A 72,089-nucleotide genomic window follows, 5' to 3' on the forward strand; every position below is an offset into this window, starting at 1 on the left:
TGTTCCTACCTGACTTTCTCTTTGTTGGGATGCACCGCTCCTGAGCTTGGAGGAGGCGATCCTTGAATATTAACCAGCTTTCTTGTGCCCCTCTTCCCTCCAGGACCTCATCCCATTGTACTCTAGCGAGGAGATCCTTGAAGAGGCCGAAGTCTGCTTTCCTGAAACCCAGGGTTGTGAGCCTGCTGTGCACCCTCCTTGCTTCTCTAAGTATTGGACTTTCCAAGACTCGTTTTGGAGTTTTAGAAAGCAGGTATTCTTTATTGCAGCGCTGGGTGCACGGGGGATTTCTCCTCCTAGCGTGCACACCCGCCGTAGCAGTTTTCTTGTATTTATACAGACACACTCATAACCCCCTCCCCAAAAGGGCAGTCTCTCTCTCGGGAGATCATTTCCATAGTCCTCGCCTCAGGATCCGCCTCAGGCTCCTCCTTGACACGCCTCCTGGTGGTCGTGGGCAGGGGTCTTTGGGATGAAGGCCGCAGGTCTTCCTCGCTGTGTGTTTTTCACTTCTTCCCTAAATCTCTAAAATTCTTGTTTTGGCTGGGCCCGTAGAGCCAAACCGTTTCCCTGGCCTTGAGTGGACACCTGGCTGTCTCCTACTTGTTATTGCTTGAAGGCAAATGTTAGTTCTTGTTAGTCCTTATCTCTCCTCTTTGTCTGTTTTTCTCCCTATGGGTCACGAGTTACAACCTTGCCATCATTTATTTTGTCTCTCTTACCGACCTTCTTTCTGGATAGCATTCCACAGCAGGGATTAGTATTTGATAACTTCTAACATTTCACAGAGCTACTTCACAGAGCTATGTATTCCAGAGTTTTATGCAGTTTTGTGTCTACTCTTATACCTATCTATAGAAATAATAGTTAATATAGTTTTATACCTATACCTATCCCTTATCAGTCCCCCCTTTTCTATTGAATCAAGTAAATTCTTTTACTTGCGTAGGTTTCCCGACTGATATAACGCCTCGTGTATTGCAGATACCCTTTTAAACATGCACCAGACCCATACGTACAGCAGTGTTAGTAACAATATCAAAGTAACTGTCACTATTAACAGTACTGTAACAGGATGTATTAGATGATTAAAAAATCCTGTAGCCGAAGGTGACCATCCAAAAAGTGCTTCCCACCATCTATATTCTCCATCCTTTTCTACTCTTTTTACAATTTTCTTTATTTCATTTGCATCATAATGAACTGTCACCAGAGTCTTCTGTCCGCTATTTCTAATCCTTTCCAGTATTTGCATTAAACTCAGATGCTGTAACAGTTTCTTTGTCAGAGTTAGATTCGTTCCTATAGGTGTGGGTATTAACTCATAAATCAATGTATAGTCTGACTTGAGAATTTTATGGGATGTGACGGGAGCAGAATAATGGAAGTCACATCCCGTAATCCGAGTGAAATTGCAGATGCAGAAGTTTGAATGATTCTTAGTACCTACTTCCGTCTCTTCTACGAATATGGAGCTACATTTTGTCTGTAGGCATGCACAACCTTTCCCGGCATATATTATGGTTGTCTTTGAGTCAGCATCAGGGCGAATTTCAAAATGACACACCTTTTGGTCTGTATCTAGACAAATATCTTGCGCCCGTATGGTATTGCTTTCACATAGAAATCCTTGTTGTTCTCGCACAATGCAGGATTCTAGATCTACGGTTTGCCATCTGCCTCTTTCCTTTGGGCCCATGTTCTATGTTCAAAAGGATAAAGCAGGGTTCTGTCATGGTATATTCCTAAAGCTATGATGGGATGGATCACAGTTATTAGAGCATTACGAATGGTTAGTACGAAGGCTGTAACTGTATGTGTGGTGGGGTTATAAGTAAAATTTACCATATTCCACCAGGATTGAAGCTCTCTCTCTTCATTTGTGGCACCATCCCAGACTACCTTTCGGATTTCAGTGGGAAATATCCCTTCCTCTCCTTCCCTTATAATAGAGGCAGTTACTGATTGCATCCATAGTTGGGCCTGAACACAACTCAGGGCTAGCGAGACATTGGCTTGTAACCCATCGATCACGTCCACAATTATATTGTGATCTCTTATGTTTGTTTGTTGCCAGTCTGGTAAGATTTGTGATGCTAACCACTGATGAGCTCCTAAAGTCAATAACGAGGATTGTAAGGGCTGTTGCAGTTTGGACAGATCTGTAGTGACAGCGGCCAGCTTGTTCATTATCAATTCTGAGTCCATGGTATTCAGAACTCCCAATCCTGTTCCTAACAGCCCTGTCAGGTCTCTTGGCCTTTGTCTTTGAGAAATACCCTTTCTTTTTCTTAGCCAAGTAGTCCACCCTTCATAAGAGGTTCGTAAGAAAGGAGAACACAACGGTTGGATCTCTGATACATTAATTTGCATTGACAACTCTACTCTTTTGAGGGACCATTCTGGGTTGAATAACACTTGCTGCTGTCCCGTGTTTTTTATTACATACGGGCCAATCTCATAAATTTTGGGTTCGAGCTTAGGTACTGGCGTAGGTCGTGTGACAGACGTATCTCTTTTAGGATGTGTAACTACTTCAGTGGGCATTGTTGTAACCGGCTCAGCTATGGCATTTATTTTAAATTTGAATGAGAGTCCGACAGTACTATCAGCCCAGAGACAAACCACTTCAGTGGTCTGTGCTAGTGTGAAATTATGCCAACAATCTAACTCTTCTGAAGCACAGATTCTTGTGCTTTTATTTGTGGGAGTAACTGAGATAGTAATTTGGGATGCCTTTTCATGAGTGGTTCCATTTATCATTCGGCATCCTACTTTGATTTCTTCTCCTACATTTCCCTGAAGTTGGTAGATTCCTTCTACATCCTTACTCCATTCTTGTTTTAAATATTCTTGGTTCCCATACATAACCACAGTAGATAGATTTAAGTTCAAAGATGGTCCCATACTTCCTGTGGACTTAAGGTAGGCATGAGACCATGGCCAACTTGGAGTGGAAGTGTTTACCATTTCAATCATACTTATCAGAACGGTGACAATTAACATCGGGTCAGTCTTATTGTTGTTGGTCCTGTGGCTTCTGCTGTCCATTGTTCCTCAGGCGCTTTCTTCACCCGGGAGTAATGAATCCAAGCAGGTCGTTCTCTGATCTTGATCGCCGTGTAGGTTGTCAGCAATATCTGGAACGGTCCATTCCACTTCTCCTCAAGGGGGTGACCTGAAATGGTTTTAACATAAACCCAATCTCCAGGTTTGAATGTATGCACTGGAGAATCTAATCCCTGTGCCCTGGTGGACATTACTACTTTGTTTACTTCTTCCAATTGTTTTCCTAATGCTATCAGATATTGTTGTAAGCCCATTTCTCCAACTTGACTGAGATCTTGCCCTTGATACCTAGTTTGAAATGGTTTCCCATATAAGATTTCAAAGGGACTCAATTTTTCCTTAGTTCTTGGTTTAGTTCGAAGCCTTAATAAGGCAATTGGAAGGACCTGATCCCATCTCAAGTTGGTTTCTTGACAAATCTTGCTTAATTGTGTTTTTATTAAGTGATTCATTTTCTCTACCTGCCCACTTGCTTGGGGTCGATAAGGTGTATGCAATTTCCAGTCAATTTCTAAAAATTTACTAACAGATTGCACAACTTGCGATACAAAATGCGGCCCTCTGTCTGAAGAAATTACTTCAGGGACTCCAAACCGAGGGATGATTTCCCTTAGCAAAACTTTAGTCACTTCTCGGGCTTTGTTAGTTCGACAGGGAAATGCTTCAGGCCATCCGGAATAGGTATCTGTTAATACTAACAGATATCTATACCCGCCTTTTCTAGGCAATTCCGAGAAGTCTATTTGCCAATTCTGACCTGGAACACATCCTTTGTCAATGTTTCCAAACTTTACCCGGTTGTCTGCCTTTGAGTTATTCTTTAAACAGGTTTCACATCTACTAACCACATTTTTTACAGTTTGAAATAAACTTCAGGCTATTATTTGCTTAGAGAGAGAATTATATAAAGCTTCTGTTCCCCAATGAGTTTTGCCATGCTCAGTTTTTATCAACATCCATAGTATTCTAAAGGGAACTATTATTCGATTGTCCTCTACTGTTGCCCATCCTGATGGATTAACCTTAGCTTTTAAATCTTTGATAAGCTTTTTATCTTTTTCATCATATTCTACCTTTTCAGGTAGTGATAAGGATTTTTCCGGGATCAAACTTAATACCTCACCTTGTTCCGCTGCTTGCCTCGCTTTATGATCAGCCAATTCGTTACCCACCTCCTTGTCAGTGTTACCTTTTTGATGACCTTTACAATGCATGATGGCCACAGCTGTTGGAAGCTGAACTGCTTCTAAAAGTCGCAGTATCATATCGGCATGTTTAATACCTTTTCCTTGTGTAGTTAAAAGTCCTCGTTCTTTCCAGATCGCTCCATGAGCATGTACTACACCAAAGGCATACCTTGAATCTGTCCATATATTTACTCGCAGTCCTTCAGCAAGCTCCAGTGCTCTCACCAAGGCAATTATTTCTGCCCTCTGTGCAGACGTACCTTTTGGGAGAGATCTTGCTTCTATTACCTGATCAGTTGTTGTCACCGCATACCCGGCCATTCGGACTCCATTCTTCACCATGCTGCTCCCGTCTGTGTACCAGGTATGATCGGCCTCTTCCAGTGGTTCTTCTTTCAGGTCCGGTCTACTTGCATAGACAGTTTCAATTGTCTCTATGCAGTCATGTACGATGGGGTCGGTTTCCTGTTTATCACTCAGGAAAGACGCAGGGTTAACTATTGTAGATGTAACGATTTCCACATCATCCTGCTCCATCAGGATTGCCTGATATTTTAAGAATCTTGACGGTGATAACCAATGTCCGCCTTTCTGTTCTAAGACAGAAATTACTGCGTGGGAAGTATAAACGATCATTTTCTGCCCCAGGGTAAACTTGCGAGCCTCTTGAATGATTACAACGACAGCCGCCACTGCCCGGAGGCATCCTGGCCATCCTTTGCTGACTTCGTCCAATTGTTTGGAAAAATATGCTACTGCTCGCTTGTAGGGTCCCAGCTTTTGGGCTAAAATTCCCAGGGCCACTCCTCGTTTTTCATATGCAAACAGCCAAAAAAGTTTCGTCACATCTGGTAAGCCCAAAGCAGGGGCTCTCATCAGTTCTAATTTTAATTCTTTGAAGGCCCTTTTGGCCTCATCAGTCCAAATTAATTGTTTCTGATTGTCTTTCAGTAGTTCATATAAAGGTTTAACTAACAGTCCATAATTATGAATCCATAAACGACACCAACCTGTCATTCCCAGAAAAGTTCGAAGTTCCTTTACCGTAGTCGGTTCTGGAGTCTTGCAGATGGCCTCCTTCCTTTCATTTCCGAGCTGTCGTTGTCCTTTGGAAATCAGGTATCCCAAATAGATCACTTCCCTCTGCAGGATTTGGGCTTTCTGTAATGACACTCGATAACCACTTAATCCAAGGAAGTTCAATAAATTCACAGTCCATTCTTTACACTCTTCTCTCTTTTCTGTAGCTATCAAAATGTCATCCACATATTGTAAAAGAATGCCATTGCCTGGAGGCCTTTCCCAAAGTTCCAATTCCCTTGCTAATTGGTTCCCAAAAATTGTAGGGCTGTTTTTAAATCCTTGAGGTAACACTGTCCAAGCGAGTTGAGTTTTACGTCCCGAATCGGGATTTTCCCATTCAAAAGCAAATAAATTACGGCTTTCAGGGGCCAAGGTGAGGCACAAGAATGCATCCTTTAAATCCAGAACTGTGAACCATTCATATGTTTCTTTCAGACTGGTTAACAAAGTGTACGGGTTTGCTACTACTGGATACAGATCCTCCACAATTCTGTTTATTGCTCTTAAATCTTGTACTATTCTGTATTTCCCATCTGGTTTCTTTACTGGTAAAATTGGGGTATTATATTCTGACTCACATTCAACCAGTAACCCAAACTTTTGGAATTTTTCAATTGTTTCTTTTATGCCCTTTCGGTCTTCCAACCTTAAAGGATATTGTTTTATTCTAACTGCACCAGAACCAGGTTTTACTTCCACCTTTATCGGTACAGCGTTCTTTGCTTTACCTGGAATCTCAGAAGCCCATACCCCTGGATACACTTGATCTAAAATTTCTTCAATCTCTGAGGTACCCTTAGTTTGTTTTTCAATTTGGATCATAGCCAAACTTAAGACTTCAATTAATCGATCATCTTTTACTTTGAATTCTACCTTACCCTTTTCAAAAATTATTTGTGCTTCCAATTGCTCTAATAGGTCCCGTCCAAGTAAAGGTTTCGGAGATTCTGGTAAATAAAGGAATTGGTGAATCCCTACTTGTTTTCCAATCTGAAATTTAATTGGCTGTAGAAAAAAAGCCTTTTTCTGCTGGCCAGTGGCTCCTATTACAGTTACAAAATCATGATCTACAGGTATTAGTTCTTGATTCAATACAGAATATGAGGCACCCGTATCTATTAAAAATTCTACCTCCTCATTCTGGTTCCCTAGCTTTAATTTAACCAGTGGATCCGCCAGGGTAGATTCCCCAGGTCCCCGTCATTTGGCTTCAGCAACCACCTCAGGCTTTAATTTAGGGCATTCCTTTTTCCAATGCCCTTGTTTTCCACAGTAAGCACACTGATCTGATCGTAATGTTGTTTGGAAACTCCCTCGAGATCCCCGGTGAGGCCCTCCTCTGCCTCTGCCCCTGCCTCTACTTCCAGGGGGTCCTTGGGGTCCTGCACTTTGTTGTTGTAATGCCGAGATTGTCGCTGTGGCTAATGCTCTACTTAATTTTCTCCTTTCATTGCTTTCTCTGTTCCTGTACACCCTCCATGCTTCTTCAATTAATTTTTCTAAATTCCGCACTTCAGGCTCTTTTAGTTTTTGGAGTTTTCTTCTAATATCGTCTGATGACTGGCCCAAAAACAACGATACCAATTGTTGCTGCCCTATTTCAGATGAGGGGTCTAAAGTAGTATATTTACGCATTGCCAATCGTAATCTGTCTAAGAATTCCGTGGGGGTTTCGGTTTGCCCTTGCTTTACAGCATAAAGTGCTGACCAATTTACAGCCTTTGGGATCGCGTTTTCTAGTCCAAATTTTATCCAATTTTGATATTGCCTTAATGTGCGCTGGTCTGTATTATCATTCGGATCCCAGTGTGGGTCAATCAGGGGAACATACTGATCGACTCCCCCTGCCAGCGTTCCGGCTGTAATTTGAGCCTGCACTTGAGTTCGGGCTGTTTTTAGAATTAACTGTTTCTCAGTTTCAGTCATTGCATCTAACAGTATATCTATATCTTTCCAGTCTGGGTTTTGATTTTTAACTATGAATTCAAATCTTTTGGTAATTCTTAATGGATCATCTCTATAATTTTTAACCTCCTCCCTCCAATTGTCCAAATCTCCCATATAAAAAGGGACCTTAATTGTCATCGGTCCTGCCGGCCCCATAGCTTCTCTAAGTGGTGCCTGGAGAATTGGTCCTGTTTTACTACGCGTTCGGGCAGTAATCGGGGTTGATTCCCCCACTGCTGCAGGAGGTGGTGGTGGTGCTGCTGCTGCTGCAGGGGGTGATGTTGGTGATGTTGATGCAGGGGCTGATGTTGGTGTTGATCCCCCCACTGCTCCCCCTCCTGAGTTACTGTTCCCATTGTTCCCATCAGGAAACCCCATGGGTAATGCAGGAGGTGGTGATATATAATCTTCAATCCTTTCCTCACTTTCCTGATCTTTTGTTTTCAAACACCTTTCTCCAATACTACATGCTGAACAACATCGTTTCAGCTTTCCTTGTTCCTTCTTTTTATCTTTCTCTAGTGCCAAAACAAAGGGGTCTTTAGGGGCTAAATTTATACCACATTCCTTTTGCCACTCAGGATGATCTCTTAAAGTGAAAAACATATCAGCATATAACACCTCATCCCATTTTTCATTTCTTCTGAGAAACAGCATCAATTGCAATAGAGTATTATAATTCAAAGTTCCATTATTTGGCCATTTTTCCCCCTCTTCCAATTTATATAACGGCCACCACTGGTTACAGTATTTAACTAAAGTTTTCTTATTTACATTTCCTCCTGGGGGACCCCCAATATCTTTCCAATGTGCTAAGACGCATCCTAACGGACTCTTTTTAAAATTTCCCCGCTCTGTTGGTTACCCATTATTTGCTGGATTATTATTATCCCAATCCTGTTGTTACCAAACAAACAACTAGAATTAAAATTACGCCTAGATATAACCAATTATCATTAAAATAACACGTTCACTCTTATTTTCTATCGCTTCGTCTATCTCCGGCTGTTTCCCTCGCGGGAGGACAGAACCACGGATCAAGACTCCGCACTCGCTTTGTACTAAAAGTATGTCTCAGTCACACACACAGAACAAAAACAAGTCTTACAACTACAACCACAAAAAAAATCCAACCATACAATTAATACAACTCTTAGAATCACACAAACAAACACATAGAATTCAATCATTAATATTTCAGCTTCCAGAGGGTTTCCGGTGGGACTGGAATCCACAATTGTAGTCACTTAAGTGGTTTTTTTTTTTCTTTGTGTGTGTTCTTAAGGCGCGCCTTTGGTGGGACTGGAACCCACAATTGTAACCAAAGTATACCTTTAAGGCACTGGCTGCCCGGTATACGCTGTCCTGCGCAAGTCTCAGCTTACGGCTTATGGAGAGCTACCCCGAGTGGGACTGGAACCCACAATTGTAATTGCTCCCACAACTATAACCAAAGTATACCTTTGAGGCGCTAGCTGCCCGGTATACGCTATCTTGCGTACGGCTTACAGAGAGCTACCCTAATGGACCGGTCCCCAAACCAAAAGAATCAAAAAGAATACCTTCTCTAAGATGGAAGATGGTCCTTGTCTGTTCCTGCAGTGATCCGATTGAGGCGAGGAGTCCCTCCGGGGAAATCCCCGGGGGCGCCCAAGGGAGTCCTGTTCTCAGCGGGTCCTGCAGCCGAACAGAGAGGGTCCCATCTGGGTCGCCAAATCTGATACCTGAAAAGGAAATTGGACTTTCCAAGACTCGTTTTGGAGTTTTAGAAAGCAGGTATTCTTTATTGCAGCGCTGGGTGCACGGGGGATTTCTCCTCCTAGCGTGCACACCCGCCGTAGCAGTTTTCTTGTATTTATACAGACACACTCATAACCCCCTCCCCAAACGGGCAGTCTCTCTCTTGGGAGATCATTTCCATAGTCCTCGCCTCAGGATCCGCCTCAGGCTCCTCCTTGACACGCCTCCTGGTGGTCGTGGGCAGGGGTCTTTGGGATGAAGGCCGTAGGTCTTCCTCGCTGTGTGTTTTTCACTTCTTCCCTAAATCTCTAAAATTCTTGTTTTGGCTGGGCCCGTAGAGCCAAACCGTTTCCCTGGCCTTGAGTGGACACCTGGCTGTCTCCTACTTGTTATTGCTTGAAGGCAAATGTTAGTTCTTGTTAGTCCTTATCTCTCCTCTTTGTCTGTTTTTCTCCCTATGGGTCACGAGTTACAACCTTGCCATCATTTATTTTGTCTCTCTTACCGACCTTCTTTCTGGATAGCATTCCACAGCAGGGATTAGTATTTGATAACTTCTAACATTTCACAGAGCTACTTCACAGAGCTATGTATTCCAGAGTTTTATGCAGTTTTGTGTCTACTCTTATACCTATCTATAGAAATAATAGTTAATATGGTTTTATACCTATACCTATCTATAGAAATAGTAGCTAATATAGTTTTATACCTATACCTATCCCCCTATCATCATGATCGCTGCAGCCAAGGCTGTCCTTGAGCATCACGTTCCCCACCAGCCCATCACTGTTAGTGAGAACAAGGTCCAGCGTAGCACCTCTCCTCGTTGGTTCCTCTACCACTTGGAGAAGGAAGTTATCATCCATGCATTCCAGGAACCTCCTGGATTGCCTGTGCCTTGCTGTGTTGTCCTTCCAACAGATATCATGGTGGTTGAAGTCCCCCATGAGGACCAGGGCTCGTGAACGTGAGGCAGCTCCTATCTGTCTGTAGAGGGCCTCATCCACCCAGTCCTCCTGGTCAGGTGGTCTGTAGCAGACCCCTACTACTACGTCCCCTGTCCCTGCTCTGCCTTTAATCCTAACCCATAAGCTCTCAGTCGGGACCTCATTCGTCCCCAGGTGCAGCTCCATGCACTCTAGCTGGTCCTTGACATAGAGGGCAACTCCTCCTCCTCTTCTTCCCTGCCTATCCGTCCCAAAGAGCCTATACCCTTCTATTCTGACACTCCAGTCATAGGAGTCATCCCACCATGTCTCCATGATGCCAATAAGATCATATCCCAACAGGTGCGCATACGCTTCTAACTCCTCTTGCTTATTCCCCATGCTGCGCGCATTGCCATAAAGGCATTTAAGTTGGGCCCCAGATGAATCTGACTTCCTGGCTGGAGCGGCTGGAATTCCCTTCTTCTGTTCCACAGGTGCTTCCGGCATATCTTTATCATTCTTGATATTCCCCCCCCTCCCCCTTCAAATCTAGTTTAAAGCCCTGTCAAGAGCCCTGTTAGCTTTTGCGCTAAGACCCTCGTTCCTTTCGCCACTTTTGCGCTTGCTGCGCTTTTCCTCTATTGCTTTTTTTTTTTTTTTTCTCTCCCAGTACTCCCACTTTTGGAGTACTATCTCTCTCTCCCCCCCTCTATTTCGGGGCCTCGTGTTCGTCTGGGATTGCAGCTTCGGGATGAGACGTGCTTCGCATACGAGGGGGTGGTGAGCATCTACACTGTGTATTAAATCATCTGTATTAAATTGTTCTTATCTCATCCCACGGGTATCCCATTTATCCTTTAATTCTCTCCCTCATTCCTGGGGTTGGGGGAGGGTGAGTCAACGACTGGGGGGGGGGCGGTTTGGTTGCCGGAGCGGCCTAACCCACAACAAGGGGAGATTTCGATTAGATATAAGGAAGAAATTTTTCACTCTGAGGGTGGTGAGGCACTGGACCAGGTTGCCCAGAGAAGCTGTGGATGCCCTATCCCTGGAAGTGTTCCAGGCCAGGTTGGATGAGACTTTAAGCAACCTGGTGTAGTGGCAGGTGTCCCTGCCCATGGCAGTGGGGCTGGAACTAGATGGTCTTTGAGTTCCCTTCCAACCCAAACTGTTCTGTGATTCTATGATCTGGGCAAATCTAACAACCTCTTTGGGTACCACCAGCCTGCGGTTGCGTTTCGTCCCTGATTGCCGTGGTGCTTGGCAAATAAATGAAATCACACCTTATAAAGGCTCGTTTGTGCTTGCAAGTCTGCCAGCAGACCGACAATGGCCTAATTATTCCCGAAAAGTTATTCCAATGGAGCTCCCCCCCTGTGGAAATTTATTCCAGAGTGTAATGATTATTTTTTTCATATTTAGCTCAATCTGCCTCCAGATGGGGAAAAATTAATGATTTCAGATTGGGAGAGTTCATGCAGGGGTATACCAAAATAACTCTTAGGGAACATTTATTCCAACAATTATTCCGGCACATCTATTTTAGGAAATTTCCCAGTGCATGAGTGCTGCCTCCACAGGGATCATTAAAGAAACTGATTCTGAGTTTCCAAGAGTTGGGTCAGAACGGAGAAAACAAATGCAACTTCAAATTTTATTCGCTCTTAATAGAAGAATGAAATTTAATTGAAAAGATTAAAGTCAGAAGGTGAAAAAGATAAAGGGATAAAAGAGAAGGAAGCAGAACAGGTTTCTGAGGACAGAAGAATTTTTATCACCACACTTAAAATTAATCAATAATGTCAATGTTTTACATTTCCAGGGAAAATAGCTTTTTCCAATATCTCTCATTCAATGGGTTTCAAGCAAGATGTAATTAATGCAATAAATTATCTTTGGTATGAGCCTGATGTTTGTTCAGTCAGTGCTCACAGTTATGCTCATGTCAGTAGAAACTCTTTGTTCCCAGCCCAGAATAATGTGAAACATTTATTTGTATGGGAAAATCCTATGGAGTTTTTATAAACTGTAGTCAGTTAATCGATAAGTGTGAGTGCAATTTTTGCAATACTGTGATGTAAAATACAATTTTTAAAATGACACTTTTATGGGTGTGCAAAAGCATTTTTTCAGTTAACCCCCGGAAACCTTTCAGAGATGTTTTTTGTGGGCCGTTTTTTAAAACTCAAATTCAAAATTTAGTGGAGGAATTAAACCTTTCTGCTTTATTCTAGACCGTTGCTTATGGAATTTCAAAAGTAAGTCTTGTATGTTACAGATCATCTATTCTGGAGCCTCATTTTATTAAGGAGTGGAGAGTGGAGTAGAGTAGAGTAGAGTAGAGTAGAGTAGAGTAGAGTAGAGTAGAGTAGAGTAGAGTAGAGTAGGATGGGGTAGGATAGGATAGGAAAGAATGGAATGGAATGGAATGGAATGGAATGGAATGGAATGGAAAAGGGTGGAATAGGATGGAACAGAATAGAACAGAAGTGCAGATGCAGGTATGTTGTGCTGTGGATGCCCCACCATGGATCATACCCAGACGTGGGCAAGCAGAAAGGGGCTGGTCCATGCCCTCTCACCCAGGCAGTGCCCAAGTCCCACTCAGGACACGATGCCAGTGGCTTTGCATCCCCCCGGGATGTCACTGTTCTGGGATATAAACTAATCAGGCCTTGAAAAACCCCACGGTAGTTCTTGCTACTGTTTGCACTCCACGGTTTGGTGAAAACTGCCCTTCTGCACGACCGTTTGAATTCCCACGCTGGGCCGTACAGACTTCCCTCTGCATTTAAAGCTACAAAAAGTGCTCTTTTTTTTTTTTGCCTGACAATGACAATATCTTATTTCTCCAGCATTCACAGCCTGATTTTACCCTTTGATACCTTTTCAAGAGTTGGCCTGTGTGCGCGTGTGATGCATCCGCAATCTTGCGTCCTCTTAAAAGTAACAGTAGAGAGGACACTTTCCTGCAAGGACATCTCACCTTGAGTTTTCTGAGGTCAAATCCAGCCACGATGCCCTCAGTGCCAGTCGCTGACAGGGTCTGTTTGCATCCATCCAAGGGGGGTGTGAATCTGTCCCTAAATTAGGGAGGGTGAAGAAATTGCATGAGAGCATTTTATTAACGAGTCTTCAGATTTCTCGTTCTTTTCAATTTTATGCCTGGAGTTCATGACCAGGAAAGTTATGGGGCAATAACTATAGAATTATTAAAAATGAAATGAGCTTGTGCAGTGGACTTATTTTACAGTACAGCTGAGGGACAGGAGAACCTTATAACTTTATAAGGTTATAGGCTTTAAAGTGCTTTAGAACTTTTCCAGAAAGTTTTACTGTTTCATAAAAGGAAAGAAGGGAATGGAAAAAGTTTCTTTAGAGAAACATGAGTATCTAAGTGAAGAGCTTTTTAAAGAGAAAAGAAAGGAAAGAAGAGAAACAGAGAAGGAAAGTGGTGTCTGGAAGAGGAACAAGATGACTCCCTTTCTCGTCTCATTTGACTATGGATGTTCCGCTGCTGCTACAGTGGGATTTTGGACATTATTCAGCTGGATGTTAAACTCATTCGTAATGAAAAGCTCTTAGACATCACAGGCTGTCAGGTCACCCAGCTGATATTATAGGACCGAGTCCTCTGTTACATTTTAGAGCTACATCCAGCTTTGTTAGAAGACCCCACCACTCTGTTATATCTACTGTTCTTCAAGCAACTCTTCAAAATTGTGTAGATCTCTGAGAAACTTTACCCTCTAAGTTTAGCTCAAATTTCTGTTTTCTTACCTTCAATTTGTAACAGCTAAAAGCTTTAAACTTTTCTTTATCATCACTATCTTCACTCCCAATTCCTGTACTCCCCTAGACTTCTCTGTGTGGTTCCACGTTACTGAATTTGTCACGTTTGATTTCCACACCGGTATTTGCCAACTTTCATTGCAGCCTTTCCTTTTGATTCACCTCTGGAATAGATCCCCATTTACAATGGGGAATGCACTCCTTCGGTTTTTCTCTCTTGACTTTGAGCAATGTGTTTTGGTGGTCGATACTGCTCCGATAATGTGCTGGCTTCAAAGAGGATAGTGCTAGTCTTAGTGGGAATGGAGATGCTTATTGGTGGCACTTGAATTCTGTAGCTACAGTGAAAATATAAAGGATCAAAATATTGAATCCTGGAGAAAGAGAAAAGGGATACAGAGGTTTAACAACTACTTTTTTTCCAGGTATAGGCTTTAACTTTAGCTCCTAAAATTCTGAATCCATTTTTTCTAATGTGCTGAGTAAGTTGTTGAGCGTGTGGCATGCATGAGGCTCAACGAGTCCGAATGCGGTGTCTGAAATACCATTCCTTAGATGCTCAAAATTGTCAGTTGTTCTGGAAAATTGTGACCCGGAGCAGCTGCCTGAGCTCACCTCGGAAAGCTGCAGATCTGAAAACATTGACTTCTTACACATCTGTGTTTTATTTCCAGTAGCTAAAATATATTCCTTTCTCTATCTGTTAACACTCACTACTATCAGCAATGGAAGAAAACCTTGAATGATTTATTTATATACATTTGTTCTTGTTACTTGTGTGACTGGGTTTGAAATATTCCTCCTACCAGCAAGAGCATTTTCTGCCGCGGCTTCCAGACTGAGATGATATTTTGATGGACAACCAAGCAGTTATTTTCCAAAGACAGTTCGAATCAGGAGTTATAAAATGATGAGCATCACAATTTGCAGTTAGAGGAAGAGAGATGCATTTTCTTCCTCCTTGTTATGGTTTGAAGTGGGGGGGGAGGTCTGGGTGGCAGAAGCTGCCCATCACACCGGACTCCCATCCCCCTCGGGGCTTGAGCCAATCGGCGCCTCTGCGAATTGCCCTATTTACGTCGGACAAAGGAACCGGAAAGGTGTGCCTTTGCCCAGGAGCAAGGAGACGGGAGGGGGGGCACGGCCCCTGCTCCCGGCTCCCAGCCCGGGCCGGGCCCGATGCCCGCCCCGTCGAGGATGGCGGCGGCGGAGGCGCTTGGGGAACTCGGGGAGAGCCCCGCTCCTGGGGCGCCCACCGGGCCGAGTTCACCCAGAAAGGACTGAAATCTAAGAGAAACGGCCACACAGATAAGAGGTCAGTGAAGATGGAACGGAACAACGTGTGCCGCGGCTGAGTCCTCCTTGCGAGCGGCCCCTTGTAACAAGTCCTCGGTGGAGCAAGCAGATTCCCACTCGCAGCCCGTGGATGACCCACGTCGAGAAGAGAGATGCCAGAGCCTGAGTACGGTACGCATCTAGAATCCGTGAGATGACCCCCCGCCGATGGGGAGGTGTTTCGTTAAAGGAGATGCCTGAGCCTGAGACTATTGTGAATCATGGGCACAGGTCGAGGCGCATTTTACGCATTTTACGCATTTAAAATCTCTATGGAGACGCATTTAAGGTCGGTATGACGACCCACGCTGGAGCACATTTAAAGTTTGTTGATGACCCACGCCAGAGCGAGTGGCTACAGCTACTTAAAAGCCCAGGACTGGTAAAGCCCGCATTTGGGGCAAATCCGATGGGGTAAGGATTTGCCCCCCCAGCGGGTAGGATTCACGCTTTCGCCGTGAGTAGGGGATCCACTGGAGCAAGGGACAATGGTGTAAGGACTCCTTTTCCTTTAAGAGAAGCGGCAGTAACAACTTGGAATGAACTGACCTGCACTCCCCCATTCCCTGCCCCCCTGCGCCGCTGGGGGGAGGAGGAGGTAGAGCCGGAAAGAAGAAGCAAAGGGGGATGAGTGGTGTTTTTAAGACCTGGCCTTGTTTTCTTGTTATTCTCTCAAGTAACCGTTTTTGTGTGCTTTTCTCTTTCTAGGTAGCTGTTAATAAATAGTTTTGCTTTAAGAAAACAGCCTCTTTTGCCCGGGACCGTGGTTGGTGGGTGCTCCTCTGTTCCTGTCTCGATCCTCAGCTCTTTTATTACATTTTTCTCTCCTCTCCATTTTACTGGACTGGGAGAGCTGCGTGGGTTTAGTTGCCGGATCGGCCTAACCCACAACACTCCTAAAACAAGATTTGGAAGAAGGAAGATCTGAGCTAAATTAGGATAAGGGATTTTTTTTTTTTCCCAAAAGAGAAACCTTACCCAAAGAAAAAAAAAAAAGGAAATAGGCCCAGAAAAAAACAGAAGTGCAGGAAACAAAAGCAGAAGTGTGTAGGTAAGGATTAGAAGAAATACCTGGAAGCACAAAGCGATTTTCCTGTAGAAAAGAGGAGCTGTAGGCAGTGAAAGGCAGAGATTTGCGAAGGTCCCTGATGGTGACTGGCTGGCTTTAACTTGACAACCATCAGTTTGGGCAAAGGCTCTTGGAAAGAAAATGTAAATTCGCAAAAAAAAAAGAGAGGCAGAGTGTTACTCAAGGCAAGTCTGGGAACTCCTGGTCTTCTGCAAACGTCTTCTCATCAGGAGCACACTTTCTGTAGAAGTAGGTGGTATTGGCTGATAAGAGAGCAAAAGATTGTTTATCTCCCCTGACAGTTTAAAAAGTTTTAACAAGGTGTTTGGCATAGCCGTTGGAATTTGGATTGTCGAGGGGGCAGATAAAGGATGTCAAACACTACAAATTCGAAATAACCACTCGCGTTTGTGAGTACCCGCTGCGTTTTGGTTACTACCTGTTGTCGGGTCTTTATTCTCAATAAATGAATTTCTTCTGAAACAGCAGTGAGAACGAGGGAGGAAGGTAACGGTGGGGAGGAGAATCATACCTAAACGACATCAACGTGTCCTTCTCTGGGTCGCTGTGTGCTTCATGCTTATTTGGATATGGAAATGGGGATCTGGTTCTTTGTGTTGATTCAAAAGTGGCAACGGTCAAGGTAGGGAGTGGACAAGAAGTTAAAAAAAAACAGATTATCAGTGGTGGAGCACTGTGGGCTCAGTGGGGGAATGGATTAGTACCCCACAGGTCTGCTCTGGAAGATGAAAGTAACTTGGGAAATTAGCAACTATCACTTTTATAGAAAATAAAAGTGGTTTAAAAGAGAATTGGGATAAATTCTGCAGACAATAATACTCTGCACCAGGACTCTCCAGGGGAAGAGTCTCGCTCTGCTGTGTGTGTGTGTTTACAACAGCAGCGATTTGCCTAGCCCCTATTTTTTGTGCCATTCAGATCCCTTAAACCCTTTACGTTATTTTCTATATTGGAAATATATCCAATTGTCCAGTATATCCAATTATCTCCTTTGGCAGAAATACTTCTTTCTCTGTCACATGCTTTATTATGCTGGAAGACATGTCTCGGGGGTGATTTTTATGGGAGCGGAGGGTGATCAGGGGAACGCTGTGTATCGCCGCCATGGAGCAGAAGCGCGTGGTGGGAACTCTGCCCAGTCCCTCTGTGGGGACCTCGGGCTGCTCCATTAACTTCTTAACTTCTTAACACTGGAAGTTTTGTGCCAAAAGCTATTCCTAGCACTTACCTATTTATGTAATACGTTCACATTTTCTTAATTAGGATGCTATCTATCCAAACTAATCAATCTATTAATGGTGTTTATAGGACAACCAGTATCACAGGGTGAGTAGTGTCTTGCGTCTTGTACCTTTGCGATGCTATGGAACGTTTCACAGCTACATCACTGGTACACAATCATCTTTGCCAGAGCATCTGCTCTTTATTTTTTATATCTTTGAGGTTATTTTTCAGGCTTTTTCATCCTTCCTAATTGTTTGTTCTTCTTTGTTGGGTTTTTCTAATCAGAGTGTCGTGGGTTAGGTTGAAAGCTTCCTCCCACACACAGCCGGTCACTCCCCCCTCCCCCACCCCCAGGAATGAGGGAGAGAATTAAAGGATAAACGGGGAAACCCACGGGTTGAGATAAGAATGATTTTAATACAGATGATCTAATACACAGTATAGATGCTCACCACCCCCTCGTATGCGAAGCCCGTCTCGTCTCGAAGCTGCAATCCCGGACGAACGCGAGGCCCCGAAATAGAGAGGGGCAGAGAGGGAGAGAGAGAGAAAAGAAAGAAAAAAACCAGCAGAGCAACAGCGCAGCAAACGCAAAAGAGCAAAAGTGCAAAAGAGCAAAAGCGCAAAAAGCCCCTCTTCCCGGCTGACCCTCGCTTTTATACTGGGCATGACGCTGCATGATATGGAATACTAATTGGCCAGTTTGGCCCTCAATCTTAAGTTCCACACAAATCACAAGGGGAATCGTGTCCCCCTTGTCCCATCTATGCTCCCCCCTTATCCCGCCGTGCTTCTGCACTCCGGCACACTGAAAAGTCCTTGGCAGCTTGTTATCAGCGTTCTTCTCAGAGTGAGCCTCTGAGTAAAACCAAAACACGGAGCTCTTCTAACTGTTAAAAAAAAACCTCTGTCCCAGCTAAAACTAGGACAGTATCCACCCCTTATTCCATACCATGCACGTCATGCTCAAACCTTACATATATACTATTCCCTTAGCCATGGGTCATCCCTCCAAAATGTGTCTTCATCTGTTGTAGTAGTCTCTCAGGGCAGGAAAGATGACGTGGAATTCGCTCAGTCGGTAGAACGGATGACATGTAGTCTTTGTTGCGTGTGGCGCCTGGAGCTCGTAGTTGGTGTATCCAGCCAATGTCTGCAGGTTGAAGATGTTGATCTCAAAGAAGTTGCTGGGTGTTCAGAATCGGTTCTGATTCTGATGAAGTTCATTCTTCATTAACCTGGATGATTCTTAATATAATGGCATTAGTACAATGTGACAACCATAGCAATGATGGTATGCAGGGACAGGGTTATTCAGCAATTAATATCACACAATTCAATTCATTTTATCATCTATTTTCACCCAACATCAAATCCCCTTGAGGTACACATCGGACTTCCCCGTCCTTTTGCATCACCCACCAAGTGCACCCAGGTCCCTGAGCAAAAGCAATCCCACGAATGGGTTTACCTTTACGCGAGGCAGGAATAACCCAAACTGCCTTCCCGAGTATATTCCTCATGTGCACTACAGGGACTTTATCTCCTTCTACAGTACGTAGAAGTTCTGATTGCGCAGGACCAGCTCGATTGGCAGATCCTCTAGTGTTGACTAACCAGGTGGCTTTTGCTAAATGCGTATCCCAATGTTTGAAGGTTCCACCACCCATTGCTTTCAGCGTGGTTTTTAGCAATCCATTATATCGTTCAATCTTCCCAGAAGCTGGTGCATGATAGGGGATGTGATATAACCACTCGATGCCATGCTCTTTGGCCCAGATGTCTATAAGATTGTTACGGAAATGAGTCCCGTTGTCCAACTCAATTCTTTCTGGGGTGCCATGCCGCCACAAGACTTGCTTTTCAAGGCCCAAGATAGTGTTCCGGGCGGTGGCATGGGGCACAGCATAGGTTTCCAGCCATCCAGTGGTCGCTTCCACCATTGTAAGCACGTAACGCTTGCCACTGCGAGTTTGTGGAAGTGTGACATAGTCAATTTGCCAAGCCTCTCCATACTGATATTTCAACCAACGCCCTCCATACCAAAGAGGTTTTAACCGCTTGGCTTGCTTGATTGCAGCACACGTTTCACATTCATGGATCGCCTCTGCAATAGTGTCCATAGTTAGGTCCACCCCTCGATCACGAGCCCATTTGTATGTGGCGTCCCTTCCTTGATGGCCTGAGGCATCATGGGCCCAACGAGCTAGAAATTTTTCACCTTTATGTTGCCAGTCCAGATCCACCTGAGCCACTTTAATCTTGGTGGCCTGATCCACCTGTTGATTGTTTTGATGTTCTTCCGTGGCCCGACTCTTGGGTACATGGGCATCTACATGTCGTACTTTCACAATCAGCTTCTCTACTCGAGCAGCGATGTCTTTCCACAACGGGGCAGCCCAGATGGGTTTACCTCTGCATTGCCAGCTGCTCTGCTTCCATTGCCATAGCCATCCCCACAGGGCATTTGCTACCATCCAAGAGTCGGTATAGAGATAGAGCATTGGCCACTTTTCTCGTTCAGCGATGTCTAAAGCCAGTTGGATGGCTTTCACCTCTGCAAACTGACTTGATTCGCCTTCTCCTTCGGTAGCTTCTGCGACCCGTCGAGTAGGACTCCATACAGCAGCTTTCCATTTTCGATGTTTTCCTACAAGGCGACAGGATCCGTCAGTAAACAGACCGTATTTCTTCTCATTGTCTGATAGTTCATTATAAGGTGGAGCCTCCTCAGCACGTGTCACCTCCACCTCCTCTGGTGACATTCCAAAGTCTTTACCTTCAGCCCAGTTAGTCATCACTTCCAAAATTCCTGGGTGATTGAGGTTTCCTATCCGAGCTCTTTATGTGATCAGCGCGATCCACTTGCTCCATGTGGCATCAGTTGCGTGATGTGTAGACGGGACGCTCCCTTTGAACATCCAGCCGAGCACTGGCAATCGGGGTGCCAGGAGCAACTGTGCTTCCGTCCCAATCACTTCAGAAGCAGCTCGGACTCCTTCATATGCTGCTAGTATCTCTTTTTCAGTTGGAGTATAGTTGGCTTCGGATCCTTTGTATCCTCGACTCCAAAACCCAAGAGGTCGACCTCGCGTCTCCCCTGGCGCTTTTTGCCAGAGACTCCAGGTAGGACCATTCTCCCCAGCTGCAGTGTAGAGCATGTTTTTGACATTTTGTCCTGTCCGTACCTGTCCCAGGGCTACCGCATGGACTATTTCTTTTTTAATTTGTTCAAAGGCTTGTTTTTGCTCTGGGCCCCATTCAAAATTATTCTTCTTCCGGGTTATTTGATAAAGGGGTTTTACAATCTGGCTGTAATCTGGAATATGCATTCGCCAGAAACCCACAATGCCTAAGAAAGCTTGTGCTTCCTTTTTGTTGGTTGGTGGGGACATAGCTGTTATTTTATTAATCACGTTCATCGGAATCTGACGACGCCCATCTTGCCATTTTATTCCCAAAAACTGAATCTCCTGTGCAGGTCCCTTGACTTTACTCTGTTTTATGGCAAAGCCTGCTTTCAGAAGGATTTGGATTATCTTTTCACCTTTCTCAAAAACTTCTTCTGCTGTGTTGCCCCATACAATGATGTCATCAATGTATTGCAAATGTTCTGGGGCATCACCCTGTTCCAGTGTGGTCTGGATCAGTCCATGGCAAATAGTGGGGCTGTGTTTCCACCCCTAGGGCAGTCGATTCCAGGTATACTGTATGCCCCTCCAAGTGAAAGCAAACTGTGGCCTGCATTCCGGTGCCAAAGGAATTGAGAAAAACGCATTAGCGATATCAATTGTAGCGTACCACCTGGCTGCCTTTGACTCCAATTCATACTGAAGTTCCAGCATATCTGGCACGGCAGCACTCAATGGTGGTGTAACTTCATTCAAGCCACGATAGTCTACCGTCAGCCTCCACTCACCATTGGACTTATGTACAGGCCATATAGGGCTGTTAAAAGGGGAGCGGGTCTTTGTGATGACTGCTTGACTCTCCAGTTGATGAATCAAATTATGGATAGGAATTAGAGAGTCTCGGTTGGTACGATATTGCTGTCGGTGCACTGTTGTATTAGCAATTGGCACCTGTTGTTCTTCGACCCTCAGTAACCCCACAGCAGAAGGGTCCGTCCAGATAATCTATGCCAAGGATGCACGGTGCTTCTGGGCCAGTTACAATAGGGTGTTTTTGCCACCGCTCTCCAGTTAGACTCACTTCAGCCTCTAACACAGTCAGTTGTTGAGACCCCCTGTCATGGTTTGATGTGGAGGGGTGGGTGGTTCTGGTGGCAGGAGAGGGATTTTGCTCCCTGCGACCTCCCCGGTTTTGGATCCGGGTTAGGCTTAGTTCTGGCCACCGGATCAGACTGCCATCCCCCTCGGGGTTGAGCCAATAGGGCGCCTCTGCGAATTGCCCTATTTAAGTCAGGACAAGGGAACCGGAAAAGGTGCTTCGCCCAGGATCGAGCAGAGAAGGGAGGAGGGCACTGCCCCTGCTCCCTGGCTCCCGGCCGGGCGGCTGCCTGCGTCGGGCCGGCGCCGCCCACGGAGAATGGCGGCGGCGGAGCCAGCTGGGGAATTCGGGGGCACCCCACTCCCAGGGTGCCCACTGGGCTGAGTTCACCTGGAGAGGACTGAGATCTGAGAGAAACAGCTGCATCGACAGCAGGTCAGTGAGGATGGAGCGGGAGGAGGTGTGCCGGAGCCGAGTTTCCCCTGCGGCTGATGGTGAGATAGCAGGCTGCCCCCCTGCAACCAGGACGGCCTCGGTGGAGCAGCGACCCACTCGCAGCCCGTGGGGAGAAGATGCCTGAGCCCGAGGATGGTCGTGTTGGGGGCACGGCAAGGCAGAAAGGCATCTGGAGTCTTCGTGACGACCCACGCCGGAGCGAGTGGCTACAGCTCCCTAAGTACCCGAGACTGTGGTATAGCCCACACCGGAGCAATCTGTGGGGAAGGATTGTTTCCAGTGGGCTGGACTCACGTTGGAGAAATTTGTGGATTTTTCCTCGTGGGTAGGGGATCCATTGGAGCAGGGGAAAAGGGTGTAAGGACTCCTTCTCCTTTAAGAAAGAAGCAGCAGTAACAGCACGGAATGAACTGACCTGCACTCCCCCAGTCCCTGCCCCCTGTGCTGCTGGGGGGAGGAGGTAGAGCCGGGAGGAAAAGGAAGGTGGGGGGGGGGGAAGGTGTCGGTTTTAATATCTGGTTTTGTTTCTTTCTGTCCTCTCAAGTAATCGGTTTTTATTTCCCTTTGTCCTTCTAAGTAATCATTAATAAACTGTTTTGCTTTGAGAAAAGCGCTGCCTGTTTTGCCCAGGACCATGGTTGGTGGGTGCTCCCTCTGTTCTTGCCTCAACCCTCAGTCCTTTTGTTTTTTTTCCTCTCCTCTCTACTTTATTGGAGAAGGAGAGACTGTGTGAGTTTTAGTTGCTGGATCAGCCTAAAACCACGACACCCCCCCTGTCACTCCAGAAATACAGATGGATTCTGCCCCTCTAAAGTTCGACGGTATCAAGGTGCATTGGGCACCAGTATCCACTAAAGCCCTATACTTTCTGGGGCATGATGTGCCAGGCCACCGAATCCACACAGTCCAGTAAACTCGATTATCCCTTTCCTCCACCTGGCTGGAGGCAGGGCCCCTCTAATGCCTGTTATCATATTCATCAGAGGAATCAGCAGGATTAGAGTCAGGGTGGCTAGGAGGATCAGCCCTCCCATTTTGACTAGTGGACTGCTCACTGTACACTGGGGCAACAGCTGTCCTAGAGGAATTGGAGAAAGTTCTATTCCTGTTGGTTCTTCCTCCCAACTGGCGTACCCTGGCCTCTAAAGCGGAGGTGGGTTTTCCATCCCACCTTCTCATGTCTTCTCCATGATCACGGAGGTAGAACCACAGCTCACCCCGTGATCTGTACCGTCTCTCTTGTTTCTGTCGAGGAGGGTAACGCCTGGTTCTGACAGCTGAAATTCTAGAATGTTCAGGTGGTGGGAAATCTACTTTTTCTCTTAATTCTCGGACCTCTTCAGACAGCTTTTCCACAGCTGCAACACAGGTTCATATAGAAGTATTATCATCATATTGTCGGAGGTAGGTGACCAGATTACCTACGGATAGTGGTGCTTCATCGTCCCCGAAGTCCATTATTGCCAATGCGGTGGAATATGCTGCTGGTGCCGTCCGTAGAATCTTTTGCCACATTGGTTGTGTGCACCAGACGTCATCTGGATCTTCGCATCTTGGTCCGCTTCTCGAGTCAAGATAAAACAACTCTCGCACAGCCAGTTCTCTCAGACACTGAATAGCTTTCTCTATGTTGGTCCACTTGCTTACGTTACATGGCACCTCGTCCTTGTAGGGATACCTTTCCTTTATAGCTGCCAGGAGTCGTCTCCAGAGGCTGCGGACTTGTGTCTGCCTTCCAATTGCTTTATCAATGTCTCCATCCATAGCAAGGGCTCCTAGCTGCCTGGCTTCGTTACCATCTAACTCCAGACTATTAGCTCCCATGTCCCAGCATCTGAGCAATCAAGTGACAATGGGCTCACCTCTAAGACGGCCATAATCTTTTCGAATATCTCACAGCTCGCTCATTTTTAGAGATCAGGTGGTTATCGTCTCATCTATGATGTCACTCCTCCTCCATTGAGATTTTCTCTGGGGCAAAACAGAACGCTCCCGCTTCATTTCTCGTGATAGCCCTTGGTCGCTCTTCATCATCATCCTCTCCTCTGCGTTCTGACTTTCGCACACATTTTCTCAGTTGCTCTTCCTCCAATCATTGTGATGGCCCTGGTTGCTTTTCTTTGTTTGCTTGTTGTGATGGCCCTGATTGCTCTTCCTCATTTGGTTGTTGTGATGGCCCTGATTGCTCTTCTTCATGTAACTTCTGTATACATTTTCTTTTCCTTACAGGGGAAACTGATGTTGCTCACCAGCCTGGGCTGCGGCAGCAAGGACACTGTTGCATCCTCTACAGCCAGGAGGAAATGGCCTGCCTTTTGTAGGCAGGATAGGTACCTTGAGTTGAGTAGTAATTAGTAGTTCATTATCTCAACTCAGTCCAGCTGGGTAAGAATGATTGGTGCCATAATTCCCCCTTTTTGTTTTACCATTTTTTGTTTTCACAAAGGCTTTATGGGTGAGCAGAGACCCGGCCCATTCATCCAACTCCAGCACACTTCCCTCCCACGAATACCACAACGGGGCTTGCGGCTTTACCTTCTTCTCCGAAGGACTCTCGCTCAAGCTCCCAGCTCCGGCTCTTTTGGCTCGGGCTCTTTTGGCTTGGGCTCTCGGCTCGGTGAGGGAGCCGGGGCTTCCCAGGGTCTCACAGATGTATCACATCGGGGTCACCAGTTTTTGCTCACCGGCCTGGGCTACAGCACCAAGGACACTGTTGCATCCTCCACAGCCAGGAGGAAATGGCCTGCCTCTTGTAGGAAGGATAGGTACCTTGAGTTGATTAGTAATTAGTATTAGTTCATTATCTCAACTCAGTCCAGCTGGGTAAGAATGATTGGTGCCATAAACTGATACTGTTGTAGTCTGAGTAGCTATAGTGCTTGTCATGGGAGTCGAGATGGCAAGCACAATAACGCGAGAAATAAACTGATATACACCCCTAAATGGCCGATTAACTTTGAATATATATATAATTAAACATATATTCAGGAGACCTTGCAGGACAATCAAACCTGTTAAATTATTGCAACGATCTTCGGCATTATCAAAATCAATGTAAGCTTTTGTGAATGAAAAGTCACCGGTATAATTGGTGATGACATCTGCCAGGTGACGCTCAAAATTAATAAACGAGCTCCACATCACCATCCCCCTCTGCACCGCCGAATACAAAGACTGGGCCGGTCCCAGCACCGATGATCTTATCAGTGTTACACCGTACAGTATAGCAAAACCCTTAATTACCGATAACATACTTTTCATGCCGGTCCAACACCCAGAGCCAGAAAACCGCATAAACATTCCGCCTAACATCATATAAGGTAAATGAGGCAATAAATTCTACATGTCCGGTAACATGTATGCAAGCATAACAAACAGCATTCCAGCCAGCAACATTGTTATCTCAACCCCTTCGTACCCCACGTTGGGCGCCAATTAAGATTGTTGTGGGTTAGGCCGCTCCGGCAACCAAACCGCCCCCCCACAGTCGTTGACTCACCCTCCCCCAGCCCCAGGGATGAGGGAGAAAATTAAAGGATAAATGGGATACCCATGGGTTGAGATAAGAACAATTTAATACAGATGATTTAATACACAGTGTAGATACTCACCACCCCTTCGTATGCAAAGCCCGTCTCGTCCCGAAGCTGCAATCCCAGACGAACACGAGGCCCCGAAATAGAGAGGGGCAGAGAGAGATAGTACTTCGAAAGTGGGAGTACTGGGAGAGAAAAAAAAAAAAAAGCAATAGAGGAAAAGCGCAGCAAGCGCAAAAGAGCCAAAGTGGAGAAAGAGCCAAAGCGCAAAAGCCCTTCTTTCCAGCTGACCCTCACTTTTATGCTGGGCATGACGCTGCATGATATGGAATACTAATTGGCCAGTTTGGCCCTCAATCTTAAGTTCCACCACAAATCACAAGGGGAATCGTGTCCCCCTTGTCCCGGCTATGCTCCCCCCTTATCCCGCCGTGCTTCTGCACTCCAGCACACTGAAAAGTCCTTGGAGTCTCACGTCCAACCACAAACATCAGCTTGCTATCAACATTCTTCTCAGAGTGAGCCTCTGAGTAAAACCAAAACACGGAGCTCTTCTAGCTGCTAAAAAGAAGAGCTAACACTGTCCCAGCTAAAACCAGAACACATGCCCTTGTAAAAAGTCCCTCTCCAGCTTTCTTGTAGATCCCCTTGAAGTACTGGAAGGCTGCTAGAAGGTCTCCGTGGAGCCTTCTCTTCTTCAGGCTGAACAACCCTGTCTTCATAGCAGAGGTGCTCCAGCCCTCTCATCATCTTTGTGGCCTCCTCTGGACATGCTCCAACAGCTCCATGTCCTTCTGATGTTGGAGGACCCAGAGCTGAAGGCAGCACTGCAGGTGGGGTCTCAGGAGAGCAGAGTAGAGGGGCAGAACTCCCTCCCTCAACCTGCTGCCCACGCTGCTTTGGATGCAGCCAAGGACACAGTTGTCTTTCTGGGCTGCCAGCGCACATTGCCGGCTCATGGTGAGCTTCTCCTCACCCAACACCCCCAAGTCCTTTTCCTCAGGGCTGGTCTCAATCCATTCTCCGCCCAGCCTGTCCTTGTGCTTGGGATTGCCCCGACCCATGTGCAGGACCTTGCACTTGGCCTTGTTGAACTTCATGAGGTTCACATGGACCCACCTCTCCAGCCTGTCCAGGTCCCTCTGGATGGCATTCCTTCCCTCCAGCGTGTCACTGTTTTCTCCAGAACATTGATATCAGACTGAGACGTTCGAAGAACCGCAGAAAACTCACCCTGTTGATGTTTTATACTGTCCTTATTCCCCCTGATCTGTCAGAAGTCACCATTTTTCACCATTTACATATAAAACCTTATTTCGAATTTGAAATAATGTAACTTTCAAGTCCATTTATTTTGTATGATTTATTAAGAAAGTACATCAGTATCACCAAACTAATTATCATAGGCAAATGACTTGTCATAAAAGAAATGTACCTAGTGAAAAAGTTAATAGTTCTTATTTAAATTCTTGATTCCTCTTCTTTGCCTGTAGTTACTTCCAGATGCGTGAATGAATATGATTAATAGGGAAAAGTGAAAATTAAATGAATTTGTTTCAGACTTTTTCCTCCACAACAACCCTTTATTCTGCAACCTTTATTCTAAGATAAAGGACTGCAGAAGATCCAATTTTTATACTTAAATATTTATTTTTCTTGCATAGATGGACATTTAGAAACTCAATCTAAAGCCCCATAGAATATTGCAGCTTTTAATAACTAATAAAGTTCCTTGGAAAGAAGTCTTTTGAACAAAGAATTTTAAGGGAGGAGGGAGAATGTTTAAAATATTGTGGTGAGTATGTTGCAAATGTTGGGGTCTATTAGTTTTCTGACAAGTTATTTTTGTATCACAGTTAAAGAAAATTATTGTTCTTGCCATGGTCATAAAATAAACTGCATAAATAGCTAACAATATATTTTTCCATCTAAGTTGTTTTATTTTTTGCTTTACTCTGCATTTCCTCTTATCCCAACTTTCTCTCTCCTTTATAACCCAAATTCCTTATTCCTCTTTTGTCAACTCTAAGTCTCCATCTTTTTTTTTTTTCCTGATCATTTACCAGCTCCAGTTTTGGAGCCACTTGATTCCAGCTTATCCTTGGGAAGCGAGATAACAGAACAACGCTCTGTGTCCTGCAGCATCCAATCAAACCAGATTTGCCTATTTTTTAACGGACTACATGCAAACTGATATTATGGCACCTTGACCTCAAGAATGATCAGTGAAAAGGGTGAGTATCAACTCTATCCATACTATTTGCAGAAGGGCTGTATGTAGCTTATTTCCAACGTGCACAATACTTCACTTAGTTTTCCATCAAATCGTGCATGTGGATGATCCCCCACAGCACCTACTTTAGAGAAAATTGCCACATCTCCGCATACAATGTGCAAACGGGGAAAAAAAAAGAAAAAAAAAGAAAAAAGCTGTTCTCCTTAAAAGAACTTCTTTGTTACAAATGATTTACTCAGCTGCATGGTGCGGAAGCCAGGCTGTCAGTGGGATGATAAAATAGTTCCTACCAGGTAAAGACGTGAACCATAATGTTATATTTGGACCATCAGTGGACGTGAAATATTAATACTCCGGCAGTTCTGAACTCGTATATGGTACTTCTGAAAAATTGGCCAAACACAGGTCAAATAGCAGATACTTTCCTAAATAAATCTCACTGTGGGAATCCGGCTCCATCCATTAACTCACATACAACAAACCTGTAAATATGCTTCAGCATCTGGGCACAAAATTCTCCGCAAAGGCAGTAATAAAATATGTCTTGTTTATATAGATGACTGGATCTTCCTGACTTGCTGTTCTCTACACATTGCAATATTTATGGCATTATCGTTATCTGCATCCTGTAACTAAGACGTAAATCACTTTAAAAGATTGTTCCATTTAAAAAACCCACCCAGTAGCCCAGCACATCATCACTGCAAGGTTGCACTCAAGAATTTAAGTGCATAAAAGCCAGTGTGTTTATTCAGATGGACAGGGTGATATATATGATCTACAGTGTTGTACCTACTCATAAAATAAACACATTATTGCTAAAATGGATTGATGGCCAGTTATTGTCATCTGGTGAACTTGAGTTTGATGTGGATAATCATGGGCATAAGCTGAATTCTAACATTCCCAAGCACTGAGAATAAGGCTTTTGAGCTGTCAGGTTATTGTACTCTGTAGATGCTGCAAGTGATTTTCTTCAAGAAGAGCCAAAGTTTTCAGATTCTCGGCATTGGAGGCCAAAGACATAGGAGGAGGAATCACAGAATCACAGAATCACAGAATGTTAGGGATTGGAAGGGATCTCAAAGGGTCATCTAGTCCAATCCCTCTGCCGGAGCAGGGCCACCTAGATCAGATCACCCGCGTCCAGGCGGGTTTTGAACATCTCCAGAGAAGGAGACTCCACAACCTCTCTGGGAAGCCTGTTCCAGTGTTCTGTTACCCTTACTGGGAAGAAGTTCTTCCTCATGTTTAAGCGGAACCTCCTATGTTCCAGCTTATATCCATTTCCCCTTGTCCTATCATTGGATGCCACTGAGAAGAGCCTGGCTCCATCCTCATGACAGTCACCCTTTACATATTTGTAAGTGTTGCTGTATGTCGCTGTTGAGACGGACACGACATACACAGGTTCAAGCAGTGTTGATTTATTATATAATTAATTAATCCCCCCTTGCAAGTTCCAGCACACCTTGATACTAATTCTAGCAGTGCACGCGACATAAGCAATTAGGTGGTTGGTTAGCTACAGCTGTTCACGCGCCTTAGCCTAATACATGATTGGTGATCACGCACTCTACATAACTTAAGCCAAATTCATTACATCACACAATTAGTGCAAAAACACAGTCCAGTCTCTTATCATGCAGTTCCTCTTTATCTTACGATTCCCTGGCTCTCCCAGGCACCTGCAAGTTGTTTTCCACTTCTGTTCAGGGAGTTTTCATATCTGCAGGGGTACACAGCAATTTCTTCAAGGCCAGTTTCTTCATCTTCTGTCCTGGGATCCGCGGACCAGCCGTAGTTCCCACAATTCCCCTTTTTTGTATTTGTGCTAAAAGAAATTGCTCTGACAGCTTGCTGCAGGGCCCTTTGCAGCAAACTGTCCAGAGAGGGCAATATTAATAACACAACTACAACAACGATCAAAATCAGCAACCTTGTTTTTAGCAATGATAACAACCAGCTGGGCAATACCCATCCTCTGAGCAATTTATTCAGCCAGTCCCATACAAAACCACTTCCCTCAAAATCTTCACATCTATCTCCTTGCACTAACAATAAAAGACAAACAATTGCAGCTCTATTTTGCAGTGTAGCATGCCTAACACTATCAGCATCAGTTAATAAATCACTCAATACTATTGACGTAGCGTTGGCTTGCTTACTCAGCCAACGTCCATCCTTCAACAAGATCAGCTTTCCACCACAGGCCGGACACAACGAGCAGGAACCCACCGGGGGCCACCATCTGTCGAGACACAAGCATACCCTCGACCCCAAGTTATCAGATCATAGGGATCAGACCACTGACCTGTCTGTAGATCCCGAACCCTAACTTTGGCTCCTGGGGACATCCCACAGGTGGTGGTTAGTGAGCCAAAGTGACGTATTATCGGGGGTTCCTGAGAATCATCAGAGACCTGTAAAAAATTCAGGACATACATAGCTTTGTTCAGTCGAGCCTCTGGAGGCTCCCCTGCCATTCCCCCTTTTTGTTTTTGCAGAAGCTGTTTTAATGTACCGTGAGCACGTTCAACAATACCTTGTCCAGTGGGAGAATGAGGAATACCAGTAACATGAGTCACACCCCACAGCTGTAAAAATGAATTAACCTTTTGAGATACATAAGCTGGACCATTATCCGTTTTTATCTGATGCGGGACTCCAGCAATAGAAAAAGCCCGCTGCCAATGGCGAATGGCATCTTTGGCAGTTTCTCCCGCATGAGCAGTAGCAATGATGACCGAAGAAAACGTATCAATAGATACATGGACAAATTTTAATCTGCCAAATTCAACAATATGAGTAACATCTGTTTGCCAGATCTGGAGGGCCCGTAACCCTCTAGGGTTGGTCCCATAGTAGTGAGGGACATGTTGGTCTTGACAGTCAGGGCATGCAGCAACAATAGCACGAGCCTCAGCATTGGACAAGCGAAATTGTCGTCTCAGGGCTCGATAACCCTGATGAAAAAATTGATGAGAAGCAATAGCTTGTTGTTTAATGTTTGGAGTAGGTCCCATTGCTACGCCTGATACTAGTGCATCTGCTCTTGCATTTCCTTCCACCAAAAAACCAGGGAGGTTCGTATGACTCTTAATATGTAATACATAATAAGGAGAATGTCACTTTTGAATTTCAGTCCATAATAGTTTTAAAATTCCAAAAAGTTTTTCTTGAGTAACATGGCTAAGGACAGCCTTGTCTAACCGTTGCACTAACCCAGCCACATAGGCCGAATCAGTAACAACATTAACAGGACCAGAAAATTGCTGAAATACCATAGTCATGGCTCTCAATTCAACAATCTGAGGAGAGCCTTCCTGATGTTCCACTCTGTTCTGCCATTGATGTCCATCATATCAGGCAATGGCAGCCTTCCCTGTTTTTCCTGAACCATCAGTGAACACTGTGGGACCAGGCACAGGGTCAGACTGACTTAATTGTTTTTGTGCAAATCGAATCTGGCCACCCATTTTTATTAATGGATGTGAAGGCAGGTGATAACTAATTTGACCTGTATAATTTGTCATTGCTGCTTGAAGTGCTGAACTGTTGGCAAGGCACCATTCAAAATATTCGCTTTTTACTGGTATTACAATGTTCTCAGGATCTCTTGCCAACAATTCCACACAGCGAGCTCTAGTTTTCATAATAATTTGAGCTAAAAGTTCAAAAAGTCCAGGAGCAGTTTTTTTAGTTTTAAAAGGCAAAAAAGCCCATTCCAAAACATGCAAAGGATCTTGCCAATCAGAATTCCACTGTGCAAGCATTGCAAAAGGTATCAGATCATCTATCAAAACAAACACTTGCACTGATACAGTTAGATCGATTCTCCATACATGTTTCTGCATGATTGCCTGTTCTACCTCTTCAATCACCTGTTTTGCTTCTGGAGTTAGAACTCGTGGTGCAGAAATGTCCGAGTCCCCTTTTAACAGCTCCAGGAGCGGTTGTAATTTGGAAGACGTCAAGTCCAAATAAGGTCGGACCCAATTAATCATCCCTGCTAGTTTTTGTACATCATTCAGGGTTTTTACCTTTATTTGTAACTGAATTGGTTGTGGCATTACCATTTGATCTAACACCTTTATACCCAGGTACAACCATGGCTGCTGGCGTTGCACTTTTTCTGGGGCAATCACCAATCCATGGTATTGTAATGACTTTCGTGCTTCAGCCTCCATTTCAGCCAGCATTACCTGCGAAGGTGCGGCTAGTAAGATATCATCCATATAATGATAACAATACCCTGATGGAAATGCAGCTCGAATAGGACTTAAGGCTTTTGCCACAAACCACTGACAAATAGTGGGTGAATTTTTCATACCTTGTGGTAAAACTTTCCAATGATACCTTTTGGCTGGTTCACTGTTATTCACTGAAGGTACTGTGAATGCAAATTTCTCCATGTCCTGGTTAGCAAGAGGAATAGTAAAAAACCAATCCTTTAAATCCAATATTACAATTTCCCATTGCATTGGAATCATAGTTGGTGAGGGCAACCCTGGTTGCAAGGCCCCCATTGTTGCCATCACCTCATTGATTTTTCTTAAATCATGCAATAAACGCCATTTTCCTGATTTCTTTTTTATCACGAACACAGGTGTGTTCCAGGGACTGTGAGAGGCTTCTATATGTCCTGCTGCCAATTGGTCTTTAACCAGAAGGTGCAGGGCTGTGAGTTTTTCTTGATTGAGGGGCCACTGATCCACCCAAACAGGCTTTTCTGTTAACCATGTTAATGCCAGTGTGGGCTGTGTCACGCCCTGCAGCACAGTGACCCCTGCTAAAAATCCGTTGTAATTCTTACGCCCCATTGTCCAAGGCAGTCCCTGCCCCACAAATTTAAGGGTGCTGCGGTCACATATGGTCTAATAGTGGCCTTCTGTCCCTCAGGGTTACTAATAAGGACAGGCTTGGCGGCCATAAAACTGTTAGCAACTCCCCCAAGACCCACTACTCCCGCATTATTTGACACTAGAGGCCAGGTGGAAGGCCAATTACGCTGTGCAATGATAGTAACATCAGCTCCTGTGTCCAACAAACCCGTTAGTTTTGTCTGCGATGGGGTTGCATGATCCATTGTAAGTGTGCACGTCATTTGTGGTCTCTTGTCAGTGACAGTCTGGGACCAAAAAACAGATGGTTTCCCCGTAGATCCAAATCCGTTGTTGCCACGAACAGTTTGCTCTGTTTTAGGAACACAACTCACAAAGGGCACAAGTTGAGCAATTCGAGTCCCTTTAACAATAGTTACTGGTGGTGTCGCAGTAGATACCATAGCACAGATCTGTCCTGTATAATCAGCATCAATCACTCCTACATGCACTATCAACCCTTGCAAGGTGCCACTTGATCGTCCTATTAACAAAGCACTAAGTCCTTTACCGATTGGTCCCCATGCATCCAAAGGCACTTTGTGAATTTGACAATTATTTATTGTTACTGTGTCGGTGATGGATACATCCATCCCGGCAGCTCCGACTGTCTTTCCTGATAATTTGTCGCATAAGCTTGTGGATTGGTCTGTGGATGCTGCATTGCTCCCACAAAAGGGTTGCCAGGACTGTAGGGCATTTGTGTCTGCGCGCGCCCCCTCGCGCTCTTTTTGACGTTTCCCGGAATTGGCTGACCGGTAGCATAAAACTTTGATCGACATTGTTTAGCAAAATGACCTATTTTTCTACATTTATGGCAAGTAACTGGCACTGAGCCATTAACTTTTTCGGCATTTATTGTCAGCCTTTGGCCTTTCAGTCCTGGGCACTCTGATTTTATATGTCCCAGGTTTCCACATCTATAACACTTCTGCTCCTTAACACGCAAGGCAGCTAGGGCGGTGGCCAGTGCAGTCATTTTATGCTCCACAGACCCGACTTTAGCACACGCAGTAACCATTTCCTCTAAGGAGGGGTCCCCCGGCAATGTCTCAATAACTCTCTGACAGTCAGGGTTGGCGTTATCTCTCGCCAACTGCTTTGTTAACAGGGCTCGCAAACTGTTGTCAAATACTTGTTTTTCTATAGCCCCTTGCAATTTTTCCACAAATTGTAAGAAAGGTTCCCTGACCCCTTGTTTAATTGTTGAATACCTTGCCTTAGGCTCTGCCATTTCTGCCGTGCGCATCAAAGCTTGCATCCCTATTTGCTTAATTTGCACGAGAATTTGGGGATGCCACTGTGCTTGAATTGCCGGATTACTAAATATCTGACCCGTTCCCATCAACACATCAGTACCTACAGCGTGACAAGGGTCACCTTGGGGCAATTGCATATTTTGCAATGCCTGATGATCAGCCTGTTGTCTCCAAACATTCATAAAAACCGAGTGCTGTACTGGCTGAAACATAATTTGAGCCAAATGTTGAAAATCATACGGCACCAATACCTCTAAACTCAATAATCGCAACAATTGTGTCACTGCTGGGGAATTCGGTCCATACTGAGTTACCGCCCTCTGCATATCCTGTATAACTTTCCATGACCACCCCACATGTTGATTGGGCTGATTAGAGCCCGGGAGGGCTAGCTCCACAGGGAATGCACTAGGCCCTCCCCCCACCTCCATCACAGACAGATCTTTATTGACCGGTGTCCCCAGTGTTTCGGTCAAGTCCCAGTCCCCGACCTCCATTGCCTTTTTCCTAACCGCGTCCCAAAATTGTACTGCATTACGCGGCTGAACCGTCACTGTAGCAGGTGGCAACACCCACGACTGTGGTAAGGGAGGCCGATACGGTAGACCCCCCTGTTTTCCCACCCCCTTTGCAGAAACAGAGGGCATCTCAGCAAAATCTGTTACGGAATCCTCCTCCTCGTCACTCTCCGGTAAAGGGGGATATACCTGATCCTGTATTTGTTCGTCCTCTGTCGCCTTAATATCAGAGGAATTCAGTGGAGAAGAAGGGAGAGAGCATGTTTCGATATTAGGTTTTGCGTACTTTTCTTTTGCCTCTTGCAACTGCTGCCAAGGCAACTTATAGGGAGTAAATTTTTCCGCCGCTTTTAGCTGTGCTGCAAGAGATACATACATTCCTGAGGATTTTTCCGTCGCTTTTAGCTGTTCTGCGGGGGATACGTACGCTCCCAGGGAGTCCGGCTCCACTAAATGAGCAGATTTCAGCAACCTTTTTCTCGGCTTAGGCACAGGCGGTAACCTCCCAGCTGAGCTGTCATTCGCTTTAGAAGTCTCTCCCACAACCTCACTTACTGCAGGAGAGGTTATCGGAACAGAGTCCGTCTTATCCTCTGCTTTATCACGCTCAGACTTTAAGTCTTTCAAGGCCTCTAAAAACGATCGCCACGTTGTCAATAAGTCCACAGCTTCTTTTTGCCCACTGGTAGCAGCATCAAATAATTTCTTCCCCAGGGCTTGCCAAACAGGCACACTGAATGCTGTGGCAGAGTTCGCTTCAAGCCCTTGTCGCTGCGCCCACAACAACATTTTTTGGATGTTATTATTAGATACTTTCAGTCCTTTTCTTTTCAATATTAACGTCCACAAAGAATGGACGTCTTCCTCCTCCTTTGTGAGGCTATTTCCCATTATCCCGTTCCCAGCGGCTCACCTGTCCCAGGTGTCAAAGTCTAAGTCGATCCGGATCAATTCGCAGCTTCCCCGCTGCTCTCAAGCTACGCTGGGCTCCGTCTCCACCGCACTTCGCCCTGCGGTCCAAAAGTTCGCGTCCTGGTGAATCACGTCGGGGTCACCAGATGTTGCTGTATGTCGCTGTTGAGACGGACACGACATACACAGGTTCAAGCAGTGTTGATTTATTATATAATTAATTAATCCCCCCTTGCAAGTTCCAGCACACCTTTATACTAATTCTAACAGTGCACGCGACATAAGCAATTAGGTGGTTGGTTAGCTACAGCTGTTCACGCGCCTTAGCCTAATACATGATTGGTGATCACGCACTCTACATAACTTAAGCCAAATTCATTACATCACACAATTAGTGCAAAAACACAGTCCAGTCTCTTATCATGCAGTTCCTCTTTATCTTACGGTTCCCTGGCTCTCCCAGGCACCTGCAAGTTGTTTTCCACTTCTGTTCAGGGAGTTTTCATATCTGCAGGGGTACACAGCAATTTCTTCAAGGCCAGTTTCTTCATCTTCTGTCCTGGGATCCGCGGACCAGCCGTAGTTCCCACAGTAAGCATTAATGAGGTCCCCCCTCAGTCTCCTCTTCTCCAAGCGAAAGAGACCCAGCTCCCTCAGCCTTTCCTCATAAGGGAGATGCTCCACTCCCTTCATCATCTTTGTGGCCCTGCGCTGGACTCTCTCAAGCAGTTCCTTGTCCTTCTTGAACCGAGGGGCCCAGAACTGGACACAATATTCCAGATGCAGCCTCACCAGGGCAGAGTAGAGGGGGAGGAGAACCTCTCTCGACCTACTAACCACACCCCTTCTAATACACCCCAGGATGCCATTGGCCTTCTTGGCCACAAGGGCACATTGCTGGCTCATGGTCATCCTGCTGTCCACCAGGACCCCCAGGTCCCTTTCCCCTGTGCTGTTCCCCAACAGTTCAGTCCCCAACTTGTACTGGTACATGGGGTTGTTCTTACCCAGATGCAAGACTCTACACTTGCCCTTGTTGTATTTCATTAAATTTCTCCCCACCCAACTCTCCAGCCTGTCCAGGTCTCTCTGAATGGCAGCACAGCCTTCAGGTGTGTCAGCCAATCCTCCCAGTTAAATGTCCTGATATTCTCTGTGCTGATTTCAAATGCAGTGTAATGCCAGAGAGGTGGCTATGTAAGTGTTTTATTCTCTATAATAATTTATTTTTGCAAGTGACTCATGATTTGGCACCCAATGGAATCAGTAACATCTTCTTCTGGTCTTGGCAAGCAATGAATTCTGGTTCCAGTAACAAACCAACAATGCTGTTAATGGTTTCCATGTGTTAGGGATAAGGATAATTATTAAAATGAATGCTTAAGAGAGGTGGAATGGCTTAATTAGTCATCGTGCCTCTTTGCTTTGCAAACCTATATTGCCTTTGATTGAACTCAGGACTTCTGTCAGTAAGAATCACTTTGTTAGCAAATAAAAGGCAAGAAAGAAGGGAAAGGGGCTGTATTTTCTGCCCAATTACAGTGTTGTTAGGGTGGGCTCTAGTGTGAGTAATGGTGGAGGATGTAGTTTTCTCCCGTGGCATCTGTTGTGTGTTTTGGCCAGCTTGAAGGTTCATACAACTCTCTCCATCTGGCTTTATGTGATCTTCCTCCATGTAAGTATGTTTCAAAGTTGAGAGGCTGGGAACTTTTTCTACAATCTCTCTTTGCTGGTATGGGGAAATCCAGGTGGAGTCAATAGAGTTGAAGTTATTGGTACTGTTAATGGCAGAACATCCTGAAGGATACAGTCAGAATCTTTCCAACATTAACAGTTCATTATAGCTAGAAAAGGAAACATGGCTTTGGTGCAGGTGGCAAATTTGCTTAACTGTAGGCATGGTCTAGTGGCAGTTGTCCTCCCTTATGGAAGGGGTTTGGAACTAGATGATCTCTAAGGTCCTTTCCAACCCAAACCATTCTACGTAAGACAATTATCAGACTTCTAGTAAGGCTGTGGTTTGCTGTTTGTTTTCTGTTCTTGAGTGGGTAAATGTGTTATAGGAAAACTGATAATACTTAGGCACTGCCAAGGTAAAATGTGGGAAAATGATCGGATTGTCTTCTAATCTTATGAATAATTAGGCTGTTATATCTTTTATTCAGGATGCTCGCTTTACCTGGAAACTTCCTCTTTTGGTTACCTAGAAGGACTCCTCTCCTTGTTTGCATAGCCACATGAGTGGAGCAGGTAAGGAGGAATGCCTCTCTAAATCTGAAATTATATACATGAAGGTCCTGTAAACCCTCATTTGAATTTATTTGCTTGGTGTAATATGTTATAATGTTTACATCTCACCAGTATTTTTTGCTAGGATTGTTACAAGTAAATTTTTAAAACTAAAAGTGAATAATAATCCAGAGCTGATTTTTGGTCACTAGATGAAAACACCTAGTTGTATGTGTCCACACATGTGGCAGTTTAGATACTGAACTTCCACCAGGCTGAGTCCCTTTTTTCCTGCCCCTCACATTTGTTCTTCTTTACTTTATATTAGATTCTTCCAAATAATTCACATCAAAAAAAGTGGTGAAATGGAATAAGAAGCTGTTTGCCCTAAAGGAATTGCATCCATTCAGATGGATTCTCCTGTCTGTGTTCTTGGGAAGTGGTGTCTGTGGTTATTCCTATTACAGTATGTAGCTTTCAAACATTGAATCTATGTGGTGCACTGGATATTCTTCTGAATGCCTCTTGGTTATTTTTTTAAAACTTTTGTAGTGGTTTTTTTGGCCACTGAACTGAATTACAGTGATAGATATAAGATGGACCATAAAGGCCTCTCTATCTGAACAAGGTTGTATAGAAGCAGGAGGCCCTATAGTGTAAAGAATTCAAGCTCCAAATTAATTATTCCAGTTCTTTGAGTGCTTTCAACTCCTTGCGTTTCCTTATCCAATACTAGACGATGGAAAAAACCTACTGAAAATAGAGCACGTTTAAAAATAAATACAGCGTTTTCCTGTGTTTATTTTAACAATTGATAATTTCATCTGCATAATGTAGCAATTAGTTTTCTCAAACTACCAAACGTCTATTATTTGAGAATCTTTTAGCTGTAAATATTATGTTCAAATACAGATGGTGTTAATCAGGGATGTTTTTTTTGCACATTTTTTTTCAGAAGAAATACACTACATTTTGGCTTTGGCATGTTTGCAAGGCTGTTTGTAGGAAGTGATGAATTGTCATGGTTTGATGTGGGGTGGGGGTTCTGGTGGTAGGAGAGGGGCTTTGCTCCCTGTGACCTCCCTGGTTTTGGAACCGGGTTAGACTTGGTTCTGGCCACCAGATTGGACTGCCATCCCCCTTGGGGTTGAGCCAATCAGCGCCTCTGCAAATTGCCCTATTTAAGTCAGGACAAAGGAATCGGAAAGGGTGCTTTCTCCAGGAGTGAGGAGAGAAGGGAGGAGGGCGCTGCCTGCGTTGGGCTGGTGCCGCCCACTGAGGATGGCGGTGGAGCTGGCTGGGGAGCTCGGGGAGCACCCCACTCCTGGGGTGCCCACTGGGCTGAGCTCACCTGGAGAGGACTGAGATCTGAGAGAAACAGCCGCATCGACACCAGGTCAGTGAGGATGGAGTGGGAGGAGGTGTGCCAGAGCTGAGTTTCCCCTGCAGCTGGTGGTGAGATAGCAGGTGGCCCCTCTGCAACCAGGACGGCCTCGGTGGAGTAGAGACCCACTCGCAGCCCGTGGGGAGGAGATGGCTGAGCCTGAGGACGGTTGTGTTGGGACGCATGACAAGGCAAAGAGGCATCTGGAGTCTGCGTGATGACCCACGCTGGAGCGAGTGGCTATGACTCCCTAAGAATCCAAGACTGTGGTAAAGCCCACACTGGGGCAATCCATGAGGAAGGATTTCCTGTGGGCTGGACTCACGCTGGAGAAGTTTGTGGATTTTTCTTTGTGAGTAGGGGATCCACTGGAGCAGGGGAAAAGGGTTTAAGGACTCCTCCTCCTTTAAGAAAGAAGGAGCAGTCACAGCATGGAATAAACTGACCTGTACTCCCCCAGTCCCTGCCCCCTGTGCTGCTGGGGGGGGAGGGGGGGGAGGGAGGGAAGGTGTTGGTTTTAAGATCTGGCTTTGTTTTTTATCCTCTCACGTAACTGGTTTTGTTTCCCTTTGTCCTTTTAAGTAACCATCAATAAATTGTTTTGCTTTTAAGAAAGCCAAGTCTGTTTTGCCCGGGACCATGGTTGGTGGGTGCTCCCTCTGTTCTTGTCTCGACCCTCAGTCCCTTTATTATATTTTTCTCCTCTCTACTTTACTGGAGAAGGAGAGACTGTGAGTTTTAGTTGCTGGATCAGCCTAAAACCACGACATGAATATAGATGGTATTTCTAGATGTGCATAATGTGTTTCTACAGCAAGGAGCTCAGGTATCACCTTAGAATTCACTGGCTATCAAAGGAAGCTGGCTGTCCCCTCCAGTTTAGCCTGTGTAAAGAAATATTATGGGTTACCATCAAAAAATAATAAAGCTTTGAAAGTGGCCATAAATGAGTCTACCTCCACATGGAACTCGTGACTAACGAAGCAGAAAGACAAAGTAAAATTATTTACTAATGACAAGCCTGGTTCTGCTGCTTCTTGAAGTTGAAGGCAATACTGTTGCTATTGTCAGGAAAAAAATGGGGCTGGGCTAATCAACTAACAATGTGCCATCAATAATGATGAGGACTAAATGTTGAAATGGAGAAATTGGCATATAAGGGGCTGAGTCGCTGTTGACTGAGTAATGAGACTATTAGATTGAAAATGTGCTTCTGATACTCTGGATAGATGATATTATTTTGAGACTATGTCAGCTGTATGTGCCATCAGTAGGTGTTGAGGACTAATTTTGGGATGTGCAGAAGGTGGGGACTGTAGATAAAGGATCTCTGTAGCTCCAGTTCAGACTGATACATGCGAGGCTCAGGTCTGATGTGAGTTCAGATGGGTAGGTGGAAATAATGCTTATATTATTTAAGATATACAGATGCATTTACAACAAAATTTACACCTCCTGAAACCTAAAAAAACCCCAACCCACCCAAATGTCACTCAATCACCTGAAATGCACATTTTGAGCTAGAATAGAGAAAATTGGGATGTAAGCAAAGTATTAATTTAGAACTACTAGCACATCAGAAGAAAAACATTGATCTGGAGAAACTTGCTGTGATTCCTAACCTCTTCTAGATGGGTCAGGATCCTGTAGGGTTTGTGGAGCTGTTTCTATCACACTGGTGGGACATGGTTTTCCTGCAGGGATATTCAATGCTGCTGATTTTTCTCATTGGAAAATTTCTGCATTACAGACCCTCAGTGAGAAATTAGTTATGTTTGTGCTTGCTGACCATACAGGCATTAGGCTTGGGAATGAGATGAGTAGGATGCATTATCTTTGCCTTCATTAGATCCTAAAAATTCTCTTCCCTCCTGTACTATGGCTTGAAAAATGTGTTTTATCTGGTGCTATACCTGGTATCAGATGGTCTTTCTTCATCAAAAGGCAATCAAAGCTAGGAAGAGGTGAGGCATTTCATGTTTGGAAAAAAAAATCTGTACATAAACAACACTGCAAGAAGTTGTACCAGCCTGTTCAGGCTTTGACTTCCCCTTCAGGTTTCCTCAGCTTTTCTGGAAACATGTAATTCAGATCATAACTTCATGTTCCAGTTCCTTGCTTTTCTCATTGTGTTCTCCAGGCTTTAAAACTTTACCCAGTTTCCTCTTTCCTTTCCTTCTCTTGTGCATGTAGTAGTGCAGTGTGTCAGTTAAAAGACCCGGACCAAAGAACAAATTGATTTTTTTTTTAGCTTCATAATTGCTGAAAATATTAGTGCACCTTTCTTGTGTGCAGTTAGACATACAGTGACCTAAAAAGCCAAGTTCTATCTTATTTCTTCCTTTAGAAATCCTGGCATAACATCCCTTCATATGGCATGGGATCTGTATATTGTTGTCCAACAGAATGTTTTCACTTTAAATGAATATTTCTGGAGAAGCCTGATTCTTGCTGCTGGTCCATCACACATGCTCCCTGATTTATTCACTGTGAGCATCTTGGGAAGCTTTTTGTGGAAACTCTTGTGGTGGGTACAAGATAACTACAGATAAAAAATGAGTTTTGGAGGAATATATCAATTCAGGAAAAAAGGCTTTAAAAAAGACCCTGGATAAAATACTTGGAAAATGGGAATACTTTCCTACAACCCATACCTGCACGTGGTGCAGAGCATCCCTGAGGTCTGGGAATGAGGGAGACTGAGGTTTAAATGTATTTTTTTCTGCACTGAACCCAGATCTCCTGCTCCACAGGATGCCCTGTGAATAAAAGCTGATATTTTGGCATGGGTCCTCCAGCTGGAGCTGCTCATCTTCCCATGATTTAACATTCCCTGAGTCAAAGAGGATTTAACACCCTGACAGTTAGGGCATCATCACCCTACAGCTGGAGATCCATCCTGCCCTGAACTGGAGAAACTCAACAGCCAAGTTTCTTATCAGAAGTGGGTTGTCTGAGTGCAAAAAAGCTTAGAAAGGGGTAAGATGTCAGCCTTAACTGTGACCATAGTCTGGATATTCAGTTATTTGCTATTATTGCTGCTAATTAGTGAACCTAACCAGTTATTAGTGTGTAAAATAGCTGTTGATACTTTTCTGTTTCCTTAGAAGGAGCTACAGAAGAACGTGATGATTGTGCATACTAAATACTGAGTAACATATGCCATATGCTGGGATTTAGCTTCTTGAATAAATCTTAATAACCAAACTAACTACTCTTTTATTCTGGAGTTTGTAGCAAATTGAATGTGGCTGATTGTCCTAGTTTTAGCTGGGACAGAGTGGGTTTTTTTTAACAGCTAGAAAAGCTCCATGTTTTGGTTTTACTCAGAGGCTCACTCTGAGAAGAACACTGATAACAAGCTGCCAAGGACTTCTCAGTGTGCCGGAGTGCAGAAGCACGGCGGGATAAGGGGGGAGCACAGATGGGACAAGGGGGACACGATTCCCCTTGTGATTTGTGTGGAACTGAAGATTGAGGGCCAAACTGGCCAATTAGTATTCCATATCATGCAGCGTCATGCCCAGTATAAAAGCGAGGGTCAGACGGGAAGAAGGGCTTTTGCGCTTTGGCTTTTGCACTTTTGCTCTTTTGCGCTTGCTGTGTTTTTCGCTCTATTGCTTTTCTTTTTTTTTTTCCTTTCCTCTCTCTCTCCCAGTACTCCCACTCTCGGAGTACTATCTCTCCCTCTCTGCCCCTCTCTATTTCGGGGCCTCGCGTTCGTCCGGGTTTCGGGACGAGACGGGCTTTGCATACGAGGGGGTGGTGAGCACCTACATTGTATTAAATCATCTGTATTAAATCACTCTTATCTCAACCCACGGGTTTCACATTTATCCTTTAATTCTCTCCCTCATTCCTGGGGGTGGGGGAGGGGGAGTGACGGCTGTGTGTGGGGGGGATGGTTTAACCTAACCCACGACAGTCTATAATTGGCGCCCAACGTGGGGCTCGAAGGGGTTGAGATAACGATGTGGCTGGCCGGAATGCTGTTTGTTATGCTTGCATACATGTTAGATAATTTATTGTCTTATCTACCCTATATGATGTTAGGCGGAATGTTTATGCGGTTTTCTGGCTCTGGGTGTTGGACTAGCATGAAAAGTATGTTATCGGTAATTAAGGGTTTTGCTATACTGTACGGTATAACTCTGATAAGATCATCGGTGCTGGGACCGGCTCAGTCTTTGTATTCAGCGGTGCAGAGGGGGATGGTGATGTGGAGCTCGTTTATTAATTTTGAGCGTCACCTGGCAGATATCATCACCAATTATACCGGTGACTTTTCATTCACAAAAGCTTACGTTGATTTTGATAATGCCGAACATCATTGGAATAATTTAACCGGTTTGATTGTCCTGCCAGGTCTCCTGAATATATGTTTGATTATCAATATATTCAAAGTTAATCGGCCATTTAGGGGTGTATATCAATTTATTTCTCGGGTTATTGTGCTTGCCATCTCAACTCCCATGACAAGCACTATAGCTACTCAGACTACAACGGTATCAGTTGCCCCCGTAAGGAAAAGAAAATGTATACAAAAGTTAGACGATGAAGAAGAGGAATCAGGGCCATCACAACAACCAAATGAGGAAGAGCAACCAGGGCCATCAGAGCAACCAGACAAAGAAGAGCAACCAGGGCCATCACAACGATTGGAGGAAGAGCAACCGAGGAAATGTGTGCGAAAGTCAGAACGCAGAGGAGAGGATGATGATGATAAAGAGTGACCAGGGCCATCACGAGAAATGAAGCGGGAGCGTTCTGTTTCGCCCCAGAGGAAATCTCAATGGAGGAGGAGTGACATCATAGATGAGAGGATAACCACCAGATCTCTAAAAATGAGTGAGCTGCGAGATATTCGAAAAGATTATGGCCGTCTTAAAGGTGAGCCCATTGTCTCTTGGTTGCTCAGATGCTGGGACATGGGAGCCAATAGTCTGGAGTTAGATGGTAGTGAAGCTAGGCAGCTGGGAGCCCTTGCCATGGATGGAGGCATTGATAAAGCAATTGGAAGGCAGACACAAGTCCACAGCCTCTGGAGACGACTCCTGGCAGCCATAAAGGAAAGGTATCCGGACGAGGTGCCATGTAATGTAAGCAAGTGGACCAACATGGAAAAAGCTATTCAGTATCTGAGAGAACTGGCTGTGCGAGAGTTGATTTATCTTGACTCGAGAAGCGGACCAAGACTCGAAGATCCAGATGATGTCCGGTGCACACGACCAATGTGGCAGAAGATTCTACGGAGTGTGCCAGCAGCATATTCCACCGCATTGGCAATAATGGACTTCGGGGATGATGAAGCACCACTATCCGTAGGTAATCTGGTCACCTACCTCCGACAATATGATGATAACACTTCTATACGAACCTGTGTTGCGGCTGTGGAAAAGCTGTCTGAAGAGGTCTGAGAATTAAGAGAAAAAGTAGATTTCCCACCACCCGAACGTTCTAGAATTTCAGCTGTCAGAACCAGGCGTTACCCTCCTCGAGAGAGACAAGAGAGACGGTACAGATCACAGGGTGAGCTGTGGTTCTACCTCCGTGATCATGGAGAAGACATGAGAAGGTGGGATGGAAAACCCACCTCTGCTTTAGAGGCCAGGGTATGCCAGTTGGGAGGAAGAACCAACAGGAATAGAACTTTCTCCAATTCCTCCAGGACAGCTGTTGCCCCAGTCTACAGTGAGCAGTCCACTAGTCAAAATGGGAGGGCTGATCCTCCTAGCCACCCTGACTCCAATCCTGCTGATTCCTCTGATGAATATGATAACAGGCATTAGAGGGGCCCTGCCTCCAGCCAGGTGGAGGAAAGGGATAATCGAGTTTACTGGACTGTGTGGATTCGGTGGCCTGGCACATCATACCCCAGAAAGTATAAGGCTCTAGTGGATACTGGTGCCCAATGCACCTTGATACCGTCGAACTTTAGAGGGGCAGAATCCATCTGTATTTCTGGAGTGACAGGGGGGTCTCAACAACTGACTGTGTTAGAGGCTGAAGTGAGTCTAACTGGAGAGCATTGGCAAAAACACCCTATTGTAACTGGCCCAGAAGCCCCGTGCATCCTTGGCATAGATTATCTTAAGAGAGGGTATTTCAAAGACCCAAAAGGGTATCGGTGGGCTTTTGGCATAGCTGCAGTAGAGACAGAAGAAGGCAGGCAGTTGTCTACTTTGCCTGGTCTCTCAACGGACCCTTCTGCTGTGGGGTTACTGAGGGTCGAAGAACAACAGGTGCCAATTGCTAATACAACAGTGCACCGACAGCAATATCGTACCAACCGAGACTCTCTAATTCCTATCCATAAGTTGATTCGTCAACTGGAGAGTCAAGGAGTCATCACAAAGACCCGCTCACCTTTTAACAGCCCTATATGGCCTGTACATAAGTCCAATGGCGAGTGGAGGCTGACGGTAGACTATCGTAGCTTGAATGAAGTTAGACCACCATTGAGTGCTGCCGTGCCAGATATGCTGGAACTTCAGTATGAACTGGAGTCCAAGGCAGCCAGGTGATACGCTACAATTGATATCGCTAATGCGTTTTTCTCACTTCCTTTGGCACCGGAATGCAGGCCACAGTTTGCTTTCACTTGGAGGGGCATCCAGTATACCTGAAATCAACTGCCCCAGGGGTGGAAACACAGCCCCACTGTTTGCCATGGACTGATCCAGACCACACTGGAACAGGGTGAAGCCCCAGAACATTTGCAATACATAGATGACATCATTGTATGGGGCAACACAGCAGAAGAAGTTTTTGAGAAAGGTGAAAAGATAATCCAAATCCTTCTGAAAGCAGGCTTTGCCATAAAACAGAGTAAAGTCAAGGGACCTGCCCAGGAGATTCAGTTTTTGGGAATAAAATGGCAAGATGGGTGTCGTCAGATTCCGATGGACGTGATTAATAAAATAGCAGCTATGTCCCCACCAACCAACAAAAAGGAAGCACAAGCTTTCTTAGGCATTGTGGGTTTCTGGCGAATGCATATTCCAGATTACAGCCAGATTGTAAAACCCCTCTACCAAATAACCCGGAAGAAGAATAATTTTGAATGGGGCCCAGAGCGAAAACAAGCCTTTGAACAAATTAAACAAGAAATAGTCCATGCGGTAGCCCTGGGACCAGTCCGGACAGGACAAGATGTCAAAAACGTGCTCTACACTGCAGCCGGGGAGAATGGTCCCACCTGGAGTCTCTGGCAAAAAGCGCCAGGGGAGACGCGAGGTCGACCTCTTGGGTTTTGGAGTCGAGGATACAAAGGATCCGAAGCCAACTATACTCCAACTGAAAAAGAGATACTGGCAGCATATGAAGGAGTCCGAGCTGCTTCTGAAGTGATTGGTACGGAAGCACAGTTGCTCCTGGCACCCCGATTGCCATTACTGGGCTGGATGTTCAAAGGGAGCGTCCCGTCTACACACCACACAACTGATGCCACACGGAGCAAGTGGATCGCGCTGATCACACGAAGAGCTCGGATAGGAAACCTCAATCACCCAGGAATTTTGGAAGTGATGACTAACTGGGCTGAAGGTAAAGACTTTGGAATGTCACCAGAGGAGGAGGTGACACGTGCTGAGGAGGCTCCACCTTATAATGAACTATCAGACAATGAGAAGAAATACGCTCTGTTTACTGACGGATCCTGTCGCCTTGTAGAAAAACATCGAAAATGGAAAGCTGCTGTATGGAGTCCTACTCGACGGGTCGCAGAAGCTACCGAAGGAGAAGGTGAATCAAGCCAGTTCGCAGAGGTGAAAGCCATCCAACTGGCTTTAGACATTGCTGAACGAGAAAAGTGGCCAATGCTCTATCTCTATACCGACTCTTGGATGGTAGCAAATGCCCTGTGGGGATGGCTACGGCAATGGAAGCAGAGCAGCTGGCAACGCAGAGGTAAACCCATCTGGGCTGCCCCATTGTGGAAAGACATCGCTGCTCGAGTAGAGAAGCTGATTGTGAAAGTACGACATGTAGATGCCCATGTACCCAAGAGTCGGGCCACAGAAGAACATGAAAACAATCAACAGGTGGATCAGGCCGCCAAGATTAAAGTGGCTCAAGTGGATCTGGACTGGCAACATAAAGGTGAAAAATTTCTAGCTCGTTGGGCCCATGATGCCTCAGGCCATTAAGGAAGGGACGCCACATACAAATGGGCTCGTGACCGATGGGTGGACCTAACTATGGACACTATTGCAGAGGTGATCCATCAATGTGAAATGTGTGCCGCAATCAAGCAAGCCAAGCGGCTGAAACCTCTTTGGTATGGAGGGCGTTGGTTGAAATATCAATATGGAGAGGCTTGGCAAATTGACTATGTCACACTTCCACAAACTCGCAGTGGCAAGCGTTACGTGCTTACAATGGAGGAAGCGACCACTGGATGGCTGAAAACCTATGCTGTGCCCCATGCCACTGCCTGGAACACTATCTTGGGCCTTGAAAAGCAAGTCTTGTGGTGACATGGCACCCCAGAAAGAATTGAGTCGGACAACGGGACTCATTTCCGTAACAATCTTATAGACACCTGGGCCAAAGAGCATGGCATCGAGTGGGTATATCACATCCCCTATCATGCACCAGCTTCTGGGAAGATTGAACGATATAATGGACTGCTAAAAACCACACTGAAAGCAATGGGTGGTGGAACCTTTAAACATTGGGATACGCGTTTAGCAAAAGCCACCTGGTTAGTCAACACTAGAGGCTCTGCCAATCGAGCTGGTCCTGCGCAATCAGAACTTCTACGTACTGTAGAAGGAGATAAAGTCCCTGTAGTGCACATGAGGAATATACTCGGGAAGGCAGTTTGGGTTATTCCTGCCTCGGGTAAAGGTAAACCCATTCGTGGGATTGCTTTTGCTCAGGGACCTGGGTGCACTTGGTGGGTGATGCAAAAGGACGGGGAAGTCCGATGTGTACCTCAAGGGGATTTGATGTTGGGTGAAAATAGATGATAAAATGAATTGAATTGTGTGATATTAATTGCTGAATAACCCTGTCCCTGCATACCATCATCGCTATGGTTGTCACATTGTACTAATGTCACTATATTAAGAATCATCCAGGTTAATGAAGAATGAACTTCGTCAGAATCAGAACCGATTCTGAACACCCAGCAACTTCTTTGAGATCAACATCTTCAACCTGCAGACATTGGCTGGATACACCAACTACGAGCTCCAGGCGCCACACGCAACAAAGACTACATGTCGTCTCTTCTACCGACTGAGCGAATTCCACGTCATCTTTCCTGCCCTGAGAGACTACTACAACAGATGAAGACACATTTTGGAGGGATGACCCATGGCTAAGGGAATAGTATATATGTAAGGTTTGAGCATGACGTGCATGGTATGGAATAAGGGGTGGATACTGTCCTAGTTTTAGCTGGGACAGAGGTTTTTTTTTAACAGTTAGAAGAGCTCTGTGTTTTGGTTTTACTCAGAGGCTCACTCTGAGAAGAACGCTGATAACAAGCTGCCAAGGACTTTTCAGTGTGCCGGAGTGCAGAAGCACAGCGGGATAAGGGGGGAGCATAGATGGGACAAGGGGGACACGATTCCCCTTGTCATTTGTGTGGAACTTAAGATTGAGGGCCAAACTGGCCAATTAGTATTCCATATCATGCAGCGTCATGCCCAGTATAAAAGCGAGGGTCAGATGGTAAGAAGGGCTTTTGCGCTTTGGCTTTTGCCGCTTTTGCTCTTTTGCGCTTGCTGTGTTTTTCGCTCTATTGCTTTTCTTTTTTTTTTTTTCCTTTCCTCTCTCTCTCTCCCAGTACTCCCACTCTCGGAGTACTATCTCTCCCTCTCTGCCCCTCTCTATTTCGGGGCCTCGCGTTCGTCCGGGTTTCGGGACGAGACGGGCTTTGCATACGAGGGGGTGGTGAGCACCTATATTGTATTAAATCATCTGTATTAAATCACTCTTATCTCAACCCACGGGTTTCACATTTATCCTTTAATTCTCTCCCTCATTCCTGGGGGTGGGGGAGGGGGAGTGACTGGCTGTGTGTGGGGGGGATGGTTTAACCTAACCCACGACACTGATGTACAGTCCTCCATGCTTGCAGGAATAAAGAGCTCCTTAGCCAGCTTGCAGAAGCAACACACTTATAATTGCTTCTATTGTTAGCGAGGTGCTTTAATCCGATGATAATCAAGGTAATGATTTTCTTGGTGGTGTAATTCTTCTCAGGATCTCTTCTTGTCTCATGGCAGTGCACAGACTTGGAGGGAGCTCAACATTGTGGATGGCTTTCTGCAGAGAAACCACTTCTAGTCTCCCAAGGCAGAAGCAAGGGCTGCATGCATCAGCAGCGTGGTCACAATTCTGTTTCCAGTTATTCAGCATCCATCTGTCTAGGCCCAACATCTGTAGTCATTCCCTCTATGCTGGAATAACCAAGTCTCAAAAAAAAATAAATCAAACAGCATAAACAACAATGATGTAAATGTGACTGGGAGGAAAGTCCTGGAAGGAGTTTAAGGCTGCATCCTTGTAGGCAGCAACAGTGCAAATAATTCTTTTATAAACCAACCGGATGCCACTTTCCAAGGAGCTGAGGGTTTTTTGAGCAATTCTCTTTAGGTTTTGACCTCAGTTAAAAATGCCTGTGGCTTACATGAGGTATCTAATATGTGAGTAATAGCAACGTACTTGTTTTATCTATACTTTAAGCATTTTTAGGATGAAATGATGTTTAGCGGTTGAAGGGCTGTCAGTGAGATGGTGCAAAACAAAACCTAGGTTGTGACTGACTTTGTACCCTGCCAAAATTCCTTCAAGAAAGCTTTTAGAAGTATGCATCTGGAAAACCACTTCCAGAGTGCAGTGATGGAGCAGAGTCACTGTGTCCATTTAACACTTCCAGTCTTCATCCACAGTCTCTCTGGCTATGCAGTCCCTAATGAAACCCAGGAAACAATCTAGCCTGTGTGATTGGGGGTTGATAAAAAATTGATTTATTTTTCTGTGGAAAGAAATAACTCAAGACCAGAGTCTGGCTGGGTTCCTACCCTTTAGAACTAAAGTGGAACGAGGAAATATCAAACGTGGTACTTTGCTCAAAGGAAAATGCTACTGTGTAGGAAAGCTAAAGAACCTGGAGAAGGATGAGATAGGGAAGGGTGTTCTTATACCTGTATTTCATACTATTTAAATACTAATGAAAATGGGAATGGCATATAAGAAAAATATGGGTTTTGACATGTTTTCTTTGCATTTAAAAGAGCAAGTATGTGTTTTGATTAAGATAATAGAGGAGGTACATGTCAGAGGAGATCCCTGCCCTGCTATTCCTAAGTCTTGGGATAGTGAAATGGGAATAAATCATAGAATCAGAGAATGGTTTGGGTTGAAAAGGACCTTCAAGATCATCCAGTTCCAACCCCCTGCTATGGGCAGGGACACCTTCCACTCGACCAGATTGCTCAAAGCTCCATCCAACCTGGTCTTGAACACTTCCAGGGATGGGATATGAGACACTTCACTTCTAAAGAGGGTGCAACAGCCTGAGAATAATTTGCACCATTTGGTTTTTATTTGAATTAGGTGTTCTGATTAATCTAAAGCTGAAAGGGGAGACAATAATTGGGATTTATACCTAGGATAGAGAAGAGACATGGACTCAGATGTCACATCAGAATTATTTCAATACCTTAAGGGAAGATATTTAAATTCCCCATGGCGCTCCAGACAGTGTAAGGTAGTAGTCAGTCATTTTGTCTAAGACGCTTCAAAGTTTTTCTGATTCTGGCCTGGCCTGATTCCTGGTTTTGAGCTGATTCCTCTTAAAATTTTCAGCAGGTTCCTTCCAGCAGGTTTTAAATGATAGTGTTTGCCTATGGAGGCACACAGCTGGACTGGTCCAAAGATAAGGTGTGTGGCTGAGGAGCCTGGAGGGGTAGGGTTCTCCAGCAACTGGATGAGGCATCTCCACCAAGAAGAGAAAAGCTGGATTTTCACATGGCAGAGTCTGTACAGCAGACTTTGAAATGTGACAGTTGCTCATGCTTTTTTGCGCTTTGTTCCTTTTTTTGCGCTTTGTTCCTCATATTGAATATGAACATTGTCATATACTGACACCCATACATTTAGTATACTGAACTAATCTTATTTCCAAAACTCTTTGCTTCTGCTACCTCTTAACACACCCTTGAAGTACCTTCTGTGTCAAAGTGCTGTGGAGATGAGAAAGGTATGAAGAACGGCATTTATTAGAAAAAATATGGCTTTTTGTCTGAAGTCTAGCAACAAAACAATAAAACTCCACCTCTGAATCCAAGGGAGGCAATGGCATGGAACCAAGGGTGTTTTTGCTAAAGCTTCCCAGTGTTTTGCTTGGTGACATGTCTGACTCATTATATTTGGTTCATTGGTTTCAGTGCCTAGAGCTGAGCACCAGCTTCAACAACCAATTGGAAAAGAAAAATAGACAATTCAGGAGCTGGGATAAGCATTAGTGATTCTTGCTGCTATGAGTCTGGTCCTATGATGAATGTTATTACCAGAAATATCCAGAGTACCTTAACACCTGAGCACATCTGTGAAGTACTTGCACTACGCTCCCTGCACTTCTTAAGAGGATGTGAGTCCGTTACATGCTAAGTGTAGACCCACTCTTACTTTGGATAAGGATAGGTCATGCCCAGTATTGCATCATGTAACCATATGGTAAAACTTGCTGGTTTATTGGCTTAAAGAGTGAAGATTGCTCCAGTTGTGTTTACTCAATCTGTCCTTTTGCCTTTGAACAGGACTGTTCTTGTGTAGCTGGACCCTGTGTTTTCAAGCAGGATTATTGCATATACCCCCCCAGGGACACAAAGTCTATTGGCTGACTTCTGCCAGTGCTTCACCCCACCACCTCCCTCTCAGGAGTCCCTTATGGAAATTGCTTACACTTGTCATGTATATTGTCCCACAAATGGGAATGACAGTGCTAACTTCCGAAGCAGACATGCAAATAAATGGCTTCTCCATTGATGACCCATGCTCAATGTCAAGGAGCTCTGGTCGTGGTCCTTGGGTTGCTCCCTGTTACCATACACATTTCTTCCCATTCTATTAGGAGGTCTTATGACTTGCTGCTATTTCAGCTGGTGACTGTGAGTATTTGACTGATTCATAGAATCATAGAATGCTTAGGGTTGGAAGGGACCTCAAAGAACATCTAGTCCCTCAGACGTTTGAAATATGTATTTAAGTGAGGAATATGCAATATAGGCTTGTAGCAATTAGATACAAGCCACTCAAAAAAAAAAATTCCCCCCTCTTACAGTTTTCAGCCACTGTAGACTGTGCTTTCTGACAAGCCTGGAGTATGTTCAAGTGAAGTTTTCCAAGAAAACAAGGACTTTGAAGGGTCACAGTAAAGCCAGACTGCTGTGTGCAAGCTTTTTTGCCACACTGTCTAGCAACTGTTTCAGGAGACAATTCTTTCATTTAATGTAAATAAGTTCCCTGAGCCCATTTCTAGCCTTGTCTTGGCAGTCTCAATTGCTAGGTAAGGAATATATCTGGAACGTCTCATCCCAAGGGTGTCAGGATCCACTTTTTAAAACTTAATCCAAATAATTTGCCCTAAACTGGGGTTTGTCAAAATGATGTTATTGTGATAGCCCCAATGAAGCTTTTTAGTACTGTGATGACAGCAACATTGGTCTGAGTGAGCTGTTTGTGATTTCTGGTTACTTAATCATCTAGAATGTGCCTGATCTGGTCTAAGATACGCTTGTGTCTGTTTGGGGATGCTCATGTGCATTTATGACCTTATGAAAATATTTATTGGTGTTATGGTTTGAAGTAGGGGGGGAGGTCTGGGTGGCAGAAGCTGCCCATCACACCGGACTCCCGTCCCCCTCGGGGCTTGAGCCAATCGGCGCCTCTGCGAATTGCCCTATTTACGTCGGACAAAGGAACCGGAAAGGTGTGCCTTTGCCCAGGAGCAAGGAGACGGGAGGGGGGCACGGCCCCCACTCCCGGCCGGGCCGGCGGCCTGGGCCGGGCCAGGCCCGCTCCGTCGAGGATGGCGGCGGCGGAGCTGCTTGGGGAACTCGGGGAGAGCCCCGCTGCCGGGGTGCCCAACCGGGCCGAGTTCACTCAGACAGGACTGAAATCTAAGAGAAACGGCCACACAGATAAAAGGTCAGTGAAGATGGAACGGAACAACGTGTGCCGCGGCTGAGTCCCCCTTGCCAGCAGCCCCTTTCTAACAGTCCTCGGTGGAGCAAGCAGAGACCCACTCACAACCAGTGGATGACCCACGTCGGGAAGAGATGCCTAAGCCTGAGACTATTGTGAATCATGGGCACAGGTAGAGACACATTTACGCATTTTACGCATTCAGAGTCTGTACGGAGACGCATTTAAGGTCGACATGACGACCCACGCCGGAGCACATTTAAAGTTTATTGATGACCCACGCCAGAGCGAGTGGCTACAGCTCCTTAAAAGCCCAGGACTGGTAAAGCCCGCACTTGGGGCAAATCCGATGGGGTAAGGATTTGCTCCCCCAGCGGGTAGGATTCACGCTTTTGCCGTGAGTAGGGGATCCACTGGAGCAAGGGACAATGGTGTAAGGACTCCTTTTCCTTTAAGAGAAGCGGCAGTAACAACTTGGAATGAACTGACCTGCACTCCCCCATTCCCTGCCCCCCTGCGCCGCTGGGGGGAGGAGGTAGAGCCGGAAAGAAGAAGCAAAGAGGGGGGGAGTGGTGTTGTTTTTAAGACCTGGCCTTGTTTTCTTGTTATTCTCTCAAGTAACCGTTTTTGTGTGCTTTTCTCTTTTGTAGGTAGCTGTTAATAAATAGTTTTGCATTAAGAAAAAGCCTCTTTTGCCCGGGACCGTGGTTGGTGGGTGCTCCTCTGTTCCTGTCTCGATCCTCAGCTCTTTTATTACATTTTTCTCTCCTCTCCATTTTACTGGACTGGGAGAGCTGCGTGGGTTTGGTTGCCGGACTCAGCCTAACCCACGACAATTGGTAAATGTTACAGATGCGGCTAAACTGGCTGCTTTAGCTCCTTAGAGAGTCTCTGATGTTCCAGGTGATTGATGTGATGTGCATCTTGTGGGGAATGGATCCAAATGCTAGCTTCCTAGCTGGCTTCTCATAGCATCTGTCCAGGTGCAGGTCCACCACTGTCTGAAACACTTCAAACAAAGCTAGAAGGGTTAATTAGTGTCCTAAGTGGCTGCCATTCCAACAAAGCAGGTCAGATTCTGCATCCATTTTTTTAAGAGAGACTGATTTCTATGGGCATTCCAACTAGATCTTTCTGGGAAGCTGGGCACTTTATATCTATCCCATGTCAGTCAATAATTTCAAATTTCATTCTAAAACAGAACTCAAGAGCCTATAATTAGATTGTTATTAGGATTAATTTTTCAAGTACTCCATGATTTCTCTTCTGATTAAAGTTGAAAAAAAAAACCACCAACCCAGCCCTTATCCAACTCCCCAGTCACACAGAAGAGAAAAATGGTGGGAAGGAGTAGAAAGAAGAGATGGGCAGATGTTATATTTAGATTGAAGAAAGCAGATTTCTCATTCGAGACAGGTAGTGGGTTATTAATTCCCTCAAGTGGTTTTGCACATGTCATAAAGCATGAGAGCAGCTGAGCTCAAGAGGTTGACAAATGTCAGCTGAACCCCAAGAATTACTGCTGTTTTGGTCTCTTCATATTGCTTGCTAAATCTTGTCTATTATCCCTCCCCAAGAAGGAAAGGCAGCAATGCAAAGCTAAAAATACCTGGATGCATTTTTTGACATTAAGCATAAAATATGTTGAGATGTCTATGAAACACACACTGTATATCTTCTTGTAGCAAAAAATATAGACAGGGAGAAAGCTGACACTTAAACTCAACATTTTCCTAAGTCATCATGCTAATGATGTCACTTCTAGTGATACCAGCAGCTTCTGAAGTTAGTTTCTGTAGAATTCTTGCACAGGGTAGTGACAGGTGGATTTTATGTTGGGAGCAGCTCTGTGATGGTTTGGTAGCGCTCTGTTCAGGCAGCCAAACTGCATCCTGGTGCTCAACAGCAGCAGAGTCTCCTTTGCTGACAGAAAACATGTTTGCAGAAAGCGCTGTTGCTGTATATGTGTCTCAAAATGTGCTAAAGAGAACATGCCAGTGTTTGTGTAAATGCATGTGGGTTGGGGCAATCCCAAGCACAAGTACTGGCTGGGCAGAGAATGGATTGAGAGCAGCCCTGAGGAGAAGGACTTGGGGGTGTTGGCTGAGAAGCTCACCATGAGCTGGCAAAAGTCGACAAAAAGAATGAAGTATTTTGGTGTGTTTTTTAAGAAAACATTTCCTTCCAAGGTTAACTGCATGCCTTACTCTGTTGCTTTCCTAGGTGTACTCATGTTACTGTAATAAAACAAATTACCCTTAATTTCTGATATTATTAATCATTCACTAGCAGAATACTGAGCAGATGGCTTATTAGCTGTTGCTGTGATGTTCATGGAGTAGAGACTAGAGTCTTGCAAGGAAAGAGGCAAAAAAAAAAAAAAGTTAGGCCATTGCGGAGACACACATAGAAGGAACCATATCTTCACTAATTATAATTTATAATGGAATACTAAAGCCGGACATCGAAGTCACATCCAGTGAGGGATGTTCCACCAGAAAGACATTTGGGGCATAGGTAGAACAAAAATACCACCCACAGCAACGTAGCTGTGATGGCTCAAATTGGATTAAAAATAGGACAACTGTGCTCTGTAGTGGTTGCACTTGAGCTTTTGGGCTACACAAATTAAGGTCATGGTTGGCTGTGCAAAGTGTTGAGGTTTTCTATCTCAGGAGCCAGTGCTTGGAGTTTTGCTAGCAGCATTCAGCTGACAAACAAGTGTATTTTTTCACTGTGATATTATGGGATTGTCACGTTAAGAGGTCAAAGACCAGTCTATTAGTGCCCCAAGTCAGAGCGTGGGACTCAACACCAATAGATGAGGAGATAACTTTGGCTAGTATACCGGTTTCCCCAAATGCCACGAGACCCTTGAGCCTGACTCCTCCTGCCCTCCCTTGGCAGCCACAGTTAGTCGGAGGATGTTCGCCCACCTATAGGTTAACAGCAGTAGTACTATGGCCAAACTCCTAATAAGGAGTCATGTCTTTGCAAACGTGTATATTTATTTTATTCGCGACAGAATATAGATTTGTAGATAGCCAGTGATCGTGACTGATTACAAAAACAGCTTTAATTAAAATACTGCAGTGATAATATAAAAACTATTACTGATCAGTGATAATACTAAATAGGTAGCAAGGTGTTAATAAATAAGTGCGCATAACACAAAGTTCTTGCCCAATAGGCGTCCCTATGGGGGGGAGAAGAGAGATTCAGCCCGTTGACTGATCCTGGACATTTCGATGGAGGGGCTTCTCCCTAACATCCCCTTTGTCTTTTTCCATTTTATACCTTTTTTCATTTCTTTTAGGTGGAGCTCGAGTGACTCTAGTCATACATAACTTTATTAGGATTGGTGTAAATTTCTCTCATGAGGGATGGTTGCAGCTCCCATTCCCCTCCAACTTCAGTTATTTTCCCACATAATCCACCCCGTGACTATAGTCACTTGAGTTTCACAATGCCTAAATAGGTTTGGGGATGCCTGTAGTATGTGGGACATCAATTGGGTTATGCGCACTAGATATGGATTCTAAATAGGTTAAGCTTCTCATCATTGTCCAGATTCTCACATACACCACTGCCAACAAAACATAGCATAGTTAGGATTAAAAGAAAAACAATGGGGTGAAGCATTCTTTGAGAACTCCTATGGCAGTGGGTGACCATCCAAAAAGGGTATCCCACCATCATGTTCTGCATCTCTTTTCACCCATTCCAGGACATGGTGTATCTCATTGGTGTTATGATGTATGGTAATCAGAGTCCTTTTACCATTGTTTTGAACTTGCTTCAGCAGTTCCTTTAAATCCTGATGTTGTAGCAGCTTCATTCCAACAGGCACTGGTGACAGTTCTTGAATCAGGGTAAGATTTGATTGCAGCAGTTGGGAAGATATGACTGGTGCTAAATAGATAAAGTCACATCCTACAATCTCAACAAAATTGCATACACAAAGATTAGAATAATTTTTTGCATCTACAACAACATTGTCAACTGATATGGAATTACAAAAAGTTCTAAGGCACACACAACCCTTGCCAATATATATAAGTATTGTCTCATTGGGATGAATTTCATAATGACAGACATTGTGTTCCGTGTCAAGACAGATGTCTTGGGCCTGGATGGTGTTACCTTTGCAAATGAATCCTTGTTGTTCTTGCACAATGCATGAATTGACATCAATTGTTTGCCATTTATCTCCGTTTTTCCGGGCCCATACTCTATGCTCTAGAGGGTAGAGTATAGTTCCGTTGTGATTCAATCCTAACGCAATGATGGGGTGTATTGTGAATACTGAAGCATTGTATATGGTTAGCACAAAAGCTGTGGCTGTGCTGGTAGGAGAATCATAGGTAAAATTTATTAAGTACCACCAGAATTGGAATTTCATTTTTGAAATCAATCGCATCCTCCCAGATTATTTTTCAAATTTTTTGGTGGGTAAGGTGCTTTCTTCACCTTCCCTTATAATTGAGGCAGTTATTGATTGTAAAAGCTATTGGTTAGTTCCCAAAGCCAATAGGGAAAATCGTAAAGAATGCTCCAATTTATTCAAATCACTGATTGTGGTGACTAGTTTGTTCATCAATACTTCAGAATCCATGATATTTAGAATTCCCAATCCTGTTCTCAGGATACCAGTTAGGTCCCTTTTTGTTCGCTTTGGGGCTCGTTTCAGCAGCCAGGTTGTCCATCCTTCATAGGAGGTTCTTAGAAATGATGAGCAGGCTGGCTGGACTCCTGAAACGTTATGTTGCATTGATAATTCAACTCGCTTGAGAGACCATGATGGGTTAAGCAACACTTGTTGCTGACCTGTGTTTCTGAGCACATGTAATTCAACTTCAGACATTTTTGGGTTGGTTACAATGAGGGGTTTGGTACCATTTATTTTGAATCCTCCTCAGTATTTAGTGTGGTTTTTGTTGTACGTGATCCTATAAGGATCTTGTACAGAGGTCAAATTTAACTAACAATCTCATTTTTGGTTCTCACATAATACAATAGGACCTTGGGATCCAGTCCCATAACTATGTACAGGTTCAGCAAGAGATTCACTAATCAATTTATATTGTACAGTAATGTTATCACTATCTATTACAGTGAAAAAGGGTATAATTCTGTCTGTTATCCGAGGTGATCAGGATATCTGAATTTAAATGTTAGGCCCTGCAGGGCAGGTTGCTTTTTCTGCCAATGACATGTCACATAATCAAGATAAAATTGTACCAATAGTTTCCTTATTCACTGATATAAGATTTGGTGACTTCAGTGTTATGCATCACTACAGTGGCTAAATTTGGAGGGTTGTTGCTGGGGTATTGCCCCATGCTGCTTGTATATTGAATGAAAGCTTGAGACCATGGTAGAGTAAAATACAGACTGGGCGGAGAATGGATCGAGAGCAGCCCTGAGGAGAAGGACTTGGGAGTACTGGTGGACGAGAAGCTCAATATGAGCCGGCAATGTGCTCTTGCGGCCCAGAAGGCCAACCGCGTCCTGGGCTGCATCAAGAGGAGCGTGGCCAGCAGGTCGAGGGAGGTGATTCTCCCCCTCTACTCTGCCCTTGTGAGACCTCACTTGGAGTATTGTGTCCAGTTCTGGAGTCCCCAACATAAGAAGGACATGGACCAGTTGGAGAGGGTCCAGAGGAGGGCCACGAAGATGATAAGAGGGCTGGAGCACCTTTTCTATGGGGACAGGCTGAGAGAGTTGGGGCTGTTCAGCCTGGAGAAGAGGAGGCTCCGGGGCGACCTTATAGCAGTCTTCCAGTACCTCAAGGGGGCCTACAAGAAAGATGGGGAGAGGCTGTTCAGGAGGGCCTGTTGTGATAGGACAAGGGGTAATGGTTTTAAAATAGAGGGAGGTAGATTCAGGTTGGATATTAGGAGAAAGTTTTTTACCATGAGAGTTGTAGAACACTGGAACAGGTTGCCCAGAGAGGTGGTGGATGCTCCATCCCTGGAGACGTTCAAGGCCAGGTTAGATGAGGCCCTGAGCAACCTGATCTAGTTGGAGATATCCCTGTTCCTTGCAGGGGGGTTGGACTAGATGACCTTTGAAGGTTCCTTCCAGCCCTAACGATTCTATGATTCTATGAAAATGTAGAATAATATCTAAAACTAATATTAATATGCCCTGTATATAGTCAATGTTTATGTAGGTGTATCCACTCGTCTGTGTGCAGTTCATTCAAAGTACCTGTAAAAGAAAAAGAAAAACGCACTTGGTAGCTAACACAACCAGCAAATGTTAGTTAAAATGAGGGTATTATCCACTGAGTACTGATTTGGTGTATTTTTGGATTTCTGAGCAATGCCAGGAGGTGGTGGTGTGCCTTTGTGGCTACCCGCTTCTCTGCTCAAACCAGGGACAACAGGTCTTTGTGGCAATGGGAACCATGTTCACTGAACCCCCATTCTACACAGATAGGATCCATCAGGTGGATGAGACCGAGTTGTTGAAATAATCAGTCCTTTTATCAGGACCTCTAATGTATATCCATGCTGGTTGGTCCAGTTCCATGATCTGCCTTTTTTGAGCAAATCATACAAGGGACGAGCAACAATGGAAAAAATGGGGATGTGTTTATGCCAGTAACTTAAAGTTCCCAGGGTTTGCTGCAGCTCTTTTTTGTTGGAAGGGTTTTGTCCATGCTCTATTTTTTCCAGAGTGTCCAGAGGGACAGAAGTAGCTCCTTTAATCCACCAGACTCCTAGAAATTTGGCTTCTTGAATTCGAGTCACTAATTCTGCAATGTTTGGTACGGCTGCTGTTAGAGACGCAGTGTTGGCATTTAATTGTCTGTAATCGATGGTGAGCCTCCACTGTCCGTTTGGCTTTTTAAGCGGCCAGACAGGAGAATTGTAGGGGGAGTGAGTGTGAGTAATAATACCTCGCTCCTCTTTCACCACCCCGTCAATTCCTGCCTGCGCTGCAGATGACAGAGGATTTTGTTTTGTATTTGTGACTTGGGATGGGGGCAGGGGAATAGACACTTTTAACAGTTTCAGTTTTACAAAATCAGAATCGACCCACAGCCGATCTTCATTACCCTGCCCTGCAAAACTCTTTAAGGAACCATCAGGCAATTTCCATGACCTGCCTTTCTTTTTATCCTTCCAATACTTTTGAGCCCACTCCTTCCCAGCTAGGGAAGGGGCACATTTATGTTTTTGTAGCAATTTATCCATGGCTATCCTGCCAACTACGCCAATTTTACTGTCGTGTTAAGAGGTCAAAGACCGGTCTATCAGTGCCCCAAGTCAGAGCATGGGACTCAACACCAATAGACGAGGAGATAACTTTGGCTAGTATACCGGTTTCCCCAAATGCCACAAGACCCTTGAGCCTGACTCCCCCTGCCCTCCCTTGGCAGCCACAGTTAGTGGCTAAATAAGTGCACATAACACAAAGTTCTTACCCAATAGGTGTCCCTATGGGGGGGAGAAGAGAGATTCAGCCCGTTGACTGATCCCAGACGTTTCGATGGAGGGGCTTCTCCCTAACATCCCCTTTGTCTTTTTCCATCTTATACCTTTTTTCATTTCTTTTAGGTGGAGCTCGAGTGACTCTAGTCATACATAACTTTATTAGGATTGGTGTAAATTTCTCTTGTGAGGGGTGGTTGCAGCTTCCATTCCCCTCCAACTTCAGTTATTTTCCCCCAGGGATGATTATTTTCCTTCTCTCTTCTGTATGCATCTGCATCTGTATGCAGTTGTTTGACTTTTTTCCATGTAAGTGATTTTTTTGAATGGAAAAATGGGTTTCAGTAAGAGTACACTGTGAGGGACTTGCTTTCTCAGTGTTTAACATATTAATTGATGAAAACAAAAATCCCAATATTCCTATGCCTAAATATTTTGCTGTTCTTTCTTTCATAATACTTAATGATTTAAATCTTCAGGTGCTTATTCACAATAGAAAATACATGTCATCCCAGGTAACTGCAGGCTCCTACTAATTTTTTTCCAAATGATACCAGCTTGAACCTTTTCTGGAAACCTAGGAAACTAATTTATGCAGCACAGGGATGTCAGCAGGATGACAGATCCCTCTTGAGATGGGCCCTGCAGCTCTGCATGGAATCATCCCACCAAAACAGCAGGACTTCCTTCTGGCTTCATCTAAGCAGCTTCCCTACACTTAAATAATAAATGCTTCATGCAGACTCTCACCTTCAGGTATCAGGCGGGGTTAATGGTCATGCTTAACTGTGCTAAAATGTCATTTAATTTTTCATAAAACACCCTGACTGCCCCATCCTGGTTACTGGAATGAAGCCTGATCCTTCAGTGCTGTTTGTGTCCTCCCCTGAAATGTTGCTGCACCTTTGGGCAGGTGTCTACAGTGAGTGCTTTCCTCCTTGGAGACTCCGATTATAGCCCTGATTATAGGGGGGGGGGGGAAGAATAAAAACCCACAAAATTTCCCCCTGGGTGGAAAAGCCCTCTTGGTTTCCATTCCATGTTACTGACTGTGTTTTTGAAGTGATTTGCTATGGAATAGGTGTCAGCATCATACTGTGTTCTTTTCATTTTTAGCTGCAAACATGCTCTGCAGTAAAGAAATTCTTCTCTGCCACTTGTAATTTCCCAGCTTCAGCCTGCTGCTATGTGCTCTGCAGCGAGTAAACAATTCTATTTTGATAAAGAAAATAATTAGCTACCATTGTTAATTATACTAATCCTCTTCTGGTGTTGTCACAGTGTAATAAAAGGGTTTTGATGGTTTTGTGCTTCACATTTGGCTTGTGCAAAGCTATGATTTCCCTTCCTTTCTGTACTAAAGACAAATTTCTTAAATAGAAGGAGGAGTATATAAAAACATTGCATTATTTAGAAAGATTCTTCTTGTAGCAATGTATGGCCCAATTCTGGTGTGTTGCTAGATTGAGGTTTTGCAGGCAGTTAGAGGTATCTTGGGTGTCACAAGATAAACAGGAATATATTGTTCATCTTACTGTGCTTTTTTTCTTATTTCATGAAGTTCTTATAAAGTCTGTGTTCTTTGATTTTTATTTTTTATTTATTTTGTGTTACATGACTGAAAAATTAATCCTCTGTCTATGGCTTTTAAAATGGTTTAGTTGAAATAATCCAGGGAGATAAATGTGCTCAAAACTGAGTTAGAACTAGCTCAACACTTCAGAGTCCAAAACTCAGAGTCCTCCTCTTTCCTGGCTCTTACAAGAATTGATATGACCTTCCTGAAATGGTGGAAGGACTAATTGATATGACATCATATGAGATAAGACCTTTCTTTGTGGCTAATCAAAGGAATCCAGTGGTGACTAGTTATCTGAATTAGATGTTTCCCAGTTTCGTAGCATCACAGAAGGGTTTGAGTTGGAAGGGATCTTTGAAGATCTAGTCCAGCCCCCCTGCCATGGGCAGGGACATCTTTTGCTAGTTCAGGTTGCTCAAGAATAGCTCAAAAGAGAAAGTGAACTCTCAAACAGTGCTAGTCCAGAAGGCTTTTAGTTTCATGAGTGAAGTAAAATCAGAACCACCTGAATTTTGCAGATTGCTTATCCTCCATGACACAAAAGGTTGTCATTTTTGATGCTTGCTGTGACATCAGAATTACTGCCATTAATGATGACTTTTCTGTAAGTTTCAAGCAGTGGGGGTGTTTTTGTACTCGCTTATCTTCTAAATGACCATACAAAGAGCCTTGTTCTTTGGCTCCATTATTCTCAGGTGTAAGTCTCTTATACTTGGAGTTATTACCTGGGTTGCCTCTTACACAGTGAAGTTAGAAAAGTAATATGGTAAATGAGATGTGTGTTATTCTAATGGATGCTTCATCTGGGGGCAGATGGGAATGAACAGTAAAGCATCGTGATCAATTATAGCCACAGAGCTGAATAATTAAGACAATTTTAAGACATCTCTGCCTGATTTAAGAGTAAGCTTACTACTGCAATTCTTTTTCTCCTCATGTGGGTTGATTTGTATAGGTAGAGTGCTCTGTTTGCTGATATAATGGACATGGGCTCTGCTGGAGTGATAAAGCAGAGTGTGAGATGATATTTATGTTTAGTTGATAGCATGGAGATTTAGCAGTTGCTTTTCTCTGAGCATCTGTAAATTGAACTATGCTCATGTGGAGGAGACAGTCTGTTGTTTGCTTATCCAAACTCTGTGTTAAATCTTGCTCTTTTAGTTTTAATTTGTATGCTATACCTTCCCTATGGCATTTCTTGCTCCCACTGAGCCTGTGATACACATACTGAATGTTCACAGCCCAAAAACTGTCACCACGCAAAAATAACAGTTTTTTTAAGACAGTTGTGGTCTGTCAAGGAAATACCTTGAGTGAAATGAAGTGTCGTAGTATCCCTTCTAATGTCAAGGGTAGGCGAGCTGGGTGTAATGTAGAAGGGTACGATTATCTGGGAATAACAAGGGGAATTGCAAGATAGTTACTTTGGAAATGCTGTGTTAACTTCTACGAATGACAATTGCCCTTTCCAAAATGTTTCCAACTTATTTAATGTGATCCACAGATGTAGAGGAAATCCACTGATGCCTAATTGCTTAAAGCCAGACACAAGTTTTAAGGTAATTTAGATGTAGAAACAAAAGCTACATGATTTTCCATTTGTTAGGAGGGATAAAAGTGCTTCTAAATAATTCCTTAGTTCTGTAACTGCTGTTTTTCCTCAGACAAGCAGAGGTACTTATGTTTTTAAAAATAGATACTCTTCTTCAAACAGTTATGATAAACTGTCTGAGGTCTAAAAAAAAAAATCAGAAACCTTTAAATCAGAATGATTTGTTATGTTTGTGATACCTGAAAAGGAAACTGAACTTTCCAAGACTTGTTTTAAAGTTTTAGAAAGCAGGTATTCTTTATTGCAGCGCTGGGTGCACGGGGGATTTCTCCTCCTAGCGTGCACACCGGCTTCTGGACAGAAAATTAGTTATACACTACAATCATGCATAATTCATAACATATTTACATATTCTTAAACAATTGGTTAATTTTCTCTCGCTTTTCATGTAAATTACTTCGCATGCTCAGTTTTCCTCCTCCGCCCCTTTCTTTTGGGTCTGGGGTGGTCTGTGAGTCGGTGGTCGCGATCTCCCCCTGCCAGAATTACCTTTTCCCCCAAGTCACTGCATGTTCACAGTTTAGAAAAACATGATAACAAAGTTTATGCAGTTTCTGCAGTTTCTGGGATGTTCCCTCCAAGGGCAGACAGTTCTTGATAAAGAGTCTCTGTTTTAATCACTCCTGGCAGCTTCAAGGATGGACGTCTTGTTAGTTTCTTTAGGTATGTGTAAATCACCTACTGCCACTGAACCCTTCATGAAGCTGTTACACAAAACTTTAACCCCTTTATTGTTGGGTAACATTTCCCCCCTTTTCTTTATCCTTGCGAATTCTTTCGCAAAAATTCTTATTGTTCATGTTTAAGAATTGTGAGTAACACCCAAACTTTCCTAGTCAATTTGGTTAATTGGTGATAGGAGCTAAATAAGTAAAATCACATCCTGTGATAGTTACAAAATTACAGATACAAAGGTTAGAGCGATCATTCATATTTCTAGTAACATTATCTACCAAAATGGAATTACAGGAAGTTCTTACAGTTTTAGGTTTATCGTCAGCATGTATCTCAAAATAACAAACATTCTGTTCAGTGTCAAGACAGATGTCTTGAGCTCTGATGGTATTGCTTTCACAAATGAATCCTTGTTGCCCTTGCACAACACATGTGCTAATGCCAATTGTTTGCCATTTATTCTCACTCTTTCGTGCCCACACTCTGTGTACCAAGGGATATAGTGTCTTTTTTTTTTTTTTTTTTTTCAAAATTATTTGCCTTATCCCATGTCACTTTATGAATCTCATTGGGTAAAGTGCCTTCTTCACCTTCGTTTATAATCATAGCTGTTGTGGATTGGATCCACAATTGAGTTTAGATGCAGCTAAAGATGGATGGATGAGATTGTTTTGGGCTGCACCAAGTGCATCTATAATAACGTGAAGGGTTAAACAATATCTGTTGACCCATATTCTGAAGGTCCAATTTCAAAAAAAACAGACTTATTGTCGTGTTAGGGCTGGGAGTGATTGTTGTCACCGGTTCAATAGTGTCCATTTTAAATTTAAATGTAAGTGCCATGTCACCTTTTGAGTATTCCAGAGACAGATTATAAAGACAGGCTGGGTTAATGTAAAATTGCTCCAGCATTCCAGTTTTTCATTTTCGAGGGCACAAAGATTCTTTGTGAGCACAGAATTATTGGTTCCTTTTACAGTAATTTGAGTTGCTTTCTCATGGATGGTTCCATTGATCATTCGGCAACCGATTGTTCCCATCAAGAAGGGAGCTTCATTGTCCCTGTCCCAGCCCCACTCATGTTCTGAACAAAACTTTAGTCACTTCTCGGGCTTTGTTAGTCTGACAGGGAAATGCTTCAGGCCATCCGGAATAGGTATCTGTTAATACTAACAGATATCTATACCCCCCTTTTCTAGGCAATTCCGAGAAGTCTATTTGCCAATTTTGTCCTGGAACACATCCTTTGCCAATATTGCCAAACTTTACCTGGTTGTCTACCTCTGAGTTATTCTTTAAACAGGTTTCACATTTACTAACCACATTTTTTACAGTTTGAAATAAACTTCGTGCTATTATTTGCGTAGAGAGAGAATTGTATAAAGCTTCTGTTCCCCAATGAGTTTTGCCATGCTCAGTTTTTATCAACATCCACAGTATTCTAAAGGGAACTATTATTCGATTGTCCTCTACTGTTGCCCATCCTGATGGATTAACCTTAGCTTTTAGATCTTTGATAAGTTTTTTATCTTTTTCATCATATTCTACCTTTTCAGGTAGTGATAAGGATTTTTCCGGGATCAAACTTAATACCTCACCTTGTTCCGCTGCTTGCCTCGCCTTGTAATCAGCCAATTCGTTACACACCACCTTGTCAGTGTTACCTTTTTGATGACCTTTACAATGCATGATGGCCACATTGGAAGTTGGAAGCTGGACTGCTTCTAAAAGTCGCAGTATCATATCGGCATGTTTAATACCTTTTCCTTGTGTGGTTAAAAGTCCTCGTTCTTTCCAGATCGCTCCATGAGCATGTACTACACCAAAGGCATACCTTGAATCTGTCCATATATTTACTCGCAGTCCTTCAGCAAGCTCCAGTGCTCTCACCAAGGCAATTATCTCTGCCCTCTGTGCTCACGTACCTTTTGGGAGAGATCTTGCTTCTATTACCTGATCAGTTGTTGTCACCGCATACCCGGCCATTCAGACTCCATTCCTCACAAAGTTGCTCCTGTCTGTGTATCAGGTATGATCGGCCTCTTCCAGTAGTTCTTCTTTCAGGTCCGGTCTGCTCGCACAGGCAGGTTCAATTGTCTCTATGCAGTCATGTACGCTGGGGTTGGTTTCCTGTTTATCACTCAGGAAAGAGGCAGGGTTAACTATTGTAGATGTAATGATCATCCTGCTCCATCAGGTTTGCCTGATATTTTAAGAATCTTGACGGTGATAACCAATGTCCACCTTTCTGTTCTAAGACAGAAATTACTGCGTGGGAAGTATAAATGATCATTTTCTGCCCCAGGGTAAACTTGCGAGCCTCTTGAATGATTACGACGACAGCCGCCACTGCCCGGAGGCATCCTGGCCATCCTTTGCTGACTTCGTCCAATTGTTTGGAAAAATATGCTACTGCTCGCTTGTAGGGTCCCAGCCTTTGGGCTAAAATTCCCGCAGCCACTCCTCGTTTTTCACATCTGGCAAGCCCAAAGCAGGGGCTCTCATCAGTTCTAATTTTAATTCTTTGAAGGCTCTTTTGGCCTCGTCAGTCCAGATTAATTGTTTCTGATTGTCTTTTAGTAGTTCATATAAAGATTTTACTAACAGTCCATAATTATGAATCCATAAACGACACCAACCTGTCATTCCCAGAAAAGTTCGAAGTTCCTTTACCGTAGTTGGTTCTGGAGTCTCGCAGATGGCCTCCTTTCTTTCATTTCTGAGTTGTCGTTGTCCCTTGGAAATCAGGTATCCCAAATAGATCACTTCCCTCTGCAGGATTTGGGCTTTCTGTAATGACACTCGATAACCACTTAATCCAAGGAAGTTCAATAAATTCACAGTCCGTTCTTTACACTCTTCTCTCTTTTCTGTAGCTATCAAAATATCATCCACATATTGTAAAAGAATGCCATTGCCTGGAGGCCTTTCCCAAAGTTCCAATTCCCTTGCTAATTGGTTCCCAAAAATTGTAGGGCTGTTTTTAAATCCTTGAGGTAACACTGTCCAAGCGAGCTGAGTTTTACGTCCCGAATCGGGGTTTTCCATTCAAAAGCAAATAAATTACGGCTTTCAGGGGCCAAGGTGAGGCACAAGAATGCATCCTTTAAATTTAGAACTGTGAACCATTCATATGTTTCTTTCAGGCTGGTTAACAAAGTGTACGAGTTTGCTACTACTGGATACAGATCCTCCTCAATTCTGTTTATTGCTCTTAAATCTTGTACTATTCTGTATTTCCCATCTGGTTTCTTTACTGGTAAAATTGGGGTATTATATTCTGATTCACATTCAATCAGTAACCTAAACTTCTGGAATTTTTCAATTGTTTCTTTTATGCCCTTTCAGTCTTCCAACTTTAAAGGATATTGTTTTATTCTAACTGCACCAGAACCAGGTTTTACTTCCACCTTTATCGGTACAGCGTTCTTTGCTTTATCTGGAATCTCAGAAGCCCATACTCCTGGATACACTTGATCTAGAATTTCTTTAATCTCTGAGGTACCTTCAGTTGGCTTTTCAATTTGGATCATAGCCAAACTTAAGACTTCAATTAATCGATTGTCTTTTACTTTGAATTCTACCTTACCCTTTTCAAAAATTATTTGTGCTTCCAATTGCTCTAATAGGTCCTGTCCAAGTAAAGGTTTTGGAGATACTGGTAAATAAAGGAATTGATGAATCCCTACTTGTTTTCCAATCTAAAATTTAATTGGCTGTAGAAAGAAAGCCTTTTCTGCTGGCCAGTGGCTCCTATTACAGTTACAAAATCATGATCTACAGGTGTTAGGTTTTGATTTAATACAGAATATGATGCACCCATATCTGTTAAAAATTCTACCTCCTCATTCTGGTTCCCTAGCTTTAATTTAACCAGTTGCTTTACCAGGATAGATTTCCCTGTCATTTAGCTTCAGCAACCACCTCAGGCTTTAATTTAGGGCATTTCTTTCTCAACCCTAAATGTTGTTTGGAAACCCCCTCGAGATCCCTGGGGAGGCCGTCCTCTGCCTCTGCCTCCAGGGGGTCCTTGGGGTCCTGCACTTTGTTGTTGTCATGCCGAGATTGTTGCTGTGGCTAATGCTCTACTTAATTTTCTCCTTTCATTGCTTTCTGTGTTCCTGTACACCCTCCGTGCTTCTTCAATTAATTTTTCTAAATTCCGCACTTTAGGCTCATTTAGTTTTTGGAGTTTTCTTCTAATATCTTCTAATGACCGGCCCAAAACCAACAATACCAATTGTTGCTGCCCTACATCAGATGAGGGGTCTAAGGTGGTATATTTACGCATTGCCAATCGTAATCTGTCTAAGAATTCTGTGGGGGTTTCAGTTTGCCCTTGCTTTACAGCATAAAGTGCTGACCAATTTACAGCCTTTGGGATCGCGTTTTCTAATCCAAATTTATTGCTTTAATGTGAGATAGTCTGTATTATCATCCAGATCCCAATGCGGGTCAATCAGGGGAACACACGGATCGACTTCCCCTGCCAGCGTTCCGGCTGTCATTTGAGCCTGCACATGAGTGCGGGCTTTTCTTAGAATTAACTGTTTCCCAGTTTCAGTCACTGCATTTAACATTTTGTCTGTATCTTTCTAGTCCAGGTCTTAAGTATTAATTTAAACCAATGCCAAAACAAGGGGGGGCTGAAAATTTATAGCACATTCCTTTTGTCACTCAGGATGATTTCTTAAAATGAAAAAAAATATCAGCATATACCACCTCATCCCATTTATAATTACTTCTGAGAAACAGCATCAATTGCAATAAAGTATTACAATTCCATTATAAGTATTATAAGCATTATAATTACACTATAAGTATTATAATATATATTATATATTATTAGTATATATTACAAATATTATTCAGCAATTTTTCCACATCTTCCAATTTATATAACAGCCACTGCCAATTACAGTATTTGACTAAAGTCAAATCCCCAATATCTTTCCAAAACACATCTTAACGGACTCTCTTATAAAATGTCCCCGCTCTGTTGGTTACCCATTATTTACTGGATTATTATTATTTGAATCCTGTTGTTACCAAACAAACAACTAGAATTAAAATTACGCCTCCTAGATATAACCAATTATCATTAAAATAACACGTTCACTCTTAGTTTCTATCACTTCGTCTATCTCCGGCTGTTTCCCTCGCGGGAGGACAGAACCGCGGATCAAGACTCTGCACTCGCTTCGTACTAAAAGTACGTCTCAGTCACACACACACAGAACAAAAACAAGTTTTACAACTACAACCACAAAAAAAATCCAACCATACAAACAATTAATACAACTCTTAAAATCACAGAAATAAACACATAGAATTCAATCATTAATGTTTCAACTTCCAGATGGTTTCCGGTGGGACTGGAACCCACAATTGTAGTCACTTAAGTGTTTTTAAGGCGCCTTTGGTGGGACTGGAACCCACAACTGTAATTGCTCCCACAACTATAACCAAAGTATACCTTTGAGGCGCTAGCTGCCCGGTATACGCTATCTTGCGTACGGCTTACAGAGAGCTACCCTAATGGACCGGTCCCCAAACCAAAAGAATCAAAAAGAATACCTTTTCTAAGATGGAAGATGGTCCTTGTCTGTTCCCGCAGTGATCCGATTGAGGCAAGGAGTCCCTCCGGAGAAATCCCCGGGGGTACCCAAGGGAGTCCTGTTCTCAGCGGGTCCTGCAGCCGAACAGAGAGGGTCCCATCTGGGTCGCCAAATCTGATACCTGAAAAGGAAACTGAACTTTCCAAGACTTGTTTTAAAGTTTTAGAAAGCAGGTATTCTTTATTGCAGCGCTGGGTGCACGGGGGATTTCTCCTCCTAGCGTGCACACCGGCTTCTGGACAGAAAATTAGTTATACACTACAATCATGCATAATTCATAACATATTTACATATTCTTAAACAATTGGTTAATTTTCTCTCGCTTTTCATGTAAATTACTTCGCATGCTCAGTTTTCCTCCTCCGCCCCTTTCTTTTGGGTCTGGGGTGGTCCGTGAGTCGGTGGTCGTGATCTCCCCCTGCCAGAATTACCTTTTCCCCCAAGTCACTGCATGTTCACAGTTTAGAAAAACATGATAACAAAGTTTATGCAGTTTCTGCAGTTTCTGGGATGTTCCCTCCAAGGGCAGACAGTTCTTGATAAAGAGTCTCTGTTTTAATCACTCCTGGCAGCTTCAAGGATGGACGTCTTGTTAGTTTCTTTAGGTATGTGTAAATCACCTACGGCCACTGAACCCTTCATGAAGCTGTTACACAAAACTTTAACCCCTTTATTGTTGGGTAACATTTGTATGTTTGGAGGAGGGTTAATGAATCATCTGACAGAAAGCTAGTGATTAGACTGCTGAAATCTCTTCCTTGTACTGGTGGTGGTTTAGTAGGAATAGCAATGCCTTGGAAAAATACTCTGCCCTGGCGTTTAGCTGTTTCTGGGCATCTGCTGCTGGTGGATGCCACATACTTTCTCAGAAGCTCCTGTGAAACTTCCCACAAGTCCATACTTAGGTTAGGCTTCAGCTCACTTTGGGAGCTACATGTCGTGGTTTTTTTTTTTTTTGGACTGAGGGTCGAGACAAGAACCGAAAGGGAGCACCCACCAAACATGGTCTCGGGCAAAACATGACTCAGGCTTTCTTAATAAAACAAAACAATTTATTAACAGTTACTAAACAAAAGACAAAAGGGAACGAAACCGGTTACTTGAGAGGAGAAAGAGAAAACAAGGCCAGATCTTAAAACAACACCTCCCCACCCCCTATTTTCCTTTCGTTCCTGGCTCTGCCTTCCCCCCAGCGGCACAGGGAGACAGGGAATGGGGGAGTACAGGTCAGTTCATCCATGTTGTTCACTGCCGCTCCTTTCTTAAAGGAGGAGGAGTCTTTACACCATTTTTCCCTTGCTTCGGTGGATCCCCTACTCACAAAGAAAAAGTCCCCAAACTTTTCCAAAGTAAGTCCTGCCCGCAGGATTGCAATCCTCCCCATGGATCGCACCAGTTCGGGCTTTACCAGTCTCGGCCTCTTAGGGAGCTGCTGCCACTCGCGTCGGCGTGGGTCGTCCCACGGTCTCCAGATGCCTCCACGACCTCGTCGTGCATTCCATGCCCCATTATCAACAGTACCTGGTCGCGCATCCCCTGCTCCACGACCTCTCCTGGGCTCAGGCATCTCCTTCCCGACGTGGGTTTCTCCACGGGCCACGAGTGGGTCGCTGCTCCGCCGAGTACACCCTGGCTGCAGGGGGGCCGCCTGCCATCTCACACCGATTGCAAGGGAAGCCTCAGCTCCAGTACACCTCCTCCTGCTCCATCTTTGCTGACCCGGTCGTTGTGGTTGTCTTCTCTTAGATATTAATCCTCTCTGGGGGAGCTCGGCCCGGCGGGCACCCCGGGAGCGGGGCGCTTACCGAGTCCCCCATGCGGCTCCCCGGCGCCATCTTGAGCACATGGCGCCGGCCCGGGCCCGGGCCCGAGCGGCCGCTCGGCCGGGAGCCAGGAGCGAGGGCCGCGCCCTCCTGCTCTCTCCTTGCTCCTGAGCAAAAAGCCCTTTCCCGCCCCTTTGT

General features: G+C 44.3%; 1 protein-coding gene and 1 pseudogene across 1 annotated transcript; both read right to left on the reverse strand.

The window, feature by feature from the left end:
- Positions 1-937: 937 nt before the first annotated feature.
- LOC147526219 (uncharacterized) lies at positions 938-2,547 on the reverse strand. Its single transcript, XM_086630100.1, is given in 2 exon segments — positions 938-1,680; positions 1,683-2,547. Coding segments are annotated over 2 exon segments (1,608 nt in total).
- Positions 2,548-33,292: 30,745 nt separating this feature from the next.
- On the reverse strand, positions 33,293-35,405 carry LOC147526220 (endogenous retrovirus group K member 8 Gag polyprotein-like; annotated as a pseudogene).
- Between the last annotated feature and the right edge of the window lie 36,684 nt (positions 35,406-72,089).

The sequence above is a fragment of the Tauraco erythrolophus genome, chromosome W, assembly GCF_009769465.1.
Source record: "Tauraco erythrolophus isolate bTauEry1 chromosome W, bTauEry1.pri, whole genome shotgun sequence".
NCBI lineage: Eukaryota > Metazoa > Chordata > Aves > Musophagiformes > Musophagidae > Tauraco > Tauraco erythrolophus.